The sequence below is a fragment of the Lagopus leucura genome, unplaced genomic scaffold (genome assembly GCF_019238085.1).
Source record: "Lagopus leucura isolate 7727_CA_CO unplaced genomic scaffold, USGS_WTPT01 Super-Scaffold_100002, whole genome shotgun sequence".
Taxonomy (NCBI): Eukaryota; Metazoa; Chordata; class Aves; order Galliformes; family Phasianidae; genus Lagopus; species Lagopus leucura.
The window spans coordinates 65016104-65088192 of record NW_024962263.1 but is presented as its reverse complement, the minus strand read 5'-3'; the positions used below and the strand labels follow the sequence as shown (position 1 = coordinate 65088192).

At 38.3% G+C, this 72089-nt stretch overlaps 3 protein-coding genes across 4 annotated transcripts in view; 1 reads left to right on the top strand and 2 right to left on the bottom strand.

Moving 5' to 3' along the window:
• The window catches only part of E2F5 (E2F transcription factor 5), an 11926-nt gene extending 543 nt beyond the window's left edge, over positions 1 to 11383 (bottom strand). Inside the window, exons 1-9 of the mRNA XM_042869014.1 lie at positions 11240 to 11383; positions 8158 to 8267; positions 7357 to 7518; positions 6052 to 6095; positions 4799 to 4863; positions 2911 to 3172; positions 1999 to 2199; positions 1504 to 1548; positions 1 to 176 (exon numbers count right to left, since the gene is read on the bottom strand). The exon at positions 1 to 176 is cut by the window's left edge and continues 543 nt beyond it. Coding sequence (XP_042724948.1) covers positions 67 to 176; positions 1504 to 1548; positions 1999 to 2199; positions 2911 to 3172; positions 4799 to 4863; positions 6052 to 6095; positions 7357 to 7518; positions 8158 to 8267; positions 11240 to 11368 — 1128 coding nt within the window. The 5' untranslated portion in view covers positions 11369 to 11383 and the 3' untranslated portion in view covers positions 1 to 66. The remainder of the gene's footprint in view (positions 177 to 1503; positions 1549 to 1998; positions 2200 to 2910; positions 3173 to 4798; positions 4864 to 6051; positions 6096 to 7356; positions 7519 to 8157; positions 8268 to 11239) is intronic.
• Positions 11384 to 14973: 3590 nt separating this feature from the next.
• LRRCC1 (leucine rich repeat and coiled-coil centrosomal protein 1) lies at positions 14974 to 34261 on the bottom strand. 2 transcript variants are annotated; one of them, XM_042870124.1, is made up of 19 exons: positions 34144 to 34261; positions 33834 to 34039; positions 33411 to 33476; positions 31789 to 31956; positions 30903 to 31072; positions 30582 to 30785; positions 29617 to 29819; positions 28403 to 28586; positions 27994 to 28142; positions 26803 to 27007; positions 23463 to 23602; positions 21886 to 22087; positions 21400 to 21585; positions 20158 to 20332; positions 19144 to 19307; positions 18375 to 18571; positions 18065 to 18202; positions 16118 to 16253; positions 14974 to 15295 (listed from the first exon to the last, which is right to left on the bottom strand). In XM_042870124.1, the coding sequence occupies exons 1-19, from the start codon at positions 34200 to 34202 to the stop codon at positions 15173 to 15175; spliced, it is 3075 nt and encodes a 1024-aa protein (XP_042726058.1). In that variant the 5' UTR covers positions 34203 to 34261; the 3' UTR covers positions 14974 to 15172. The 2 variants fall into 2 exon arrangements, with proteins under 2 accessions (XP_042726058.1, XP_042726059.1); XM_042870125.1 differs by having other exon boundaries at positions 30582 to 30782.
• Positions 34262 to 41427: 7166 nt separating this feature from the next.
• On the top strand, positions 41428 to 48108 carry SLC7A13 (solute carrier family 7 member 13). The gene is made up of 4 exons (XM_042870126.1): positions 41428 to 42167; positions 44718 to 44849; positions 46592 to 46956; positions 47704 to 48108. Exons 1-4 carry the CDS (start codon positions 41444 to 41446, stop codon positions 47947 to 47949), a joined length of 1467 nt encoding a protein of 488 aa, XP_042726060.1. The 5' UTR covers positions 41428 to 41443; the 3' UTR covers positions 47950 to 48108.
• Positions 48109 to 72089: the final 23981 nt, after the last annotated feature.

Here is a 72089-nt window from a genome sequence, read left to right as displayed (position 1 = left end):
TTAGGTTATGAAGAAGTCTAGAATGTTATCGTTAGAGGTAGATAAGTAGTCTGGTTGACACAATATCTAATAATTTAGTATCTGCACATCAAAGAGATCACAGACTCCTTCATTATCATCCAGGTTAAAGTTGTAGTCATCTCCGGGAGTAGGAGAGAGTCGTAAGAGAGGAAAAACTGTAAAGCAGGAATAGTTTAGTTTAAGTTAAAACACTTTTGGAATATCAGTCCTGTCTCATAATCCAGTATGTTCATCATCACCAGTGCCAGGGTCAGTCTTAAGTAAAATATTGCCTTGATAATCTCACAAACATGCTAGGACACATACTGTGACTATCCGTATTGCCTTCAAACTAAGGCAATAGGTGACATGTCTACACCTTTGTCCTTAGTATCTTACATAAATTTGCTGGGGGTGGAGTGAAAGCTGTGAAGTACGGACCTACTCTCTCCTTTTGCAGCAAAGGAACTCCTAAGCAGCTTTTGAAAATTTGTCAAAAAGCCACTACTTATATTTATCTCCTTCCTGTGACAATATTGTATGTATTAGTCTTCAGATATTTAATGTGGATAAAGAAATTAATATTATCTCTATTGTACAGAAGAAAAACGGAAGCTGTCAGCTTCTCTGCACTGCATTTCATGCATGGACTTGAAGCCCTTTTTGGGTAATGCAGGAGGAGAAGCCTCAGCCCTCATGCTGTACCTCAGGAAGACTAATGCAGAAGAGTTGGGCATGTTGTAGCTGTTCTAAAATTGGAGAGTATTTCCGTTTTATCCACATATTTTATTGTCACGTTCATACAACTCCAGCTTCCCTGTTAGATCTTGTAGCTGCATGTTTCTTTCTAGATAAGCCCCAAGTCTGCCTGCTTGAAAAGCAGATATTAACACAAGGTGTTCACAGAACAGCACAGTTAAATGGGAAAAGGACTAAGGCAGCTGGGTTCAGTGAGATACAGCAGGGGGTCATAAAGTGTATGGAACCACTGTAGCTCAGTTCTGCATACATATGGCCAAGGAGATGCAAGACCAGAAAAGGGTTGTATTCATTCTGCCAGTGTAAGAGACCTGGCCAAGTATCAATCTGTATGCAGGCATGTAAATATGCTCTGAAATATCTGCTCAAAGCTCATGGAAGAGGCCTGAGGCAGAACAGAATTAAACAAGATATATATACATATATTTTTTTTTTAAGGCAGGCACTCGAGTCATCAACCTGTTCTTTATTTATTTTCAAATTAAGTACTGTTCAGTTACTCATGCATGTAAGTTCTTGCTGGATTAAGGCTTCATATTTTGACTGTTAAATAGAAGCGTTGCAGGGAACAGATAGGGATGCAAAGATGAGAATGACAAAGATAGAAGAGGCAGTACAGGGGAAAGAAGTAGTATCATACTGGCTCTTGATATGAGATTTCAGACACCTACCAAGAGTGCTGTTCATATAAAAACCATGCTGCTACTTTTTTAATATCTGCAAGTAAGGATGCTAAATACTTACCATCAGAGGACATAAGTTCGTCAATAATATCCCCACCAATATTTCCTGTGAAAACAGGAGCATGTGTTTATTGCAGTTAACAGATTCCCTGCGTAACAACACTGAACTGTAAGGTACAGTACGGCTCACATGCACATGCTAGGAGCTGTGGAGACAGCGTGCTGCATAAATATATAAAATAAATTCCTGTTTTTATCCCTCAGTTTTTCCTGATAAATTTCTCATGCTTTCCTCAAGCTGTACAGTCAATCTCTTATAACCCTAAAGCCATGTGCAATGAGTAGCTTATTTGATAGCAGAGAAAGGTATTTTGCTCAAAATGAGCTTGCTACCCAGAACTGGCTCTGTGGCTTCAGTGGGAGATAAACAAATGCCTGTCATTTTCTCTGTGGGAAAAGCCTTAATCCTTCCCTCCTTGTAACTCATTGGTAGCTTGGCAAAAAGAATGGCTCAGGAAACAACAAAAATACTGAATAGCAACTGTTTTCTTCCTACCTGTGGGCTCTTCCATCTTTCCTATGTCAAATGAGTTTGGCTTGAGGATACAGTTAACGTCCAAAGGGAGCAAAGCCTGATAGTCATTGGAGCTCGCTGTAGCTTGGGCGACATCTCCTGAAAGGCTGGGGTACAACACTGAGTCTGGAAGGCTAGAGTAAGGAGTTGCTGGAGTTGTACTGTTCTGCTGCAGACTGCTTTCTACAAAGACAGAAAAGCACATTATAAAATCTATTACTGTAAAAAGGAATGTAAAAGACCTGCACCTGGCTTTCTCTTTTGAGGACAACACGGCTAATGTCTGGGTTGAGGTAAGAAGAATCTCTTCCCCATTCCAAATTCACAAACTCAATTTTATCAGGATCCCTCAGAAACATAGACTGTAACGGTGATGACATTTTCTTAAATATTTCCATATTATCCTACAATTATGATTTAAAAAAATACCAGATATTCAGGCAGTCTCTCATTGTGGCTATGTGGAAGAAAGTGACCTTGTGGCACAAAAGCTGGGACTGGTGCCTGTAGTATCTCCTTCACAAAAAGGTGTATGTTCAAATCATATACTCCATTTACAATTGGCAATTTTAAAATTGACAATTTAATTCCACCCTGCATTTTGGAGAAACATCTCAGATTAACAAACAGGATCACATGCAAAACCTGTTCGGTGTAAGATGATAAGCTACAAGGGGAAAATCTGTTTCATCAATCAGGGTGAAATCAATCAGAGCACAGAAGAGGAAGAACCTCTTGAAAGCCATTAGTAAGCCCCTTGGGATAGTTTCTTAACAGACACCTGCCATGTTATGCAAATTGTTGATATGCCTTTCTTCTATCTATCACCATTTCTCTTTCTTCCCCCTAAGCCTTTCTCCACCTATCTTAGTTGGAAAAATAATTCAGACCCACCTGACTGTGTGTCCACTGTTGTTTCTGGCAACTGTTGTTCCTGGTTAAGGCCATGTTCTGGTGGGTTTTCAGGAGCTGGAGTAGGTTTAAGGGGAGTCACTGGAGCTGCAGGCTGAGATGGGGTTTGTGCAAGGTCGTCAGGTGGAGGAACTGGAAACACCATGGGCTTGGAGGAATTTGATTCTCTGTTTATAAGCAGTACATGGATAGGTCCTGAACTACTTTTAAGATTGATCTGGTATTTCTTCTGTCCATTCTGGCCCTGTAGAGATGGTGTATTAAGAAAGTTAAAATGCCCACAGAATTCGGAACTGTACCAAAAATAGTGATTGCATAGACTTATTTCTCATAGTAACCAATGAAGATGCTTAAACAGAATTCTCAATGTACTTTTTACCTCCCAGAAGATACAGTACTCTTCTAATTAAAATGCTAGGAAGAAATTTTGATTGTCAGACTTATCAAATCATATTCAGACAGGAAACAAATATTTAAAACAAATATAAGTGATCTAATAGGAAACAGATAATAATTCTGTTATGCATTTATCTGACCAGAACAGCTACACAAGACACAAACATACAACACTTTGAAGGGCTTAACTAAGTTCCGAATTCAAGTTACACAAAACCTACAGTAGGGCTACATCTTATCAGTAACAAAACAGATAAAAGATTTGTATACTTTTACATTTCTTCCTCTTAAATGGAGCTTCAGAACCATCTTAGTTGGGACCAACCATGCCACAATAATTAAGTTTTCAGTCAGACCAAGTGAACACAGAATCATTGAGTCAGTAGAAACAATTTCTTAGCTGATTTGCTAGGCATTCTTTTTGCTTGGCTAATTCATCAAACAGGTTTTCAGCAACTATGTTCCAGAAAAAAAAATGAGGATGAGGAAAGTGGAAAAGGAGCCTGAGGGGGGGGGAACCAAAGTAAATGAATCCCATTTGAAGTTGCTGATGGAATACTAAATCACCTGCTTTTGTCCTCAACAAAAAGTCAAAAAAGCTGCATCACAACTGCTTTCACCACACAGGGAACCATACCATTGCCTGAACTGTTTTCAGCACGGATGAACAAACCAGTATCACTGGACCAGCTTCATGGTCCTAGCTTTGGATGCTCTTCTGATATCAGATTGTGCTTAGCCTCGTTAAAAATAGCTTCTGAAACTTCTCCTGTGAGTTTCACCACTCTAAAAGCATTGTGTCTGTCCTGCTTCATGCAACACTCTCTCCCAACTACGTAAGGTATCAACCCTATTTAAAACAGAGCAATGCATTTAAAAAAAAAAAAAAAAAGATTAAAGATTGACAGAGTTAAGTAATATGGCCTCTTCCTCTAATCCTGCCAAGTCTAACAAACCTTTCAGTTATAAAGAAGTCTGCAGTGTGTTTCTCTATTCAGTATATTACTATGTGACTAAACATGAACAGCATCTAAACCACATCTGCAAATAAATCTAAAAGGCATTTTCATAGAAGTTCTGATTTAGCAATACAATAATGTTTGAAATTTGACACATAAAAGTTACTGCTATTAAGTTCTCAAGGGAATTCAAGACATTATGCCTAAACTGCAAGGCTGCAAACTTTAAGATTTAGGGAGAAGAGAGGACAAAGAAACCAACTATTATATCTTGTTTCCAATATAAGACAAGTTGTCATTAGTTTCTCATTTGTATACATAGACTTAGGTGTGCTGAAAAACAAACAAACAAACAACACTTTTTCCCACTCAATTCCTCCATCCTCAACTAAGACTAGCTTAATATTTTTCCTTCCTCTCTCATCACAGCCTGAGATAAATCCTCAGCTACAGTCTACCTCTTCTTTTCCACTGTCCCCCTACAGCACTCAGGTAAACAAGGAACCAGTACATACCATTTCGGGTATAGGTACTTCTAACTGTGTACCACAAGGTGCTTGAATTGCTAGAAGTGTGTCTCCTGGTTAAATAGCAATTTTTAAGAAAGTGTTAACTGTGCGTATTTTTCTTACATCTTGCATGATATCCACTCAAATAAGAATAATTCTCTAAAGCTACTCAAAGTACTGCATAATTCCAGCACAAATACACTTAGGATGGGATTTGCATAGTCCCTATAAGATCCAAAACCCAATATTTAACTAGCTTCCTTCTCAGCAAAAGGATCTCTCATACAGCTTGCTTAATTGCTTTGAGAACAGGTGACACAGGAAGGTGAAAAAACATTTCAGATGTTGTCTTCAATGTCAGCATTTTCAAATACCTGAATTTAGAGCTTCTGCAGCACATCCAACTAAGATGCAACAGGTGGCCATAACACTCACCTGTAGCTTTACTACGCGCATCGCAAATTATTAAAGTTAGGACACATCAATTTGCCTTCATCCATAACTTGGAATGATGCTTTTTTTCCCCTGCCATTTGAGATATATTTTACACCAAGTACAATGCGATTGGTATCTTAAACACCTCCTACATATTTTGTAACAACTAATTCTTCTCGGCAACAGCTTGTTTTGTAAAATTCCACAGCAGTTTCTAATGTTACATTTTTATTCATAATGAAACCCAACCTTCCTTGCGGCGAACAGGCTGAACAACAATACTCCCTTGAGTAACTTGGGATCCAGAAAGGATCAATGTCAAGGGAAATAATTTCTGCCAGCAATTCTTGGCAATTTGTTCAAACTTCCTGTACAGAAGGAACCTTTCTTGTTCAGTAGCAATGTCCCATCTTTAACTTCAGCCGGCTCCATGTAACATCACAAGGAATTCCTTCTGACTCAAGCTGTCATCTGAAAACTTAAAGAAATCTAAACATGGCTGGCCTTCAGATGAGACCTGCAAGCCCTGTCCCTGGTTCTGTCAGGGTCAGAGACAAACTCCTGCAAAGTGTGCACAGAGAAAAAGACATCCAAAACCAGCACTCTCAAGCAGCTGAACTTCCATTCCATACAGTGTGTGACTATAACTACACTAGAACCTGGGGGACATGAACAGTGGATGTATCTGTTTACTTCTGACCACTGTTGAATATTTATTCTAAACACAAAATACTTGCAGGGAAAGGCAGGTTGGTTAGCAAGTTGAGTTTCAAGAAGATCAGGAAATCCCTTATTTCATGAGATACAGCATAGGAGCAACTCACCATTGAAACAGTTACAGATATCTTCATGGGTGACATATGAAAATGTAATTTATGTCAAGGAACATCTTTCTTAAAGCAACGTGAAACTGGTATTTGATGCCTTAAAAAGAAGTTTGTCCAAACTAAGCCCAACCTTACTGCTGCTACTCAAACGTGTAATCAAGGCTTGATTTATGATGCTAAAAATGACTATTTTTAAAATAACACAGTTCTGTACTATTAGAAAAATATATCTATATATGTGAAGAAAATACCAAAAGAGAAGGAGCTGAATAGCTTGAATGAGAAGAAATTCTTTTCAAACAGAAAACATGTAAAATCTTGTTTTTAAGAACACCATTTACCTCATTAACTTCACATTATATAATTCAACAGTGTATCAGGATTTCCCCCCCCAAAAACACACAAAAAGACTGCTAGAGGGGACTTGAGAGTTCATCTTCAGACCCATTCCACTGCCTCAAGGTAGGATCAATTATTAAGACATTCCAGACAGTTGTTTGCCTCTCCTGTTCTGGAAAACATCCAGTGATGGATATTCCAACATCTACCCTGGGGGATTAATTCCACTGCTAACTCTCCCATGGCACGTTTCTCTTCATACCTTGCTTAAATCTCCTTTACTACAAAATTTTATAGGTATAGTTTCTATGGAGCAATTGAAAGTAATATTAAGTACTTACCATTGGTACTATCAATAAGAAGGGCATTTTCCTGCTCTAAGTTTCAGATGTGTCTGTTTTGCACAGTATCTTGCAAGACAGATGAACACATTACAATACACAATACGGCTGGATCTTTCTGCTTATGGGGTATTTACACACAGGATATTTTTCCTGTTCTGAATCTAACAAGCTTCAGATCTTTGTCAACTCAACTCAATTTATCTTTGGCTTTAGCTTTAACTTTTCAAGAGAGAAAAGTAAAAGACTGGGAGGATAGGAGGGAGATTCATGTAAAATACAGCTAAGAAGGTGTAAATCCAAGTGCCTAACGGCAGTACAATCAATTTAAAACCAGATATCAGGATTATACCATGGACTTAAAAATTACTGCAATACATAAACATGCTAGATTATTTTCAGGTTACCATTTGTACAATCACAGAGCTTAAAAATACATGCAAACATCATTTGTACTCTTATTGAACCAAAACCTGGAGAGAGAGAGAAAAAAAAATATTCTTCCTTAGCCTTTGCTTCTGGATGAAATGGATGGATTACAGCATGTTTCACCCTTTACCTATGCTTTAATTGCTGTTTTAATTCTTGTTCCAAGATGCACACTGTTTCTTGAAAAGGATATTGGTGGTTTGTAGAATCATCCATAACATTCTTGATGCTTTGCTGTAGCCACAGTTTCTGCTGATCCAATTCTTTTTCTTTTAGCTCTAGGTCTTCAATTTCAGCTTCAAGATACCTCAGCCTGTCCACGACTTCTTTTGTATTGCAGCCAGCACCTACTCCTCTTAAAAAAAGTATAAAGATTCATGAAACCACAAGAAGTGAAAATCTAAAAGAACACTTCCTAAGTATACCATCAATTATTTGAAAAATCTTCTAAATTTCATTATGAAGCAAATTTACTCTCCCAGCAGCATTTTATGGGAAAAATGAGCATTTTAAAAATCAGATCAGATTGAGACTTTCTCTCTACCTAACCTTATATTCTTTCAGAATGTAGCTTTTCTATATTAGAGATGGTTCACAGCTCTCTTCCCCTTCCTGCTCTCTTAACACTTTAGTTATCCTTTCATAGTCAGTGACCAGAGAAAATAATTAAGAGGGGTGTGTAGGTGGAAATATTGTTCCCCAACACCTGTCACGGATTCAGGGAGTGTGAGTGATAGGTAGAAAGTAGCAATTCAGGTTTTCTTAAAGTATCTCTCCTATAGCTTTTAAACTTGAATCTATGTATCAAGGATGCAAATTAAAGGAAAGACCAACGAGGTTCATTTGTAACTTGGATGTTATTTTGAAATGTTGCATTGCTCATTGCTGAGAGTAATATTAAGTTCATCCTACGTTAACCAGTCAGGAGAAATTGATGGAGGGAGTTTGTCTTGCTTTCAAGCACAGTAAGAAATGAAGAAATGACAAAGCTTACTTCCACTGAATGCTGTTTTTTGACTTCTTCTCTATGAGATCAATACCCTCTAAAACGTTGGTGATATCATAGATCCTTCTCTTCTGCCTTACAGCAAGGGCATCAGCAGCCTGTGGCGATAAGAGCATATCAGCAATATCAGCAACTTGGGGCAAACAACAGACATTCTAACCCATCCCCCTGAAAAGAATGCCAAATAATAATTGGCTTGAACTGTTGCCCTTCAGAAACAATTCTTTCTTCAAGAATAGGGGATTCTCAATGATAAATTCAGAAGTTTAGGATCTGCTTCAAGCGGCGTGCAAGTGTGGCCTCCTGATGGTGAGGGAAATCACATGAGGCAAGGCCAGCAAGCCCACCTTCACCAGGGAGGAGTGCTCACATTAACTGCCAGTGCTGCCATTGGTATCTGCACCACCCAACAGCACTCTTTCTACAAGGCATGAAACAGAAGGGAAGGAAGACGGCAGCACTGCAACAAAACAAGTATCTGAGGCCAACAGCATGTTGAATTTATTATCCCCTAACTGCTGGGATATGGGAGGATGGGGTAATTTCTCAAAGTAGCTGACAGAAGGAGAGCTGCAAGACTGTAAGCCAACATTGTCCTGTAAGCCATCTTGCCATGTGACGAGTGCTAGGAACCAGCCTCAATAGCACTCAGAGCTGCCAGAACACCAGCCAACGCTGGCAGCCACCACCACTTCCCTTTCTGACCCAGACCAGCTACAGTGTGTTTGTATGTGCTGTCACAACATGTCACTGACAGCAGAGCACACTGTAAGTCAGAGGAAATAGGCTGCTTGATCATTCATAATTCTGTCCGTGAGGATTCTTTTGTACCTGACACAACGCCTTCCTAGATGTGCACTTCCTGGGCACCTGATGAATACTTTGCTTTCTGCAAAGTATTTTTGTTTGTTTTTTTCAGGTCTTGGTTCAATCAGGGACAAGGAATGAGGTTTAGATCATATCAGAGACGTTTCCCTTTAAAGAAACTTCATGGAAGGGGATGACAGTGGACAACGGAAACCTTCCTTGTGATATAGAAACAGTACAATGTAGACAGGCAATCTCTTCCCCATCTTCTTTTTGATTTCCCATCAGGCAGGTGCTTCAGAGATCAGAGGCTAAGTTCTTATATAACACAGTTTTTCAGTTGGAAATTTTGTCTTTGGTGGTACTGTTTGTTTGTTCTAGTTGCTTAGGTTTTAGGACTCCACTGATTTGCATTTTCTAGAGACAAAAAAACTCCATCAGAACTTCAAATCCCAAGTCCCTTCGTGTCCCCACATTTGCAATGCTTTCTGTCTCTTGCCGTGGAATAAACTTCAGTGGCAAGCAAACAAATTTTAGGGTACTCAATGCTTTGCACTGTTGATCAGAAATACCATTTAGCCCCGAGTATGGCAGGGATGCCATTTTGCTACAAGCCAAGCCTACTTGGAATCAAGGTGGAATCCAGAGTACACTGCTGAAGAGAAAAAACACACTGTTCTGGGTGTCATTTCAGGTGGCTTTGCCTTTATTCGCTCATTGTGATCTTTCTGTATTTATCCATTCCCTGCAAATGATGGATTTCTGAACAGAGGAGCTTTCTTTCTTTCCCTTCCATCTCATCCCTTGACATTTTAAGCTTACCTCCTTAGCAACATTTACTTACACAGGGTTATTCAGGGACAGCTACACAATTATTCTGGAAGAGCTGCTTGATTTTAAAATGAGCCCTCTAGGATTTAACCTCAAGACAATCCTCACTCCCATAATTTGTCAGGCATTATAGCAGAGAAGCGGTCAGTGCTAAAACACTTCCTAAGTTCAACACACACAACTGCTGGGGCTTCCCGCACCCAGAGTGAGGAGCAGCAACCTGCATGGGATTAGCATCTGTGTCCCCTGGGGCTGCTTCACAGATGGTCAGCTATAAAGGTGCCCAGAGATCACCAAGAAATGTTCTTCCTCCATTGATAAATCACAAAGTACACTTAGAGTTTCCAAACTCTGTTTTCTTCATGATGTACTTAGTATTTTAGTACAGAAATATTACTCAGATGGTCAATATGTGTAAATACAACCGAAAAAATCTTCGATGATCGAACCATGTTTTGGAAAACACTGTTTCACACCAGGAGCTCATTTCCCTGAGCGCACCAGCAGGGTATGCATGCTGCTTTTCACTTTTCCCTACACACGTGACTCGCTTATGAGAAACGCCAGATTACAAAAAAATGTACATTTTGACTAATTGCTTATGAAAGTCCCAACGTTTTGTTCTCTTCAGTTAGGGCTTACTTAAAACAAACCGTATCCTGTCATTCAGAAACCAGTTTCCAATGCCCTGAGCAGAAGTCTTTGTCATTTCTGCAGTGCCTGTTTACCTTCCCCTGACCATACGTGCTGCCATTTCCCCTTGGTGGGAGAAGAACTCCTTCCACGCAGAGGCGAACGACAAACACCCGAACCGTAGTTCCAAGTCCGCCCACCTGAGCGCCCAGCTGGAATGTAACACCTCCGGGACCCCTCCTGGCTCACTGACAACTTTCACTTTCCGCTGTAACACTGTTAAAGAGCTCTCTCTGAACAGCACTGCGCGAAAAGTATCCGAGGGCACCTCCACTCCCAGAGCCCGCTAACAGAGCCAAGGAACGCGGTCAGCTGTCCTGAAAGGATTCAAGTAACCACGGCACCGAGCTGCTTATCCTCAGCCCGGCCAACACCGCCCTCATGCCACCTCTTCATCACCCTGCTCTCGGGCGGAGGTCTCACTGTCGCACGGCAGCGACGCCACAGGGAGCCCTGTTACCTCACACCCCGCATGGAACGGGCCGAAAACAGCCTTAAATAGGCGTCAGTTCACAGAGTCAGTAAACAGAGCAACCGCAAAGTGAAAACAAACAACCGAAGCCAGTCGGGCTGCACGGGACCACGGCTCCCTTCGCACTCGGCAGGTGACCCGGCCCCGGGGCACGGCCGCAGCCTGACAGCCGCCCGGAGCCTCCCGCCGCTCTCGGCAGCTCTGCGCGCCACCCCGGCCTCCCCACAGCCGCGGCCATGGCGGTCCCGCGCCGCCCCGCCCTCGCACCACTTTGAGGTCCAGCACGCCGTCCTTGGCCTCCTGCAGCAGCGACACGAACTTGGTGGTGAGCAGCCCCAGGCTCTTCTCGTGCCGGCTGCTGCCTCCTCCGCCCGCCGTTTCGGCCGCCGCGGCCATGCTGCCCGCCGGGCCGGCGCCAGCGGGGTCGCCCTATCGCGCCACGTGTCGCGATAGCCGCAACAGCCCGAGCTCGGAACGGAGCCGGCCCGAGGGCTGCGGCGGGAGGGGCGGTACCGCAGGAAGTGACGCCGCCGTCGTTGCCTGGACACCGGCATGGGGCGGCGGGGGCTGGGGAGCTGCACGGGAACGGTGCGGCTACGGCGTGCGGTGCCTGTTGAATGCGAGAGCAGTTGGATGACATATAAACTAGGTTCCGGTTACTTTGTCTTTAATAAGAATCCGGTTCTTTAGGCCACATCAGAAATTTGGCTCACGTCCGGTTGCGAGCGGTGCACGGTCACGCCGCCAGAGGCTGCCCGAGGCTCCGCACGGCTCTTGGACCCCACCTCAGCCCTGTGTGCATGCTGAGATGGGACAGCAACCACACGCGCTGGCGCTGCCATGGGCAGCACGCACAGTGCGATGCGCGGACGTCGTGCCACTCGCTGAGGGAGAAGACCTGCAGCTGCCCCTGCCTGCACCAGGCAATGGAACATGTCATGAAGGGGCAGCACGCTGACAAGGCCATGGCCAGGAGCTGGGACCTCTTAGGCAACAGCACGTTCGTGGAGAATATATATATATTACCCTGTAGGTAACGCTTCCTATTTATTTCCATAGAAACCACAACAGATGAAGAGAACAATAACACTACTTGGTAGAGCAAAGCCTCAGATACAAAACTCGTTTTTTTCAACACAGTAACCACCATTAGCTGTGCATTTTTGCCAGTGATGAACAAGAGCTTGTGCCTCACTTGTTACAGTCTGCACACAGAATTACAGAATCACAGAATGACCAGGGTTTGAAGGGATCTCAAGGATCATAAATCTCCAACCCCCCTGCCACAGGCAGGATCACCAACCTCCCCATTTAATGCTAAACCAGGCTGCCCAGGGCCCCATCCAACCTGGCCTTGAACACCTCTAGGGATGGGGCATCCACAGCCTTTCTGGGCAGCCTGTTGCAGCACCTCACCGTTCTCTCTGAAAAGAGAAAGTAAAAAGTGCTGTCACCACTGCTGAAAGGCAGCACCCACCACTTCACTGTGCTCACAGCCACTGTTCGGCCTCCAGCAGCATTCAGCAAGCATCAACAAATGTCAGTGGGTGCCATTTTTTTTCTGCATGGAGGAATTCAGTGACACATCTTTGCTTCATCTGCACTTCCACATCAGACAACACTGTGTCAGAGTGCTGCTCTGCTGCCATCTGCCACATGGCAATAGAGCGTAACAGAATATTGGTGGGTAGGTTCAACCTCTTTTGCCATGTCAGCAACATCTGCCTCTGACATTATGGGCCAACATAATAAAAGATCCTTCTAGGTGAGCAAGTGTGCGCTGTCTCTGGCCCTTGTCTTGCATCCCTTCTGCTCTCAGTCAGCATCAGAATTTCCTTCCCAATTGCACATTTTGCTGCTGATTTTAAAAAATCTGTTGTCTGGAAACAAAACTGAAGAAAATCTGACAACATAATCAGCAGTTTTAAATGGTTGTGAGTAATACCTGAAAACATGTTATACAGATGACAATGGCCAGAGTCCATATTTCAATTAGATTCTTATTTATTCAGTTATTTTATGCTCTCCAGTAATCTCAGACTGAAGTTTTTCCATTTGGCACTGTTCTGATCTGCGCCACACTCGTATCTATTTAACATTTTGAGACCTATTCCAACCATAGGAATTAACATTAAAAAAAAACTCTAAGAAATCTATGCAGGCAGAAAGAAGGAAATAATGCCAGAGGTAGAATCAGACATGTGAAAAGGAAACAATACAAACAAAGCTACCGCAGGTATGTGCCCGGGTGCTACGGTATAAGATTTCCAAGCCAAGAGCAAGGAACAATAAGAACCTATGGTAAAAAACAGTAACAGCTCCCTATGACAAAATAAGGAAATGGTTTCAGAATGAAAAACTTGGAGGAAACCTAGGCTGGTATTAATAAACGGAATGTGGTTACAAGGAAGGTGTGCTACCTTGACAATGCATTCCAAGTATTCAGTTGCAATATTAGAATGTGGCTTGGTCAAAGAGTTAGAAAAGTGCCCAAAGAAACACTTGGTGAACAACAGAAAAGCATTCTGAATTGCTGCAGAAATCCCAGCCTTTTGGTGTGCCATCCATGTAGATGGTATAGAACAGTTTTCCATATTATTACATAGCCTCCAAAGAAAGAAGTGTGCAGAGCACAAGGTCACCTTGAGAGGATATTTTCATCTGCACATTGGTGGTGCTGAGATATTTGTCAGGCAATCAAGAAGGTTGCTGTGATAGTGTCAGATTGATAAATCAACCAAATTTTAAACTTTACAACAAAATTTACTATAACAACAGACATGTGCTAACAGTTAAATCTTGCACCTTACTAATTGTTATCAGCATATACTCGTTTTTAAATATCATCAAACTGCTTCAAAGCAGTCAGTCCTTAACAAGTCTATCATTACACACATACATTAGTTGGGAGAGTACAGTACCAGAGGGGATGCCCTGTGGCTGGTGCTGATGGCTCTGCTCCTCCCTCATTGTCAGTGCTGGATGTAGGGAACCAGAACTGAAGCAGGTCTTTTCTGTCCCATCCCACACACATGGGATCTTCCTAATTTATAAGACAGTACAATTTCAAAACAATTCTCAGCCCTTCCATTTTTTTCTTTGCTGAAGCTTAACTTTGTAATGGAAAGAAAGTGTCTTCCCAGTTCTCAGTGTTGTGCATTTGCAGAGCACTTAGCATACTTGTGGTGCTGCAGCCTCTGCTTTCAGCTTGTGCCCATATTTCCAAAGCTTTTGCCTCCATTCCACGATGAAGCTGCACCTCATGACAAGAAGCAGCTCGTGTTAGCCTATGGTTTACACAAGATCTCATAACATGTTGGCAACGAGCCCAACAGGCCTTGCACAGTTAACAAAAGCCCTGTGGCCTTCTATTAGCACTACTACTCATACAAAATTATGTATACTGCTATTCCATATTAGAGAACTCATTTTGGGATGCAGAACAAAGTGATGCTAAAGTCAGGTTAGTTGAGTCTGTTGTCATTTGTGCTACAGGAGTCTGCTTTAGCTGTTGAGTTGCAAGATGGAAAGAAATAGCACCACCTGGTGTACCAAGAAAGAACACAATTATAATTACTACCACAGTATTAAGCACTTCAGATTATGGTTCAGTAGAATGAGAATAAACAAATGAAATAAATGCATCAGTAGAGTGGAGATGAAATTTCTAACATATATACATTACTGTGATTGTTCTAACTTAAAGCTTATTATCTCCTACTTTTCAGCAGCCTGGTGAAAAGCCATTTTCTGCAGCATGTGCAGATCACAAACATTTTCAGGTAAAGTTCTTTGATTGCTCATTAGAAGAATTTGTACCACAAAACAGGAAATCTTTAAGTTTGTCTTCACACATTTTTGTATTCTCACACTTAGAAAACATCCTTTGCTTTTACATTCTTCTCTCACTCAAACAGTCATGTCTCAATTTATGCAATGATTTCAATCAATAAATTTGTTTCTGATCCAACTTTGACAGAACACTCAAGAATAACCAAGGGTTAGAAATAAGTATTTATTATAAAAATACTGTACAAGTATTTGCCTGATTCCCAAGCCCTCAAAATTCTATATAAAATTTGTTCTCTAGAAGCACTTCAAACCAAGTAAGAAGTGCACTGTAGTGTATTTGTTTAAATTAATATTCTTTTTAGTGTATACATTTGTAAAGAACAACTCTGAAATGGAAGACATAAAGCTTCACAGATCTTGCTGAATGTCATTCAACACATACGTAATCCGTTTTATTTTATCTTCCATGGCTTTTTTACTGCTTGCTGTTTCTTGCAGAAGCTGACGCATTTCTTCTTCAACGTAGTAAACCTGAAAGCATATACAGATCAAATAATCAGATCAAATAAACAAGTACAGATCTAACTTTTCCTTAGTACTGCCAACAAACATACACTCTTGCTGATTTTTAACTCTGATAAAAGATATAGGAGTTGCATCTTTAAATCAGAACAGGTTTATGTTTTAAACTTTATATTATGGAAAAAAATTTTTGACTGCAATGATAATCCAAAGTAAAAAAAACACTTTCTCAAGGAGTTAGACAAAAATGCCACAAATAGACATGACAGGACAAACAACTTCTAAATCAGAAAACAACAAAGTCCATGTTAGAAGGCATCAGATATTTAAATAAGTATCACAATTTTGCCAGTGAACAGAATTTGCAGTAGCAGAATTTTAATTAAAAAATAAAAAAAAAGAACTATTAATTAGTAGGACACTGCTATTAATGTAAAAACTAGAATATCTACTACATAGAAAAATTGCTTTGTCACAGCAAGATAGAATGCAACACATGGCAAGAACATCAACTGCTAACACAGACCTATGCAAGTTAAATGGAACGTCTGGTATAATCATTCCTTATCTACACCAGCAAGAATAATGGGAAGGTGACAACTAGTAACAGTTGCATCACGTGCGACTTCATTTGCTTCACTCCAAGAACCTGACCATAGTACAGCTCTAGTTGTTTTCTTACTGTGAAAAGATGGAGTACTACACTAGGGCTGTCTCCATCAAGTAATTAGACAGGCTAATAGAGATCAGTGATTTTAAGCATCATTGCTGGAGTAGCTGGAGAATAAAAATGCAAATAAAATAAACATATTAATTTGGTATCAAAATTACTTTTTCATTTGCTGCTTCAATTTGTTTTTCCTTCTCATTTGCCAGCTGCACTATTTCTGCCTCATGAGCTGCCAATACTGACTCAAGTTGTTTTCTAAAAGTATCATCCATTTCACGAAGCCTCTCTGTAGCAATCCTAAAAATAATAATAATGAAAAATAAATTACATTCTTCCAAAGAAACAAAAATATAAAACATTTTGCTTTGCACAATCCTGCCTTTGGTAAGATTTCAACAGCACAAGCACAAAAACAGTTATTTCAATATCTAGCTTCAGAAATATTTTGTTTTCTCAAGCACATCTTCTGGTTTCATGCATCATATTTAGGGCTTCTGGCACTCTTAGCAGAAGCATTTAATCACTTAGCTGAAACATTTAATCACTAGAAAAAAATAAAAAGATTCAGACTTTCTAATGTTAACATGGCTCATAGCACCATACGTTTTCAAACATTGGCCTATCATACTTGTGCTTTCTGAGAAGGCAAATAGACTACATGATCCTGCAGACTGCCTCCAGGTCTATGTTCCACACAAACAAGAGTGTACTTCACAGAATTGAAGCATTTATCAGACTCCCAAGCAAATTCTGCTTGGGGATGATTCTAAAATATGCATTAACAGAAAACAAAGCAATCTATTCCACTACAGAATTGATTTACATCAATATTCTGAAACAAAACAATTATTTCAGGTAAAATTTCAGTTTCACGACTGATTTTCCAGCCATTACAAAACCATTACAAAAAATTACCATTTACAAAAGCCATTACATTTGAGGTGTGGTTGGTGTGTTTTTGTTGTGGATTGTTTTTTTAAACCAGAATTGACTATCAAAATATTTTCTTTCATATATTAATCAGATGACCTTCCTTCATTGAAGCATGATTAATGTACTTCATTTAAAAAGATAAAGCAAAAAACTGAAATCATGCTAACTCACTACTTTAATAAAAAGTGGTTGTTATTGATAGTAAATGTGCAGAATTTATCTAATTAGTCTTTTCTTAATAATAGTTGGGTGGAAAACAAGAAAAAAGGGCCAAGGAATAAAGCAAAAAAACCCTACTAACAAATCCAAGTTCATCACAGGCAGAGGTCTACCCTATGTCTCTGAAGTGCCATATGTCTATAAAATAACTGAGCATCATCTAAGTCTGTGATCATTTTCTATGGTATGATATTTGTTTATATATATTTATTAGTAGTTGCTCAAAAATATTGACAGTACAAGAGGAAAAATAAAAGAAACTGAAAACCTTTTATCACTTGTGTGGGAGGAGAGTGAGAAATAATTTACCAATACTCACTTACAGACTTAAATATTTATTATTATTGTCAACATTTACCCTAGGTCATGGTAAGTATTGTGGATTCCACCTCAGTTTTTCTAGGTATTAGATCAAGGTATTTACATAAGTCTGACAGACATCAGTAAAGTGCTGTGGCCTCTCGCCTATATTCAAGTTCCAGCCACAGTTGCTTGGCTTGACCTTGGCAAACAGTTCTATGCATCCTGATAACAAAAAAGAAAGTTGACAGGCTCATCCTCAAAGAAATGCCCCTTACAGACTGTGAGACTGCCTCATGTGTATGAGCACTTCAGTACATGACTCTAGACAGCACACGTGATGACTTGCAGACAAGTCTCTACCACGGAATCCTGATGTCAAACTTCCTCAGAGAAGTGAACCAAAAGCACAGCATACTTGGGGGCAGGCTCTAATTATTTTCAAAGAGAACTGGAATATAGCTAAAAAGTTTAAAGGACAAATACTGCAACTGAATACTGGGTTTGGGTAGTAAAGTCACTTGTAGAGCAAGAATTACTTCTACTCACAGTTTCCTGGAAATGGGATTGCTAATTACTCACCAAAGGCATTCTGTCACTGTAACATTTTTGTTTGTGCAGCTAACAGAATAACCTATTAATGTTAAGGTTTTCACCTCTGAGCTTGAAGACTTTTATTTCTCTCTTCAATCAGCTTCTTCTCCTTCATATCAAAGCTCTCCTTCATCTGTTTAACTTGTACCTCCAGCTGACTTAATAGCTCATCTTTACCTTGCCACTTCTTCTTCAGTGCACTGAAAATAAAATGTATATATTTATCATTCTGCTTCTTAGGAGGACAGAAAAAGATTTAAGCTCTGTAAGTTTTAGTAGCAAGAAACTACTTTCTAGACAAAAAAGAAGACTTCATGGAACTGCTGTGAACAATTAGGATCCCAAAGAATTACTGCCCATTGTATCCATCACCTGTGTGCTCTCCTCATGTCATCAAGTTCTACTTCTTTTTCTTCTAAACGCTGCTTTAATTGCTCTTTTCTTTCATTTTGTCTTTCTAGCTTTTCCATAAGCTCTTCGAATTCAGTAGCTTTTTCATCCAACTGGACTTGAAAACGCTTATGTTCTTCATGCTGTTTTCTGATTTGTTTATCTCTTTCTTGTAAGCCCTATGGGAAAAAAATATTTCAGAATAGAAAAGATATACTCTATTTTAACTTTGTTGTTAACCTTAAAAAACATATGCTTAGTCTACACAGAATAAAAGCAGACTGACTTAATAACACTTAAGTCTCTGAATGAGATGGAATGGAATAAACTCATCAAGACACAGTAGCTGGATTGTTAATATACTGATTGACAAAAGCAGAATAGGTATTTATGCTGGTAAAATAAACCTGCAACAAACTTCTTGTGTTATTAGAAAAAAACCAACAAATTGAAGAATTACACTCTCCTGGACTTTCTCTCTCAAAAACATTATCAAGAATAACTGAGAATAACTGGGCAAAGGCAAAAAGTCTTTATGTAACTATGATTCAATGAGAGATTCAATGAACATCCATTGAAACAAGACTCTCTTCTGCTCTCAATGAAATCAGTTGCTACGGACAGCTTGCCTGCACTTTCTGAATTAGTAAAACTAGGAGTGCAGAGCCATGTCTCCATCAGAGCTGTTACAATAATTTTCATTACAAGTCTTAATTTTACGTAAAAACAAATTGTAACACATCCAACTTACTTCTTTTAATCTCCTAATTGTTTCTGTCTGATCGTCCACTATTTTGTTTTTAATTCGTATAGCATCACTGTCCTGTTCCCTCTGCTTCTTTAGAATTTCCACCTCATTTGTTAAAACCTCGATTTTTGCCTCCAGTTTTCCCCGATCTTGAGAAAGGTGAGCTCCTAGATAGTACAGGACATTCATATACTACAGTCATCAGTTTACAAATAACTTCAGGATGTCAGAGGTGAGGAAACAACAATATTAAACAAATGTCATCATTCAGCCCACTATAAACACTGCAATCTGTAAGAAAAACTTAAAAGGAACGGCAGAACTGAAGGCTAGTATCATAGAACCATAGAATCATAGAATGGCCTGGGTTGAAAAGGATCACAATGATGATCTAGGTTCAACCCCCCTGTTGTGTGCAGGGTCACCAACCACTAGACAGGGCTGTCCAGAGCCACATCCCGCCTAGTATTTTACCTTAAGAAAACTTCCCTAAAAAAAAATGAACAGAAATTCTCAGACTCCACCAATCTCAGAAGAAACTACAAAGTGGTGCTAAGACTCATGAGAATCAGAGGACAAAAAAAGCCAGGGCTTTTTTTTTACCCACATTTAATGCATTATTGATATATTTTTAATAAAAGATGTCAATAAAATTTCCACACTTGACTTAGCTGATAGACATGCAGTATTACATAACACAACAGAAACTTCTTTCCATAGTTTCTTATTTAAAAATGCTTCACATAGCATTATGGCATTTTGACATTTTGGGCACACAGATACAATGCACTCACAGATAACTCTCACAATTGCTGTTAAAGTTCCTATAAATGGTACTACAGAAGTAGTATTTTTCCACATCATCCTTACAACTGGGTAAGATCAACAAGGCACTGAGAGATCTCGTCATAATTATGGATATGTTGGGATGTTTACTTGGAAAGCATAATATTGAATAGCAGCAGTTTTACTGCAATATATAATATTATATATATATATGTAATGTGTGTGTTTTACCCTGTTGTGCCAACTCCTGCCCCCATATTTTTCTTTCCATTTTTAATCCATCAATTACAGATTCTTGAGCGGTCAGCTGAGAAATAAGTTTTCCATTTTCCTTCTTCAGAAGTTCCACTTGACCAGCCTTCTCTTTGTCCTGCTCAATCACAGTTTCAAGTTCTTCAGTTCGATTCTGTGTGAATGAACATGGGAAAATAAAGAAAGATTCTTTAAAACAAGTATTCAGAATCTCAAATCAATGCTAACTAGCTAGGAAAGTTGAAATTTCATTTGCTGAATACCAATAAACTGAGAAATATTCTGCTTGCGTAGAAGCTTCCATCTGACTTAAAAATTTGCTTATCTTCCCAGTAATGAGACACAGATGTTTGCTTCAAACAGAAATACTTAAATCCCTCAAAACCATTTACAAAGCTGTTTTCTAAATAGCCAACTTTGATTAATGCCATTACAAAAACTCATTTAGAATTGTACATGTCAGAAACATGAGAATAAACAAAGTTAAAATATTAAAACAGACAGAAGTTGTGATGCTTTCAACTTCCTCTTGTCATGATCAAGATTTATCTCTGATTACACAATTTTTTTTGTTTTACATATTAAAGTTGTTTAATATAGCTATTTTTGTATTTCAGTTTTTAAGCAACATCGGTCACAGGCAGAATCCTGTTTTGTTTGGGTACCACAATAGTGATATAACAAGATTAGAATCAGCTTTGCAGGGGTTGTACTGCACAGAAATTTTAACAAGGAAGTACTGGATAAATCTGTGGACCAGATTACACTAAAAAGTTGTTGAACAACACTTGACTACTTACAGTTTCATTTTTACTTCATGTGCAGTGCAATTCCAGTTTTTTAGCTGTAGAACCACAATCCATTATTTTGACTTTACAAAAGGTCAGGGAAATTAATGTATATTTTTAAAGCCGAGTTCAGAGCAACCACCTGATCATATATTAGCTGCTAGTGCTCACAAGGCAAAGCATGCAATTTCTCTGAAAACAAGAATAACTCTGGATTTTGCAGTACAGACAGCATAGTGTTCGTAAGAAATAAGGAGGAGATACAAGAATAAAAGCTGATCTGAGTTACTCTGCTTTAACGCTAAAGGAAATACGCACCTTTCAGTCAATCTACCTGGTACAGAATAGTTACAGGTTAGATAAAATATTAAAATAAACAAAAAAAAATTCCAACCCAAATAGATATATAGTTTAAATGTTTTGAAAGAAGTACCTTCAGGTTTGCTGTGGTTTCCTGATTTGATTTTAATAATTCTGCAATCTTTGCTTTCTGTTCTTTCACTATGCTTGTTAGGTCTTGGATCAGAACTGTCATCTCTTTTTCCTTTTGTTGAAACTCAAAGAGGGCCTGCTGATGTTCAGCTAAATCAGCAGAAACATTTTCAAAATCCTCTTGTACCTGAAATTTCATAAGAACTCTTGAAAAATGTTTTTGAAAACACTTTGAAAAAAAGTGTAAGCATTAAAATGGTATCCCATTTTTCAAATAAAAGGGAAATTTAAGTTTAGTAACTCGATGTGAAATAATGAGTATCCAAAGCTGGTTTTGTACCAGTTAAGTTCCAATCATTTACATTTGAAAGTAGCAGGAACTACCAGCGTTTTCAGATGAGTCCTTGGAACAAACACTTTAAGAATGAAGTTTACCCATTTAAAAGCACTACAACTCTGTCTACTTCAAGATTAAATGTTCTCTTACCTCTTTAAACCTTTTTGCCTCAATCCTTAAAGCTAAACGGAATTCATCTTCTAACTCTGTATACTTCTGGTTTAATGTATTAATTTTCTCCTCAAAGTCTTTAACACGCTGTTCATGCCTCTGCTCCTCTTTAGCCACTTCTTTTGACACAGCTGCTTGAAACTCTGGTCCATGTAAAGCAACTCGGGTTTCAAGTTCTTTCCTGGAGTTACCAAACATATACAAGAACTACATAGAAAAGAACTACAGTATTTGACAATGCTACTTCAGCTGATTTCCTTAATATTTATTAAAAAAGACAATGAACCATATAATGAAGGGAATTCATTCCTTAGTTTCACTAAAAGGGTTCAGTCTTCCATGACTATGGCCCTGGGATGGAGAAAAGTGTTCTGACTACTACTATTACAACATCCAGAGAAAGGAATAGCTTTACTTTTCAATCCAAATGTTCATAAAAAGATTCCATTATTCTTTTGCTGTTAATGTTTGTTTGCTTTCCTGGCAATGCAGAATCACAAAGAGCAGGAAGAGAAGGGAATCAGGAAAGCCACTGTATAGCCAGATAACTTTTCTTCCCTTTCCTTACCCAATAATTGTTGTTTCCCACTTAGACCCCAAACCTAAAAGCAACTGCAATGAGGCCCTAAAGAGCTCCAGGATGTGCCTCCATACAGGATGGTTGCACATCCATAGGAGAAAGATGGAGTACAGCGTACTTCAAGACTATTCTGCCCATTTGCTTTAAATAACAAAATCTGTCTGCCATCTTTCATGTTACATCTTTTAGGAATTTTTAACAGAATAAAGTAAAGTTCTCAAAACACAGCGATCAGATTTTTCCCATCTTAACCTGCAGTTATTTTGGTATTTGAATACATTTAAGCTCAAAGCTAAGCAAGTGTTATCAGCTTATTTTATCAATAAGCTTCTTCACATGGTAGTACACCAAAAACAACTGGCTGTTTTACATGTACATTTATTTGATTGTATTAGCTCAATAATACAGAACTTGTGTTCAAGTATTCTCAATAAATAAATGAATACATACATACTTTTCTGAGAGGAGAGGGCAAAACAGCCAATCAAGCCACCCACCCAAAATAATAAACTAATGCAAGATGCTACAGAATCTCACATCTTGGGGAATTACTTTGTATTACTGAAGTACATATGCACACATACACAAATACATATGTAGATATGTACATAAGTATATACACACACACACCAACTTTCTGACAGTAATTCAAATGTGACTTCAGTTTTACCTGATTATTTCCCAATTAAAGACCATAACATAACGCAAGTTCATCCATATAATAAAACAAGAATGTATCAAAAGAAAGACAAAAGAAGAACATCTGCCTACAAGGACTTGCAAATCAGGAGTCTAAAAGCTATGAAGACATTCATAAAAGAGACCAAAAATGTGTGGGAAGATAACTACATACTTTACAGAGAACACCTCTCCCATAAAGGCAGCCTCCCACACTTGGCAGAGCGCATTCAAAACATGTCTGCAATATTAACGTGTTCTACTTTGTTTTCACAGCAAGTTAATAGAGATCCCATACCTTTGTTCTCGTTCTCTTAATATAAGAAGTTCATGCAGTTGTTTTACCTTCTCCCTCTGCTGTCGAAGAGATACTCGAAGTAACTGTAATTCTCTTTCATTTGCTGATGCTTTAAGCTCTGCTTCTTGCACCTGTTTCATCTGTATATAATCATAAAAACAAGAGGACAAGACTTAAAACTGTTACCTATCTTCATGACTTGTACCAAAATATAAAACAGGTGCTTTAGTAGCACTTTTATACAAGCCATTATGTTTAAATCATGCTTCGCAACTGGCAGAATTTTTCATAAAGTTTTATGGAATTTTATAATGTTACCTAACCCACAAAAAAAGCATTTCTTTTTACTTAGTAAACTCCTACAGTTGCAGAAATTTAACGGTAAATGTTTAAATATAAGCATTAACTTAACATACCACAACACAAAAAAAGCAAATAGCTTTCAGCAAGAACAAAGGACATCTATTTAATTTATAAAGAAGTAGAAATTGTCCTACATAAATAGGACAGGAATATTTGTAGAATGATCTTCTCAGTTATAAACTCTCATATTCTAACATTTGTACTGGTTTCAAGCAAAACATTTTAGATTATGTATTTGCTATCTCTAATTATTTTTACACACTCTAAAAACAAAAATCTGCATCTTAGAGCTTATAGCTGCTGAACAGAGTTTTTCTCTTCTGATTTCACGAAGAAAAAGAACACTTATTATGAACAGCAGATGGCATACTCCACTTTTTCCATGAAGCTTTCATGAAGAATTCCATTTTATAATCAAAACCTTTTAGATACAGAGAATATTTTCTGACATGGCAAGCCAAATTAAAAAAAAAAAGATAATAATTATAGAAAAAATTTTATTACTCATGAAATAGTAATTCAGAATCAGGACACTTCAGAAGGCTGCAGGTTAGAACATGCAACAGAAACAGCAGAAGATGATGTCAGTGGTGACACTCTTACATCACATAATGACTTGCACTATTCATTTCAATCCCTATGTGCTCAAGTTTTAATGACTTACCCACCTTGTCGATCTGATCTGTCCTCCTGAGCAAAGCAATGGACATAGCCTATCTCTCTAAATTCGATACTAACAAAATTCAAATCCCTTTGCTTTGCAGAGTATCAAAGGTGTGAATGCTTAGTGCACTACTCAGGATTAGTTTGTGCGTTAGTTATCTAAGTTTATTTAAGTTCTTTACTATTAGAGTGCTCAGGTGCTGGAACAGGCTGCCCAGAGAGGCTGTGGATGCCCCGTCCCTGGAGATGTTCAAGACCAGTTGGATAGGGCTCTGGGCAGCCTGGCCTAGTATTAAATGGGGAGGTTGGTGGCCCTGCATGTGGTGGGGGGACTGGAGCTTCATGATCCTTGAGGTCTCTTTTAACCCAAGCCATTGTATGACTATACAATTATCTAACTGTAGAAATAGAATGCAATAAAGATAAGCTAGTTGGATTTCCAGCTCTCATCAGAAACAGACAGAAAATTCAACCTCCACAAGACAAAAAAAGCAAAACTATAGCAGAACTATATTCTGAATTCCTACACGATGCTTCCCTTGGCTTGATATTGAAGGATGAAAAACAATAATTAAGGAAAGCTACATAGTAGACACTGGAAATAATGTGTTTTTTTTGATCTATCAGAATAAGGTATTCTATCTCCTGCTATATCTCTTAGGAATACTGAGTAAGTGCTACTGCCTGTTATAAGCTTCAATTTGATAATGATGGAATTATTTAAAATTTGTATGCTAACTTCAGTTGTATAAATGCTACTGTGAGACTCGTGTATGAAGATAAGTTCCCATGTTCCATACACTAAGCCTCTTCAAGGGAAGATACAGATACATTTCACTGCATCCCTGCTGTTTTGTGCCCTCTAAAATCAGTTTTAAAAAAATGTTCAAGTTAAAACACTTGCAAATTTAAGGAGTGCCAGAATAAAATGGTACAAATTTAGATGTACAGACACTTAAAGCCTCTAAATAATCTAGTCATGTTTACTGAAATCCTTAGACTGTGACTGCACAGAGGTATGGCCATTTACCACTGATGGCAGTAAAGGTCTCCTTAATAGGAAGCTGACTACCAATTTGTACTATAAAAAAGCTCTACAAAGTATTCAAGAATTCATAAATCTTAAGAGTTGATAAAATAAATCAAAAGTAAATTAAGCATTAAAACCAATAATTTTGTTTCTAGATAATCACGACTTTATTTGAAACACAATTACTCCTATTGGTGTACAGGACCTTAAAGACAGGAAAAAAGACCTTCCCCTAATAAAAACAAGATAAAAATGGTGATACTATTATTTATTATTAAATTATCAAGAGGGTTATCAAGAGGGAAGATACTTCCAAAATCTAATTACAGGAAAAATAAATACTTTATATTCCAGCAAGTGTTTTCTTTTTTTCTAAGAAAAAGAAAACAATGTCTGCTATACCAAATTACTAAATTTAGTACCTTCTGAAGTGACAAAAAAACAACAGCAAAACAGATAAACTGAAGGCCACTTGTAGACTCACAAGAATTTCAGGCTATTTAAAAAAGTGATGAGACAAATAGAAGAGCCATTCAATGTCCCGAAAAAGGCTTCTAGCAGTATTTTGGTTACATCTGAACCTTGAGTGTTCACAGCTGAATGGGAACCATAGCACAATTGCACTCTTCTGAAGATGCAGCTGGAGGTAAAAAAAAAAAAAAAGCTGTAAACAAGTTCTAGGCACTTGTTTTAGGCTGTGACTCTATAGGGGAACCCAGAATGGAGGGTGGTTAACTTATAACTGGAATGGCACTGGCAGTTTGGTTGTCAGCATACTCCCCAGCTCTCTGCATTCCTTTAGGGTAAGAGCAGTCAGAGTACTGTGCTAGCAGTTAAGAAACTTTTGAAGATGGATTTATTAAGACACAGTTCCTGTAAGTGTATGAAATGCAAGCTGAAACGTGAATATAACCAAACAACAGTAATGTACATATTGAAGAGAGCTGCCTTTGACCACTGAAACTTTACCAATAAACTATTCTGTCAGAAACAGTGACAGCATTTGTTCCAGCACCGAATCTATTCATATGCTAAATGAAGATGCTCCATCATTACCTCCAGCTGTATAATCAAAACCAAAACAAAAATCCCAAGAAAAAAACCCAACAAAACAGCAGCTTTAAAATAAGTTCTCAGCAATTACCATTTTGTTCTGGCTGTGAAGAAAGCACTTTGATTAAAAAGCTAAACAAAACCACTATCTAAAGTCTAGTCTTTATTCATACTTAAGACTACACTGCCATTCTGTTGCAATCACATTATTCAGTTATGAAAAATATTTACCTCTATTGCTCGTTGCTGCAATCTCTGTGTTTCCATCTTGGATAATGCTTCTTCTAAAGCTTGCATAGCCTTCTGATGTTCTGCTTCTTTATTTTTTGCTTGATTTAATTCATTTGTAAGTCTTTCAGTTTCATCTTTCAACTGTTGGACATCTGTTTGCAGTCTCATTTTAATATCTTTCTCTTTCAATATCATTTCCTTTAACCTTAGAAAAAAATACAATGAAGTTGTATAACGTGAGGTTTTGAATTTAGAAATATCAACTACATTAAGAAATAGACATTTATTTAGTAAGGGTTGTAGCACTGCATCTTGTGCTTCTTTGGTGAACTGTATTATGAGCAACTTCGTCATGCAAAGTTGTTTAATAATATGTAAAAGATTACCAAAGCTATGCATTGAATTACTACATTTGATTTTATTTTAAAATAAATAAAAAGGCTGAATACAACCTCATAGATAAGTCTCCAAAGAAAACACATTCCAACATAATTTTGCTTTACATGTAAACTGTACGTATAGTATCAATATGCAATTAAGAAAGACAAATGGAATAATCTCTGAACAAAATGTTACTTGTCAACAACTACATTAGAAGGGAGAACTTATGAAAAACAAAAAGCAGCTTGCAAGGATTAGGATTGCAGTCTATGCAAAGATGTGCTATGTCAGACCTGTACAACATATCGCCCATTGCCCAGCTCAGGACTGCCAGAAACATCTTTGTTCACACAGGAAAAAAGCCAGCTATGTGGACTAGTGGAAAAAAAGTTTAAGAACTGGAAGTGTGACATGAGACAAGATACAGTTACTAGTGCCTCAGCTGAAAGAGAAAGAACAATCAAAATAGCGATTGCTTGGAAAGAAAAAGACTAGAACCAGAGTTAAGTGGCACACTGATACCATTCTCAGATATGAAGAGGAAGAATAGGGTATTAAGCACTGACAGACATTCTTGTTCCCTTATATCTTTTCAAGGAAGCAGTGACAACCCATTAAGTATTGCCCAGGACTGGATTTCAGCAGAGTGTAGAAAGGAATTTCACTAAGTAATACTGAGAGAAGTTCAAGAAGTACTTTCTGATGCGTCATTTTCCAAGCACATTCTTTAAAACTATTCTCATTTCCTCAGCCTATGAATTGAAATGAGAAGAAAAAAAAGAAAATATACTACAGTATCTATTTTCCTACCTCTCTGTAGTGTATACAGCCATACTTTGAATATTCTTTTCCTCTTTCGCATGCTTCTGTAACTCTTTGACATGCTCTACTAATTTCTTCTCTGCTTGTTCTGCTTTCCACCTTCTTTCTTTTTCCTGATCAAGTTCCTGAATCAGCGCCTAAACAAGAATGTAGTAAGCATCAATTTATGTGGTAATATTAAAATGTAGCCAAAAATGAAGAACGATATTCATAATTGTAGAAAAAGATAACTGTGAATTTGAGAGACCAAGTAAAGTGACCATGCCAAAACACAACATTCTCTTTCAGTTGACAGTACAGAACTATTTTTTATCCTAAATGCCATTATTTTTGGCATCTCAAATCTGAGTTTCACCAAGAGACACACATTTGATATTCAAAATGTTGCAGAACATACTCGGTATGTGGATTCCTCTGTCGCGTTTGAATTCACATCATCCACTTTTTCCATATTGCTCTGTCTTCCAATTAATACATCAGCTCTTCTTCCCACTACTTCCAAATTGGGACTATCTGATGATGAATTGAGATGAGAGTTCCTCTGATAGGAAGGTGAACGTTTTGAGGAGCTCTTCTCTTCCCTTCAATGGCAGAAAAACAAGAGCTATTTAACGACATGCAGAGTTTAAACATTTTTTCAAAGTATTGAAGATTCAGATAAAGAACTGTATTGTCTTATAAAATACATAAATTGAATTGTACAGAATTCAAAGCCATCTATAAAATAATCTGTAAGCAGGTCCAGAAGCAAACTGCTAAATTCAAATCTTCAGCTGTAAAAACATGTATACTAGTAATGCTATTAGAAAAACATCTTTTGATCAGATGGATATAAAGCAATTTTAGGAAAGCAGAGTAGCTGTAGAGCTGCAGGAGTCAAATAATCTAATGGTTTAATTTATATCATAATTTGTCCCACACTTCTGATATTTACTGTACATTCAGACTTGTTGCTACAGCAGCCTCATTGTCAGCATAGAGAACAGCTATATTCTTGATAACTGTTTTGACATCTTTTTAGATTTATTTTTTTTAATTTGATTCATGCAGTGATGCATTTCTGTAATGAAAAATTCTGTTTACATAATTTAAAAGAAAGATGAATAAGTGTACTGCTACAATTCAGAAGGGTTTTTTTTTTTTTGGAATCTTCAGTTCAATTTCCTTTTCACCAAAATACAGTAGACGCTCATATTGGTAAATGATTGAGCAACTGATGAATAAACTTCAAGAAGTTAAATAATATATAGATAAGGTTTTCTGTATTTTATAAAGATACCACTTCAAAATGCAAGGCACATACAAAAAAATGCAGATGTAGGAGTTTATGTAAGAAAAAAGAGGGCTTATATATTAAGCACTATCAGCAGGGTCAGCCAACAAGTATGTAATTTTCTCCTTCTCTGCCCCAAGAATAAACACCAGAAATTTGACAGCTGCTTTGCTAATCAATAGTTTTGTTATAAAGCCACAGTAGCTAATGATTTTTAGAGCGTTATCTCAAGTTCACTCAACCTATCACGTTCATAAAATACTTCAACACAAACTAGGTTTACTCCAACAACATTCAGCTTAATTAATTTTTATTTATATGGCAAACGTGGACATAACCTGTCAGTTATCCTGGTCTTAGGATGATTCAAGTGACGTCTAGCAGATAAAGTAGTTCTATGGTAAGTAGGGATCTTGCTTCTTTTCACAGCCTTTTTGCTGTTCTCCTTCTCAGTCTCATGTTCACTCTCAGAAGTTGGATCTGTGTCTCTCTTAGCTTTAAGAACATTTGGAGAGGCTTCTCTTCTTGAGGCATCAGATACCTAAGAACAGATTGAAGTTCTATCTGTTCTAATTAGCTCATTTCTAACATTTATCAAGGTACTATTTTTGGGAAGTTAAGACTTACAATGTATTTTTCATAGAGAAGTAAACAGCAGCTTCCAATCTACCCCTTTTCCTCTTTGCTAAAATAATTCAGTATTATAAAAACAACGTAAACAAAATAAAACAGCATGCCTGAGAATAAATAACTGTAACTTTCTGAGATAACTTAAGTTTACTAAAAAAACTCACTAGGCATAGAGGAAAGATTGGTGCAAAATGTAAAACATACAGCACTTTAAAAAAAATGGCATGTTTCCAAGGTACACAATAAATGGTTATTAGAACACAGAAAAACATACCTGACAAACATATCAGAGCAACCTAGCTAGCAAAATCAACTTCTACATCTCTGCTGCATTTCATATTTTGTTCTGGTTCAATCACATATATTGATGGCTTCAGAATAAAAACCAAACAATCAGAAAACAATTTGCTATCTAATATATGATCAGATAGTCCTTCTAGCCACATATGCCATGGTTTTCAGTCAATATGAAACTTTCATGAATCAAAGTGCAATAGCTGGTTTTAAAGTGTTTTTTTAATCTCCTTCTTAGTTTTTCAAAATACAAATTACTATGAAGTCAACATATGTACCAGTATAAACTGTGTGTCATTCGTAGTGAACTTTTGTAGAATCAAAAGGAACTTGTTTTACAAACAGAACTTTTTGTGCATTAATAGAAAATAAAAATCACCTTCTGCAGTATTTGTGAAATTTGATCTTCTAATTTTTGAATCCTCATCTCGCTCTGTATTTTATCAAGTATGGACTTCTCAGGCTCTGAAGATGAAACACGCTCTGTAGAGGAACTGACAGAACTTTGTACTGGTACTTTTGTACGCTGCCGAAAATAAGCTAACGCCTGGTCGATGTGCGGTGTCACCAACGGTAAGGCCTTCTATCAAAACAAAAAGTAAGCTCTGTAACATGAATGAGTTATATGCAATATAAAACAAAACAAACTAACAAACAAAAATCTCTTAAGTTTAAAACCAGTACACGCAAACTATGGCACCTGATCTTTGGATGAAGGGGACCCGGATGAAGTTAAACAGTTCAAAATGTCTTCTAAACACTGCAAATTCGAACAGCTTCCTTCTGTTGACTCTACTGGCTCACCATGAATATTTCTTCCATCTAGAACTGCCAGCTGGGGCAAGGCCTGAAGAACACTTTCTCTATAACCTTAAGGAAAAGTCCATATTTAAGTTAATCACCAAAAAAATAAATTAAAACAAGAAAAAAAATCATTGTGAAAATAGTGAGTTATCTACAAGTGTCCTGCTATTGCCTGCTTGTAAAGGCTCTCAACAGAAAACACACCAAGATAAATGAGCTAGGAAGCTGCCAGCATAGTTCTGGTCTACACTGGGATCTTCCCACCACCATTAGCATGTGGCAGTTGCAAAGCCAACTTTTTAATACAGACCTAATGCAACAAAATGGTGAAAATACAAGACAAATATAATGAAAGGCAAGTTCAAAAAGGACTTGGATAATTTCGTCCTTTTTCAATGAATGAAAATGCTAATATAATTACCATCTTACATGTACTGTCTCACATTCTGTCTGTCACTGCTTACTGATGCTGTGGGAAAAGGAGGAAAGTGCTTATTACTGATCTTTCTCTTGCTGCAAATGACTCTTTGTCCTCCTCCTAAAATAACATATGAAAAGTTGAACCCTACAAACGCAAAGAAGATTCACAACTTTGACAATATACTTGGAGAAAACAAAAAAAATGTTTCACTATGGAAAACAAATTCATTTTGTCAGAATACATACTTCTAAAGACTGGCCAGTTTATGAACGAATTTGCAAGCTTCAGAACCCAGCCAACAGTTTAAGGAAAATTACTGTTCAACAAAGCACAAATTATTTACCTGTCATAACACACATACCTGCTGCATAACAAACTGGATTGGTGTTTCCATATTTTTCCAATGTCAAATTGGTCAAGCACTGTAGCCCCTTTGTGCACTGCAGTAAATGATTAATATTGTTTATGCAGTTGCTGCGAAGGTCAATACAACTGATCTTATGATGGGTTCCATGAAGACACTGGAATCCTGAAAATTTAAGAGAAAATACAAAACAATGATTTCTGCTGTGATTCTGTTTAGATCAAATGGCATACTGTGGAAAATATCCAGGCAACAATACATCATAATTGGAAACGATGTAAAAACTTTTGTTCAACTTTCCTGGCTAAGTATATTAGGTATTGTAAACTACAGCATACAATTTTATGAAAGTTAACTTTAAAGATAAGTTTCTAAATAGTAAGAAGTATGTTGAAAACATTTTGCTTGAAGTTCCTTTTCATAAGTCAGTTCATTAACAAAATTGTTACAAATGATCTTTTCAATTTCCTACAACAAACTCTCTTCATTATGTAACTTGAAACTTAGTTAGAAACAACAACTGACCATTTCAACAAAAGGTTCAGAAGAAAATTTTCACATCGTAACCACAGTTGTAATTTTGTGCTATTGAACAGGAAGATGTTAATCATTTGGGAGCATCTTCCAAAAGCACTGCATTTTTCACTTTAGAAATAAAGTTGTTTACTATACTCCTGAGTAAACAGAGCAGGCAGTTCAGTACAGAAGTGATTATAAGATTTGCCTAAACTTTGTGCACATAGTACTAGCATAGCTCTACAATTGATCAGTGAATTTTATTTCTCTTGCATAGCAAAGCAGAATTCCCATTCTCTGTGAAAGGAAAAAGCTCCCCTTTCTTCATCCATTTCGTTCACAATACTTCAGATTCAAGTAAAGAACATGAAGTAATTAAAATGACATTTGTTGATCACATTAGTAGCACAATCACAGAGCTTCCAGATTCACTTCACTCAGATTATTACAGCATAGACATATGTGAAAAATGTAGCTTAGTCCTTTTCATTAAAAAAAAAAAAAAAATTGAAAAAAAAAAGTTCATTGTTCTAGATCATAGAATCATAGAAATGCATAGAAATGGTTGGAAGGGATCTCAAGGATCATGAAGCTTCCACCCCTCAGCCATATGCAGGGCCACCAACCTCCATATCTAATACTAGACCAGGCTGTCCAGGGCTCCATCCAATCCGGCCTTGAACACCTCCAGGGACGGGGCATCCTCAACCTCTCTGAGCAGCCTGTTCCAGCACCTTACCAGCCCAGATCAGGATCTCTAGGCAGCTACAGTCATGTGAACTCACTGTTTGCCTGCAGTGTCTGGTGTTGCTGAACATTCACTCCCATTTTCATACAGCTAAACACAAGCAGCTCCAGACCATTAGCTACATGGTCAAGCTCACAAAGGCGAAGCTCAGCAGTGCCAAATACAGAAGAATGAATTCCAGTTCAGAAGAAACCACGATGAAAAAAAATTAACAGCTGAAAGCAGCAGCAGCCACCACCTTTAGCAGCATTGTTCAACAGGCCAAACAAACCTCTGAAAACACATTTGATTTTTTTTTCTTAATTGAAGTGAGGCAAATGCTTTTTATTGCTCTACCCATGCCAAAGTCACTTACCAGAGAGATCATGTATACGATTATATGACAAATTCAGTGTAGTTAAATTAAAGAGCTTCTCCAGTCCTAAACAAAGTGAGGGAAATAGAGACAGTAAGGTTTGCAGAACACTCTGCTTTGTCAAATTCAGACCTGCACATTATGTATGCCTTTTAAAATCACAGCTACAAATTATCAACTATCATTATTATATATATATATATATATATATATAAAACTATAAGCACACTTTTTTCTTCCAAATTACAGCACCTTGTTGTGATAAAGTTTAAAGAGATCACGTGAACGTTTTAAAATGTACACAATAAGGCCAGCAGTTTGTTTTGACTCAGCACAGCCTCGGCACAGGCATACTTCCAGAAAGAAGCTTTAACACATAAAGCCTCATCCGTTGAGAATGGGGCAGAAATAAGCATTGCAGACCCTCCACTGCCGTTATCAGGTTGCAGGACAAGTTCAGGCTGCGCAGGCTCTCCAGGGCACTCAGCCCCTCCATGCGGCGGATTTGATTAGACGACAGGTCCAAATGTTGCAAATTCCGGAGGTGGCCGAGCCCTTCGATTCTGGCGATGCGGTTGCAGTGCATATTGAGCGTGTGCAGATCCGAGCTCAACGAGACCTCCAGCAAACTGCGGGGGAGAGGCACCGCCATCAGCAGGAAGGGGAACAGCGGGCACAGCCCAGCCCCTCTCCCCTGCTTACGACCCACCGGGCCGCAAGGAACGCTGCTCACCTCCTCACGCCCTTATCCACGAGGCTGAGCTCCCCGGGCTCGCCACCTTGCCCCGCCATCACGCCGCCTCGCTTCAAACTTCCCTCCGCTCCCAACGGCGACGCTCCGCGCGTTGCGACAGACCTGCCGTAAAGCAGCAAACACCGCCCGCCGTCTTCGCAGCACCTCCCGCCGCGGGACGGCGCAGTCCCGGGAGCGGCGAAGGCGGGGTTGGACTCTCAATGGTGGTTGAGCCCAAGTCCTGTGTTTGCACGCAGGGCCACCTAAACGTGAAACCCTATGTCGGAGAGTGGTATCCAAACGCTCCCTGAGCTCCGGCGCTCGGGGCCGTGCCCACTGCCCTGCGCGGCCCGTTCCATGCCCACCGCCCCCCGGTGCAGACCCTGTCCCTGACCGCCACCCTCCCTCCCCTGACGCAGCTCCATGCCGTTCCCTCGGGCCCTGTCGCTGTCACACAGAGCAGAGCTCAGCGCTGCCCCTCCGCTCCCTGTGCGGAGCTGCAGCCGCCATCAGGCCTCCCCTGAGCTCCTCTGCTCTGTGCTGAGCACACACAGGGACCTCAGCAGCTCCTCACAATTTAGTATAATTTTGAAACCTATTTAGTATGCATTTCATAACTACAATCAAGTCATTTATAAATACACGTTTTTACTACAACTCTTTGTGCCTAACAGTTTTTCACCTATCACATTATTGTATTTGTTTAGCTGCATCCTGGACTGTGTCTATAAGTTGAAGATCAGTGAACACTCTTCAAGGAAGTGTTTCAGTGCTCTGATTATTTTTTAGGACTGGTGCAGTTCTAATTAGGAGTTCACTGGAAGCACAGTATGAAGCTCACTACTCACTTAGACAGGCCTGGGCAGAGGCCATGGCTGAAACTGTGCATGGTGTCTGATGTCACAGTGCTGTAATACTCCTTTGCAATACGTCACTGACAATTCCTCGTGGATGTTTTTATTCTTGAGAGCACTATGAGCATCACTATGTACGTTTACAGTGCAGAACAGAGCATTTGCTGTAGAAAATGCAAACTTGTCCCTGTACAAGGGAACACAGTCTTCTAAAAACAGAAGAGGAATCACCTCCAGCGGGCAGTTCATGAAGCTGTCCTTGGATGGGTCTTTTCTCTGTCGCTGTTCACTGTAGGAGAAGCCCAACAAAGTCTGAATGCTTGATTTTTGAATGCTTAAATTTGAACGCTTAAGTGCTATTCTTGGCTATATTCACCAGCCAGCAGTTACTAATATCTGTTACTAAAAAAATCCACTGTACTTTTCTTCACACTTTAAAGCCTAATACAGAAGGTTTATAGCATCTCATGCAAGCACCTTTGTATTGGTGTTTTGATAAGGCTAAGGAAATGCTTTAGATAAATAAACTGTATGTCTAGCAAGAACATTCATGGATGAAATTACTAACACTGTAATTCCACAAAACAGTGGCTTTTGCCGTGTTTAGCTAATTGTTATGTGGGGTTTCTTTCTTAATCAGTAGCAAAACTGGAATGATATTTATGTCAACAAAACAAACAGATTTGTGGCCAAGAGGGCCAATGGCATCCTGGAATGCATTAAAAAGAGCGTGGCCAGCAGGTCGAGGGAGGTGATCCTCCCCCTCTATTCTGCCCTGGTAAGACCTCATCTGGAGTACTGCGTCCAGTTCTGGGCTCCCCAGTACAAAAAAGACAGGGATCTCTTGGAAAGAGTCCAGCGGAGGGCCACAAAGATGGTGAAGGGCCTGGAGCATCTCTCCTATGAGGAAAGGCTGAGTGAACTGGGTCTGTTCAGCCTTGAGAAAAGGAGACTGAGAGGGGACCTGATCCAGGTCTATAAATATCTAAGGTGTGGGGGGCAGAATGGCGAGACCGGACTCTTTTCAGTGGTGAGTGGAGACAGGACAAGGGGAAACGGCTGGAAACTGCAGCATAGGAAGTTCTGCACAAACATGCGCAAGAACTTCTTTACAGTGAGGTGATGGAGCACTGGAACAGGCTGCCCAGGGAGGTGGTGGAGTCTCCTTCTCTGGAGATGTTCAAGACCTGCCTGGATGCCTACCTGTGCGACCTGCTGTAAGGAACCTGCTTTGGCAGGGGGGTTGGACTCGATGATCTCTGGAGGTCCCTTCCAACCCCTACAATTCTGTGATTCTGTGTATCTTTCAGTAAAAGGCAGAAGTGCAAAAATTTTGACAGAAAACAAGGAAAAAAATATTGTTAAGGCAGTAGATTTTTTTGTGTTTGAAGGTGCAGTCTCACTTTCTAAAGAAAATAGATTGTGAATACATCATAGGGTCCTGTGCAGTATGGGGATCTGGTGCAGCAGGTGGTGAACTGGCTTATATCTAATGTGACTTAGATAGAATAGACTGCATAGCTGTAGAGATAGAATAGCTGTTGAGCACCTTCCAGATGGCAGGACACAGAAAACTACTTTTAAAATGGCATGTTCTCCAAAACAGGTGAGCTAAAGAAGAGGAGAAAAGAAGGAAGAATATAAATAAAATTTGTAATTTATATTAAATACAACATATCACTTGCAGACATATGCCAAGAAAGATTAAATATGCTTGCTTTTTTTTTTTTCCCTTGAAACTCTCTTCAGACTTTGCTTTGTTCTTCTGTATGTTTATCCTTGCTGAATGTCAGCAGCTTCTTCAGAGAAAATACAGACGAACATTTACTGAAAGTTTGAAAGGCAAATTAACTTCTAATTTTTTCTCTGTCTTCTCCTCTTAAGGGATTTAGGAAAATGCAGAACTAAATCAATACAATGGTAGAAATCCTGAGAAGTTAATTGAAAAGGAACTAAATAAGTATTTTAAAATTGTGCATAGTTTAGATAGATGGACTTCTTTCTGGTTCATCTAATCAGTGAGTGAATCATAGGAAAGACTTCGTGAGTACACACACAACATTTTTGCAAGATGATTACAGACTCCTTATCTAAGAACATTGAAATTCAGTTAATTACAATCAGGAGATAATGCATATCCATTCTAGACAGCAGAAGTATTCTTCCATAACTCTTCAGTATTGTCTTTTAAATCTAAAGAAACCTCAGTGATTAAAAGAGATGAGTCGTGACAAGTGCTGACATTCATGACAATGAAAACCTTGAAATTGAAGGCTAGAAGAATTTGGAAAGTTAGAAAATTAAAGAGGAAAATTTTCAATGCTTGGAGAACTAGAAATGAACAGCTGAAGTTTCAGTATCAATCTTAATTTTTATATAGTGTTCTCTTGACTTAATTTTCCCATCTAAAAGAACTCTCTAGTTGGCATTCACACGAATTCCCTGCTGAGTATAAAAATTGTAGTCCAAAGACCTTTTATTTTGATGTTGATATAAACTTTTAGTCTACTCCAAAGGGAATCTCAAGCTTAGATTGTTTTAATAGTTTATTTTTGCCTTATATTCAATGGTTGAGTCTGTGGATAATGTCATCAAAGTGAATCTGACCAGGTATGCATAGTTAGGTGTAAAGTGGAAGATGCTGACATGTGAGACCTTGAAATAATCATATAGATTTTGTCAATTTATCCTCTTAGAAGTCAGCAGCTTCAGCAGAAAACCTTGAAAATGAATATTAATGGTGTGCTTCACAAGCACTGGAAAGAAAAAAAAAAGGAAAAAAAAAAAAGCAGTTTGGCTGGAAAATACCTGTTGTTGCACAGCCAGCAGTGTTTCACTGGGTTCTCCCCTGGTAATGCTTCTATGAACATACTATTTCCAGAGCTTCAGCTTTTGTTGGATTTGTAGGAATATTGTCTTTATCTCTGCTCTTACCTTCTTCTACTCTGGCAACAGAGCGCCAAAATGAAAAGCATGCTTTGCATAAATCTCAAATGCATTCCACTCAATTCTACAAATGTTTATCTGAGCTAGGCAGGAAGCACGCACAAGAAAGTAATACTCTCAGTAGGGTTTCCTGAAATCAGGCAGCTTTGCAAGAAGTAACAAATCCTAATTAATCTGCTTCTGGGAGATTTTGGAAATGCTCTATTATACTAGGAATTAACATACTTTAGGATAAACAGTATAACAAAGTCATTTGCATCCATACTTTAACTTTCGTTTAAATGTAATACGTATTTGTTTTTAAAATAGTAATCTTATTCCAGCTGCATGTAGCAGAACACCCAAAATAAAGAAGTTGAGGATTGCTAGGTATCAAAAAATTACGTATTTTAGCCATCTAAAACCATTTTTCACACTTAATTTCCATCTCCTGAGTATGGGTGAATAAATACTTTGAATTGTTATGAATTATTCATAGTAATGAGTTTGTGAACTTAAAAACTTATTGCAATTTATAAATTGAATAAATGTAACTTAAAATGCGTGCAAAATTTTATATCTAGAATTTTTGAAGTCTATAAGACTTGACCTTTATTCAAAGGTGAAAATATAATGAATGGTACAGTGATTTGCAGAAGATGGAAGTAGGGTCTTTTGGTTTAATGCTGTTCTGAGCTGTGGATTCTGTCACTGACTGTGCTGCATAGTTTCTGTCTGATGATGGATATATGCACTCTAACAAGCTTTTCAGTGTTGCTTAACAAAGTGGCATTTGGTTGCTTACAGCAGGCAGCTAATGCCACTTTAGATGCCCAGTCTAACCTCTAGCTGGTGCTCTAGATGGTAATTAATCCTGTAGAGCTTTTGGCGTATTCTTCAAATCTGTGAAGATATCTTGATGCATCAAAAACATCTAAAATATGTCTCATGGCTTATGTTTGGACACCTGAGTTACTTCTCAGTTTTGTCTTTTCTTTCTTTATTTTTTTTTTCCTCTAGGTGTAGAACCTGAATCCATAGTCTCTTTTTTTTCTAGATGCCTAACCTGATTTGAGGAAATGCAGAATATGCACAGTTGCAGTGGTATTCCACAGTCACATTGAATCATGCCTTTATTCCTTCTCTGGCTTCTCTGTGTGTGCCCTCTAAGTTTTAGTTCCCATGTCTGTTTTAGGGTAGTTTCAATGATTCTTAAGTCAAGTGCACTGTGAGCTGTTGTGATGTAATGAATCTGACCGTTTTTTAATACATACAGTGAATTTCTATGACGGCTAATGATGACTATACTGACAAAGAAAAAAAAGATACAGAATATTGTAATAGTCACTATTTATATAGTGACCTAGAAATGGTCACTAAACAAATTAAAAAACAAACAAACAAACAAACAAAAAAACAACCAACCAACCAAACAAAAAAAACCAACTCCATGACTATGCTTGTTTTAACTAGAGGTCTTTTACATGATGGCATATTAAATAAACTTCATATTTCAGAAACATTTATTTTGTACTTCAGTGAATGTCCAGCTGTTCAAGACCAGTCTAAACCATATAAAAGCCATGAGTTTTGTTCCGAGCGTTATTGAGCTTTGACTTTCTGGACAAAGCTGATCCTACAAGTTGACTGGTGAAAAGTTAGAATCTTGCGCCTTTAGGTACGTGCTGAACTTATTTCTCAGTTTCCCACTTTCTTTGTATTTTGCTCTATATTCCCTGAAAAGAATAAGTGCATTTTTCTTGGGACAAATGGTATACTCACATCTGAATGAATTTCTGCATTATGAACATAAAATATGCCACAGCTTGTTGAATGCTTAGAAAAATCAGTGGCCACATCTTAAATGGCACACACCAAACTATTGGAAATTTTCAACCTTTTTCATTTTGTTCCAAAGCTGTATGTATGCTGCATATATATGCTATATATACCCCCCTTTCCCTTGCAGCAGTGTTTGAATATTAGTAAGTGCTTGTTCAGTTCTTGAGTAGTACAGTAATGTTGAGTACTCCATAAAAACTATTAATGAACTGATAACGTTCTCTCTAGTGAGGTGTTCAGGAAGAGAACCATAAATAAAATTCATTATATTCTGGGACTGATCGGGATTTGGCAAAACACACGGTTTACTACTGATCATTGTCCTTTTTCACAGAATCACGCTATCACAGAATGGCCAGGGTTGGAAGGGACCTCAAGGATCATGAATCTCCAACCTGCTGCCACAGGCAGGGCCACCAACCTCCCCATTTAATACTAGACCAGGCTGCCCAGGGCCCCATCCAACTGGTTTTGAACTCCTCCAGGGATGGGACATCCACAACCTCTCTGGGCAGCCTGTTCCAGCACCTCACCATTCTCTCTGTAAAGAATTTCCGCCAGACATCCAACCTAAATCTTCCCTCCCTCAACTTCAAACCATTTCCCCTCGTCCTACACATATCAACCCTTTCAAAGAGTTGATTCCCCTCCCCTCTGTAGGCTCCCTTTAGGTACTGAAAGGCTGCAATGAGGTCACCCCACAGCCTTCTTTTTTCCAGGCTGAACAAGCCCAGCTCCCTCAGCCTGTCTTCGTTGGGAGATGCTCCAGTCCCTGATCATCTTTGTGGCCCTCCTCTGGATCCCGTCCAGCAGCTCCCTGTCTTTCTTGTGTTGGGGGCTCCACACTTGGAGCAGTACTCCAGATGGGGCTCACAAGAGCAGAGTAGAGGGGGACAATCTCCTCCCTGTCCCTGCTGGCCACCCCTCTTCTGACGGAGCCCAGGATACCATTTGCTTTCCGAGCTGCAAGAGCACATGGCTGGCTCATGTTAAGCTTTTTGTCCATCAGGACACCCAGGTCCTTCTCTGCAGGGCTGCTCTTACGGATTGCTCCTTCCAGTCTGTATGGATGCGTGGGATTCCTCTGGCCCAAGTCCGGATGGATCCCTATATTCTTCCCAGGTGATGTTATATGTATTTTTATATATTGACTGTGGAAAAACATACCTGTCTGTTTAACTCCTGTTTCTGTTACTGTCCACAGCATATAGAGGGCTGAACTTTTTCCTCATGCTGCCATGCCTTCCCACTTTCCCTTTTCTGTAAGTCTCATACAGTGATAACATTTACTTACTTCACAGAATTGTCATACATATTGCATATGTAAAGAGTCTGGAAATCCTTTGATGGAAATCAGCAGAGAATTGAAAAGCATTTACTGTGTATTATTTGTTATGCCAATTCCTTTAAAGATATCCCCAGACCAAATTTCTGGAGTACATATTAAACCAACGTGTCCATGATTTACCAGCATTCCTTGAAGTAACCAGTTAATCATCTTCACACACTAGACAGCCAAACCCAAAGTATGCTCTCTTTTTTGAATGATTAAGCCAGGCTTCTCATAACATTTCACTGGCTAGTAGGGCCATGACAATCAACTAAGAACAAAGGGAGAGGAAAATACATGTAATCTTGACACTGAAGCCGTAGAGTCTGTTGTGAAAAATAAGAAAAAAATGGGAAGAGGAAAGAGCAATGATCCCAAAGATGTAAAAAGAAAAGAAAAGACCAAGATGCAACTCAAACGAAGAATAGGTTGTTTTGATGGGGTAAGTTTTATTATCGGCTCAATAGTTGGGGCAGGGATCTTTGTGTCTCCCACAGGGGTGTTAAAGCATTCCCTGCTTAATGTTGGTGTTGCATTAACAATCTGGACTGCTTCTGGACTAGTTTCTCTTATGGGCTCCCTCTGCTACGCAGAGCTGGGCACTGCTCTGCCATTTTCTGGAGGGGAATACAGCCATATTAAAAGAGGCCTTGGATCCCTACCTGCCTTTGTGTTCATCTGGACATCAACGTTTACCAAGCCAGCATCAAATGCTGCCCGAGCCTTGCTATTTGCTGAATATGCCACCCAGCCCTTCTATGGCATTTGCCCTGCGCCAGAAGTGCTGAAGAAATGCTTGGCTTTGGCCGTCCTCTGGTCCCTGGGGATTCTGAATGGACGCAGTGTCAAACTAGCTACATGGGTGCAGATAGTGTTCACTCTCCTGAAGATGATGGCGTTGTCTGTAATTGCTGTCGGTGGTATAGTTCTGCTCGTTGGTGGAAGGAAGGAGAATCTCGCCAGGTTTGAGGACATGTTTGGCTCAGAGATGCCCAACGCATCACAGATCGCTGAAGCCTTTTTCCAAGGACTGTACGCGTATGGTGGTTGGTGGTCCCTCAATTATATGGCAGGTATCTTGCTGTTTTTCTTTAGATTTTATTCTGCAATAGCAATTCTTAACATTCCTCTGCTAGTGTTAGAAGAACTTGTCTGTCCTTCATAGGTTTATGCACATTTTTGTGGTACAAACTGTCCACTGGTCTTGTGTGTGATAGGGCTGGTGAAAGAGGCATTGCTCTACCGTCAAGGATGTTCCTTGCTTCTTGTGCAGTCTCCAGAATGAAAGTAACATTTACAAAGGACTACAAGAGAAATTTAAGAGGTTTACTTAAAATATCATTTGTGAATAGAATTTTTCATATCTTAAAAAATTGGAGTTTGAGTTTTACAAATGAATGCTTAAATTAAGAGATTTTTGCCAGCCTATTTCCTCAATAAGGACCAATTCCAAAAAGATGATTGTATATCAATATCTATACCTTCTCTGATTTGTACATGGACAAATTCATACTGAATTGTATTAAAATATGTCAGTTTTTAGGGATATATAGTGTAGCCTGTCCGTGATAGTTTCCTGAGAACAGATGCAGAAGAATGTAAGGGAAGTGGTATAAATCTTCTGATATAACTTATATCCAATTTTAAACATGCATAATCTTTTGGCGTGTTCATTTACTTGTCCTGTTCTATATCTAGTGATAGGTAACAATGATAAACAGCAGTTTTTCATGAAAATTGCAAAGAGAGAATGCTCACAGTAACTTACATACTTCATAATAAATTGAGTGAACAGTGTTTTATAATATCATTAGATTTATGGAGTTAAGTTGTAAGCAAATGGATGATGCTGTTGTATCTTTAACCTTACTCATCCATTGACCTCTTCCACATGTAGAAACATTAAACATTAAGTAAGCCCAACGTGTGAAATGTGTAACACAAAGTTCAGTGGTGAGAACAGTGTGAAAATTGGGTTAATATTTTAAAAACTGACTGTTATTATTAAAAGCCTGCATTTAGAATATGCTGTTATTAAAAAAGATGGTAAAAAGCAGAAAATATAACTTTTGAAATCTTAGAGTTTTCTTAAAGGCAAAAATTCAGATTTTTACAAGGAAATAAAGATTGTTCACAGAAGTACTATTTTCTGATCAGTTACCACAAGTAACAATTGCAATACACTAGTGATAAATGCAACCCACTGAGTAGCACAGCTGTTTAGACAGATGCAACTACACTATGGACCTCTCCTGAACTGAGTTTCCTATTCTTCAACAATAACTTTCATTCCTGTGAGCCTTAGCTAAAGGATCCCATGCCAGCTGGATGTTGGGACTGTAGCTAGCAACGAAACAAATGGAAAGACAAATTTAAATCAGCTATTTTGGTGATTGTCTCCCTTTGTGCTCAAAATTATGAAGTGTATTTCTTCCATTTCAAATAAATACCCAATTCTCCAATAAACTCCGAATTTCTCTGCTGTGCTCATTCTGTCCCTCTGCAGTCCATGCACTGCACCCCAGAATAGGGCAGGCTCAAAGCTGATGCAGGAAGCAGAGATAGTATTTGAGGAGAAAAATGACTCACCTTCCCTCGCTAGCCTATATCAATACTGATATAGGCTGAGTAGTTTTAAGCTAAGATACCAGGTTTAGCACTGAACACTTTTCCTCCACCAATTTTGTCATGGAAATGATAATGGCAGAATCCAGCTGGCAACTGCCCTTTTTAAAAGCCACTACATTACTGCTCCTTGCCAATGCCTTCCTTCTTTCCCGTTATGTCTTCTGTATCTTCTGATGTAAGAGCAAAGAGAAATGTTTTGGGCAGGAATAGGAAAATACACATAGAATGATGATCAGACGGGCTGGAGCACTTCCCTAGGAGGACAAGCTGAGAGAGTATAACTTGGAAGAGGGTGGATTTAAATTCAACATTATGAAGACATTCTTTACTGAGAATAACAAGACACTGGAACAGGTTGTCCAGAAGGATTGTTGTGGGTGTTCCTCTCTGGAGGTGTTCAAGACCAGGCTGGATGGGTCTTTGAGCAGCCTGGTCTAAAAGGGAGGTGTTTCTGCCTATAGCAGGGAATTGGAACTAGATGATCTTAAAGGTCCCTTCCAACTCAAACCATTCTATGATTCTATGAAAATTTGGAATCAGGGCTCACAAAGTGATGAAAGAATAAATAAAGTGACTTTACAGCCTTACATTCAATCTTTAGATTTAAAAGTATGGCTATTTGGAAACTTATTACCAAATCAATATTCTAATGTACAGCCATATATTTGTTTAATCAAATCAGAGAAAATTTATTAGTCCTTTGTCATTTTTTATCAGTCTGTCAGGTCTCTCTTTTCCCAAGACACCTGATAGCTAAAAAAAGACAAAGGAAAAAAAAAAGTTCTAAATACTTCACTTAAGACTCTTTGATGATAAACTGTTTGAAAACTACTGCGGAAACATACAAGCAGTGTAGTTTAGGAACCATGATTAGGGCTTGGGACAGGATTTCTGTGTCAGTCATGTCAACCTCTGTGTAGATTCACCACTGAAACACACTTACAGAAGTTACACTGCTTGCTTTAATATTATTATTATTTGATTGTGTTTTTCAGAAGAGATGAAAAACCCTAGCAGAAATATCCCTTTAACTGTGATGACAGCTGTTCCCTCAGTAATTGTGTTTTACTTACTAGTAAACATCTCATATCTGACTGTCCTCACTCCAAAGGAAATTGTCTCCTCAGGTATGAGTTTGATATTTTTGTGAGAAAGGTGAGTTCCATTAGTGTACCTGTTTGTTGTCAGTGTACTGGATTACTCGTGATCACCCAACTCCACAATTGGGAAGTGTGAGTTTCACTATAAGTTTTAAAAGAGAATTGTGGTTTAATTTTGCTGCATGATCTAAGTTGGACTGAATACAGAGAAATAATAGTAGGTGTCAAAATTTTGACTTACGCCTGTACTGTCTAAAAAGAAATCAGAAGTGCATTAAAACATGGAAATCAAGTGATGATTGGGTCCTTGTTTAATAGGTAGGGATTTAGTTTTCCTATAGTTTTAATCCTCTCTCCTCCTTCCTTTCCTATGTCACAGTATCTAAGGCTAAAGTCCTTACTGTTTAAGATGGGAACAAATAATCATTCCAAGTTACCTCTAATGATAAGTAATATAGGAAAGGCTATAGACAGGAAAACAGCCATTTGGGGTTGAAGAGGGGTTATTCATGGTAAGTATTCTCATTTCTTGGAAGACCCTGTTCAAAAGTCCATTTTCTGTAAAGCTTCTCTCAGATGCAGTACCAATAAATTGTGTATAAAAATGGCCAAGAGGAGCTGTATTATTCTTTGGTTGTCCAAACAGCACCTTTTAAAAAATCCCAGTCTAATGACACTGAACTGTCAGACCTTGCCTTGTCCAGGAGAGACAAAACCAAACCCCATTTAAACAATCACTTCTTTTTTTTTTTCTTTTTTTTTTTCTTTTTTTTTTTTCCTGTGAAAACAGCTCAATAACATAAATAATGGTGTAGCTGTCACTCAGCAGCCCAATACTGTCATCTGCCCACAATCAGGATATCTGCTGGTAGAGACACAGGCACTTACAAATCCATTCTGGCAGGAAAGCAGCAGTGGATACCAGAACATCAGCGAGCAGCTGCCTGGCTGGCACAAGTAGTTCCTAAAATGATGGTGGAATGGTGCTTATTTACATCAGCTGAGGAGATGGCCTTAAAATTATAGCTCTCATTTCAAACATTGCTGTACATTGCTGCAGTTCTTTATTGGTCACTACATTTTTGTTGTTTTCTTCTCCCCTACTCTGAGGAGTTTTATGCTGTACAAATCACTGCAAGACATATATTCCTCATGGCACTCAGTTATAGGCCTGCTAAGAATTAGTCCTCAATGTAATACTGGCCATCACCAGTTTCTGAGAAGTATGGAAAATCACTTGTTCAGCAATAATCTTTCACATTTCCCAGTTGTACCCAAAGCAAAATCAGAATAATAACACGTTTTCTGACCCGTCTTTCTACATACATGCAGTTGTGTTGCAGTTTCCTCCTACCCAGTGGTCATGTCACCTCTGTGGTCAGGCAGGAGACTAATGCCTCCATTTTCTTTACTCAGATAGCCCTGCTCATGTGTTTGCATTTGTTATTCATGATGCCGAGATGCAGCCATAATGCTTACAGGGCACTCAGTGCTTTGCCTCCTGTTGGCCATTGCGGCTTCACCCAGGAGCTTTTGTAGTGATCAGGAGTCCTTGCTGCTACCTACTGCTTCTACCATGCAAGTTTTAGCTCCTGAATGCAATACTTTTAGAATTAGAGTAGACTCATTTGATTATTCAACAAAACAAAAACTAGACATTCCCAATAAGTAATAGTTATTTCACACATTTTAAGTTTCCTTTCTCTTGAGTCTGTTGGAAATTCAGAGCATGGTACCTACACCATTACTGATGCTTTTTTTTCTTGCAGTTGCTGTGGCAGTAACTTGGGCTGATCGAGTGATCCCCTCTGTTGCCTGGATCATTCCTCTCTCCGTTGCTATCTCGATATTTGGCGCCCTCAACAGCAGCATGTTCACATTAGGTCGATTAAGCTATGCTGGAAGTCAGTCAGGACATTTACCTGTTTTAATATCCATGCTTAACGTCCATACTTGTACTCCAGCACCAGCTTTGATTTTTTCAACCACCATTGCATCCATTTTTATAATCCCCTCTGACCTTATTATGTTAACAAATTACTTTGGATTTTCTGCCTGGCTTATGATTGGATTGACTTGTGCAAGCCTGATTGTACTTCGATACCGGGAACCTAACCTACATCGACCATACAAAGTAATTGGAAATAAGTTATCAGATATTCTTTTGGTTTTATGAGTCATGGGTATCATGCAGAAGTTATGGAACAAATGCAAGACAAAAGTTGATAGTTACTACAGAAATATAAATGCTAATCACAATGATAAGAACCTTACTCATGGTCTGAGACAAATCTGCTTCATACTGTAGGGTAAAGGTATTAAAGAAACCAAACATGGTCCTTGTCCCAGAGAGCTTACCTGAAAACAAGAGATGAATATGCATAGAACTGGGGAGATGTGCAGATGAGGAACAGGGAACCATAGTGATGTGGAGCAGTGACAGGAGCCATGTGGGATCCAGGCTGGCAGTTGTTGGTTTAAGAGACCTTTGTCTGCTCTCATCTTTCTTCACCCAACCACAGCCATTAGGGTCAGGTTTGATTTCATCTCAATCTAACTGTCAGAACACTAGATTGGAGATACGCAATTAATTAGCATTAATTGTGAAAGCTTCCTCTAGGTGCTGGATTTTCTTTAGGTGTCCATGCTATTATGTGGGTGGATGCTTTTCAGGTGTTGCTTATCTCTTTTCCTTAATGATAGAAGGAGCCTGAACAAGTGTTGTAGACAATTTTATGTCAGATAAGTCTTCCCTGGGGTGAGGTTGAAGCAACACAGATGGTATTCTGGTGTGGCAAAGAATGCATTGTTACTGTAATGAACGATACATGAAACTATGGTTGGTCAGCTACTTCCTAATTTTTTTTTCTTTCTCTTACAGGTTTTTCTACCGGTTCCGTTTGTGATGGTGGCCATGTCATTCTTCTTAGTTTTAGCTCCTATAGTCTGGTCTCCAAATATGCAATATTTTTATGCTTTTTTGTTTATGCTCGGGAGTCTTATTGTTTATCTTCCTTTTGTACATTTTAAATTGCATTTTGCATTTTTTGATAAAATTACTTGCTACTTGCAGCTACTGCTGGAAGTTTCTCCTGCTGATGGTTCTGATGAGAGTAAATGTGAATAATGGCAACTTTTTAATCTGAGTGCAACCTGACAGCCAATAGAAGATTTTCTTTAACCGAGATTGTAGGCCAAGATTTGGATGTTACATGTCATATATAGGAATATCTGTTTGTAACGTATATACATATTTGTATATATGCAAATGTACAAATATGTGCATATACATATATGAATATGTATGTACAAGCATTTAGTTTCAGGACTGTGTGTATGTAAATGTTAGTAGGCCATACATATACATAGATGTACATATTTAATAGATGCAGATAATCTCCTTTAAATTGGTAAAATCCATAAAATGCTCCCTCTTGCTCCTGAAAACACCATTAAAGTTGCATATAACAGAAATAAAACTAAATTACAGAATATAAGTATTATCATAAATAAGTAAATATGTACTTGTCAGCATCATTTGATAATGTACTTTTAGTCTCTAAAGTAAGTTGGCTGGATTATTTCTAGTTCTTAAAAGTTTGTTTATTAGAACTTCTGGTTTTAAAGGCCTTAGACTTCTATATGTCTGCTAGCTTTTTTTGTCTGAATTTATTTTTAATAAAAAAGCTTTGAAGAATATTGTAAAATTGACTGAGACTTCTTTTTTAATCTCAAGAAAACCATACCTAATGAGCCTTGGCCATTTTAGACCAACACATAGAAACATGGGATGAAACCTTAATAGGCATCAAATAAATCAATAATTGTTATTTATCCTGTTCGTCACACCAATAACATTCACTATCTAGATTAATTTACTAAATGAACATTAATATTCTCATTTACTGATACATGAGATACATGAGATCATGTTACTGATACATGAGAGAGAGCATTTTTTTGTCCTCCATCCATCTCCCTTCCATTTTTTAAAATGAAATTAAGATAAATTTTTGAGATTTTAAGAGCTGAGACACATTAAGCCCACTGAGTACTAAAGCCTAAGAACCAGTACACAGGAAACATCAGATACTTCAGGGCTAATCTATTAACATACGCTGCTATTTTCATAATTATGACAAAATTACGTGGTTAAATGATTTGTTACCTGTCTATATAATACTTAACCGTTCAACCAGTAGATGGCTCCACACCAACATCTCTCTTAGACCAGGATGTTCTGGATCACTGGATGTTGCATTAGTGAGAGAAAAAGTTTTACAGAGCACTGTATTACTGTAGAACAGAAAAATTCTTGCAAAAAGATTTAATTCTTCAATTCAGAGGTCAGAATGATAGCTTAGATCTTCAGACAGAGCTATGCAAAGGGTACTATCAATAATGCTGGGAGCCATCTGAAGGCTTAGGAGGATTTGATGCTGTGCAGGCAGAGCCCCTGATAGGAAAACAAGTGCAAGAAGCAAGTGGTTCTTCCTATGGCTGATGAGGTATACAGAATGGAAACCTGAAGTAAAATGTATATCTTTTAAAATGTTGTTAAAGAGAAACCCGTGCAAGAGAGAAGTGGATACTGCTGAGATGCATCCTGCTGAAAGCAAGAGAGGAGTCAGTGTTTAATTTCACTGAATGGAGCCATCAGAAAAGCATTCATCTTGTTATTTTAATTAAAAAAAATCACAAGGATAAACAAAATTTTCTGCAGGTAGGATTGTAAGGGCTGAATTCTAGCATGAAAAAAGAAAGGGAAAATTTTACTGTGACTAAAGAACTGAGTATGGATTTCTAGAGTCAGGTGTAGTTCCTGGCAGTGACACTGATTTTCAGCTGACATTGACTGAGTCACCTATTTAAACCCATGTTTTAATTTATAAATAAAAATGAAAGTCATAGGGGAAAAAATGTGGATGGTACAATGAAATTCTGTAGAGGGTGACATGTTCTAAACTGAGAAACATTGGACTCGGTTTTTCACAATAATTGATGTTTTCAAAGTGCACTCAGTTTCCTGAAATTAAGTTTCAAGTACAGTAAAAAAGGGAAGCAGTAAAAAAAGGAAAGCTCAAATCGGCACAGCCACTTTGGTTTAGATGGAGAGCAGGTATCCTGTAAGTCGGAGGCCTCTGACTGTAGGTAGCTGGAATGACTTCAAAACCTACGAACGGTGAAATGTTAAAATATATCCATAAGCGTTTGAAAATGTGCCAAATCGAGCTGCAAGGATGTAAGAGGGGGTATATAAAATGAGAAAAACAGGATTAGTGACATTTTTGTTTAATTTTTGATTAAACGATTTCAACGTTGACCTTGGAATTTTACAATGAGAGAGATCAAATTCTGGGCAATTTCAGCACCTCATCTGCACATACTACCACATACACTATGTTAATTTCATTTCTACAAAAAAACAAGGGATTGTGTTCCTCAAATTTATTGTCTTCTTTAACGCAAACTACCCATTCCTGCATCTAAGCGAGACAGAGGTCTTCTGAAAAATAACACTCATTAAATGACCCATTGCTTGGAATGGGACTCAGCTGAGCTGAATTAACATTATAAAAGCAAACCACAGATATGGTATTATTTCTTATCTTCTGAATATGAATCTCTTGATGTGCTCCTAATGCAGCCTTTCTCTTGCCTGAGCGGTTTAAAATGCTAAATCACAATGAAGCAAATACAGCTTTCAATTCGTATAGATTTCTTATTGTTGCTGGGTCATTCCACATTTCCAAGCACTAAGCATAAAGGAACAGAATTCAAATTTATAACTTGTATTAGCTAGCCTGACCAAAAGCAATTCCATATTTTAACATTATAGCTTGTTTTAAATGACACTAGTTGGTCTCAGCTGCTTTCCTACTTCTATGTATCTCAGAAAATGCTATGTGGAAGTGCAAGTGTTTTAGTACTAGACTATATCAAGTGTTTATTTCAATTTTTAATTTTTTTTTTTTGCCTTTGACATCATAATTATTTAAAGCTCATGCATACTTTCATGTTTCAGAAATTCAACCTTATAACAAACTTAAAATGTGGTTGTTTTACTTTCTGTACTTCAGTACAGCCTTGTTTAGCATATAATGAACCTGGCTGTTTTTCTAGGTTTCTGCCACAAAATTTGTGTATGTGTGTCTGTTACTTTTATTTTTGCAATTATCACCATAAAAAGACAGATGAAAATCAATATTCAGTTTTATTTTAAAAATTACTTATAGTTGTACACCATACTAACCCCATATCTCCTAACTGCTTAAAAAAAGGTAAAAATAAAGATAAAAACAAAAAATCCCTCTGAGCAAGTTGTAAGGAAGAAAGGGAAAGAAAAAAAAAGTCAGCAATTAATTTTTTTACTCCCCATAGGTATTGTCATTTGTGATTCCAATGGAAAGATAATCAGCTAATACGAGCAGTTGCATTACCCAGAGAAGCGGTGGATGCCCCATCCCTGGAGACATTAAAGGCACTTTGAGCACCTGATCTAGCTGAAGGTGTCCCTGTTCATTGCAGGGGAGTTGGACTAGATTGCTTTTAAGGGCCCCTGCCAACTCAAACAATTCTATGATTCTATGATTTTTGTTTGAACTTTTAATTTGATTGGTTGGAATTTTGGTTTGTGCAGAATGTGCTGCCTTTAGCTGTTAGCCTTGGAGGGGTTCAGACCTTCTGGCTTCTGACCTTGACTTTGATAGATAGCCCTGTGTGCACTGCGAAGGTTTCCCATATCTCAGTTTCCGCATCTGCTGAAACAAAGAAAATCATGTTTTAGCAGCTGTCTGATCTCATAGGTCAATGAGAGTCTGCTTCTCCCCTTCTCTTCCTAGCATGCAGTTGGGAATTATTCCCATCACTGCTCCGTGTGACTCATACCAAGTGATGGGGAACCTGGCTCGTTTTTGGAGGTGCTGAATGTTTCCTGTTCTTTCTGATTTGAAGGCATGAGACCAGCAAGGGCTTCAGAAACTTGGAAGCTGTTTCTGTTCTGCTTTGGAGCAGGAAATTAAACGTTTTTTAAATTAACAGCTTTGGATAACTTGTGTCCGACAGGTTTAAAGACACAGTTAAGGAGATTGTCTATTAATGTTGATTTTCGATATATCAGAGGAAGTTCCAACAGAGGAAAAGAAGGTTAGCATGCTCATATTTGAAGAGAATAAAAGAAATAACCCAGGTAGTTATAATTCTGTCAGTGTGACATAAGTCATTGGAAAAATAATGGAACTGTGAGAACAAATCAATGAAGAATTTAAAAGATAGTTAATGCCGAATCATTTGTGTTTATGGAAAATGAAGCTTCATACTATTTTTTTTCTGTAATTTTAATTTTGATTAAAAGGTGAAAATATTGGTGTACAATATTCAAGCTTCTGTAATTGAAACAGGATGAAAAAATGCATATGAAAGATCTGAAAGATGACAAAACCGTTGTGACGCATTAAATGCATTAAGAACTGGTAAATGAGATCTCATGTTAGCCTTTGAAAGGGTGTCTCCAAAGATGCCCCACAGAGATCAGACCTTTCATGCATCTGTAAGTGGCCTGAAAAAATGGGGTTATCATTGAAAAAGTTTACACATGACTAAAATGAAAAATAGGAAAAAAAAAAAAAAAAGTAAGATGCCAGAGCACAGGTCCAAAAATATCAGGTTTCTGCAGTCAGCTAGGAAGAAGCACACAAGTTATGCTGCAGATTTTATTGTCATATGTGTAGTATCCTAAGCTGATGTCCTCTTTTTGGTTACAACATGCTGCTTGATCATTTTTGTTCCTGATGACTATTACAAGTGGTGCACATTCGTAGTGAAAGATCCACAGACCTGTACCTCAGTGGGAGCCTGCTCTTCTGGCAGCAATGCTCAGACCCCTTCTGAGGAACTGGTTCCTATTCTTCCTTTACAGTGGAGAAAAGCGCTGTGAATTCTCGCCAGATTCCTTCCAATAGCAATCAGTTAATGACACAAAACTGAAGATGGGAAATAGCTGGAGTTCAGATAGTTTAGCTTAGCCTAGTGGAAAGTTTGTGACTTGATTCAGATACTGCTGGTAGGCTGGTTAATACAGCAAGATCCTGGACCAGAAAGTTGAAGGCATTCAGACTAAATTTAAAGCACATATATACATCATTCTGCTAGGCACAATATGTTAATTCAATCCCATCTGAAAATAAAAATATATTCAGGTAACAAGAGAATAACTTTTGTTTGTGTTTCATCTTAATCCCTTTTTGCAGCATTTGACATACTTTCTAGCAGAAATTCCTGTCACATCCATTCCTATCAGTGTTGAAAATGTTCTCCAATGCAGCACATTTCAACAGTTCTTTTTTTTTTTTTCAGCATTGTCTAATCATTTCACTATGTGGACTTGAGATCATTCCAAGCCAAAAAGGTTATGGCATCATTTTGAATTTACTTTCAAAAGCTGCTGAAGATAAACAAGACATCTGCCAAAAACATGTCAGTTGAATTTGATCACACGTATTTCACTCTTAGCATATCACGCCTTTCTTTTCTGAGGTTTATCCTCGTTGCAGAAGTTGGATTAGTTAGGCAGAGCTGCTGCAACAAGTACATCTGAAATACTCAGAAAGACACCCAAGCATATATAAGACACTGAGTTTTCTCCAGCTTTTTTCTCCAGCATAAACTTTTTAATTTGCTGCCAGAAATCTCATCTCTGTACATTCATTGCCATGCAAGTTTACTGCCTGTTACCTTAGATTTGTAGGTCGATTTAGTTTTTGTTTCCACTGCTACTCAAGACTTGATGGCTGCTCTGACATTTTAAAAACACTTTGCCTAAAGTATTTTCCTTCTGAATTTGTCTCATTTGACTTTCTGGCTTAGTTCTAGCTCTATCTGTGTTTGCTGTTATTGAGTTTCTGTTCACTGCATAGATTGAGTTAGACTGACTGAATTATTGCAAAACTGCCCCTATTTGTAGGTGAAAATCTTCACTTAAACAAAGCACTTTCTCTTTTCCCCTTGCAGTTTATTTAATTAGATTGATTGATTCTTTCTCTGTTTTCCCAAGTAAGCCCAACCAGCATTTTCTATGAACTCTGGACACTGAAACTGGGCTTGGTATCCAAGAAGCAGTCACAAAAATGACTCAGCATAGGGTTCTCATGGGGTGAAATGAAAGCCAATTATTTACGAGGTTTCTAATACCTGGTCTAAAACACTGATTCCCAGTAGAGGCTACAACCTCTTGGGAGTACGATCTACATTTTTTGTTCTGAGTGGGTGCTTTTCTAGCTGGTGATACTGAAATTTCAGTTTCTGCATCCAAATTACTCAGCATGCCTTGTAGTAGCAGACTGTTTTCGATTGCCTATGATTTTCCTCAGCTTTGTCAGACCTGAAGTGTATAAGGGATAGCTTTGTGTTTTCCCCCTAGTCTGGATGTATTTTAGAGAAGAGCACATTGTGATTTTAGTAACTGATTATGTTTGCAGCAGTTTGACTTTATATATGTCTGAAGAAAGCTCTGCTTCTTCTTGGTTGTGTTAGTGGCATCCAAACATTTTGTCATGTATCTCTTTTTTAGTCTTTTTATAATCAGGATAATGCCTATGTTTGAGTTGGAGGAAATGTTAAGTATTTGCTGGACCTGAAAGCCACTTACACATTCCCTGCATAGTACTCACTGTAGTCTTACTAAATTCAGCCTTGCAGCTTTTTAAAAACCTGCAAAATTGGAAGAATCGCTATTTTAGGCATCATTACTAGGACCATAATTCATCATTGGTATTTTATATATAATCAATACCAACATTAACCCCTAGAGGCTTTTTCATAAGGGGAAAAGGAAAAAATGTAAAGCTCAGCTTTTAAATTGATCTTTTAACCTCACAAATCCTCATTTCCTAAATTTTTTGGCAGCATGTTGTTCTTACTCAACTATTCTAAATCAGATACTCTACTGGAGATATAACTTTAAGCACTTTTTTTTTTTTTTCCTCTTTATTTTAAACACTTTCATGCATTGGAATACTGGTCAGATATTTCAATATGTTAGACAAAATAACTCCTATGTTGAATTAAATGGCAGAGTCATTATAAAGCTTGTCATTAACAACCTTAGCTGCGATCTACATGAAAAACATCCTATCATGGACCACATCGTGTTCTCTAAAAGTCTTGATCAAGTCATGCAGACCTCAGGGTGGATTTTTGAGAAGGCATGTTGAGATCTCAGCAGCATGTAAAGGTGTCTGAAAAAGTTTTAAGTTACTTTCCCCCTAAGCACCATGTTTTCCATGTGGCCCTTGGTGCAACTTAGCCATCTTCATTCAGGTAGAAGGTGCCAGTGACTGAGCAACCTGTTCCAGCTCTCCAGCACACACACTCCACAGCAGTGCCTCCTGGCATTCAGAGCACTTCTGTGCTCCAGTTTGTGCCCTTTGCCTCCTGTCCTGGACTGGGCACCACTGAAAAGAGCATGACTCTATCCTCTCTGCACCTTTCCTTCAGGTATTTACATATGTACATTGCTGAGATCCCCCTGAGCCTCCTCCAGGCTGAATTTCCCTGCTTGTGATCTGACACCAGCTGTGATTGGTTTGGTTGACAACGGAAAGGTCCATTCCCTTAGAGCCAAAAAGTTTTCTGCTCTAGACCCAAGCTGGTAACGTGAATTTTGAACAACCTAATAGTACAGAATACAGATCAGGGATCTGGCAGAGGAGCAAGTAGAAATAAAACAGTTGGTAACCAGAGAGTGTCGTAGTCAGTGAGAGCTGGCTGTGAGGTGCTCTGAAATGCATAAAAAGTAAGAAAGTAAGAGACAGAGAGGAAAGGAACATTTATCTGTATCTGCTGAGCTTCAGTACTGTTGTTTTTTTTTTCTTTTTAATTCATTGAATAAAAAATACTGATTTAAGTTTTCAAATCAAGCTTTAAATTAAGGTAGTGCTACATCTGAGGCTAGAGAGAAACCGCAGTGAAACCAATAGAAAGAGTGCCATTGACACAGCAAGGTTTTATTTCTTCATTGGCTTGAATCGTATATGAGATGGAAAGGTCTTGTTTGAACTTTTATTCCACACAGATGTTAATACATTTAAGAACACCCTGCCAACATTTTAGCTCCTTGAAGATCCTTTGAGTGTGCTTTTCTTAGGTTTCTAAAAAATTCTCATTAAATTAATCAAATGTATCTCTTTGAACATTTTCATATATAAAAATGGAGTATTTGTCCCTACATAAGAGTAGTAATCCAAATGCTATTGTTTATAATTAATTCACTCTTTTTTGACACCATAATTTCTCTTGAACTTTTTGAAAATGTTTCAGCCTTTTACTCTGCACACATATAACCTTTTTTTCTCTTTGAGTGCTGAAGTCTTATGCTGACTGTTGTGGCATTTAGTACCCCACCACTTGCATAGCTCTTGCACAGCACTGTTCTTGTATGTTCTTGGTTGGTGCTGTAGTCAGCTCTTCTGCATAAATTATGGGAGTTTTCAAAGAAGGGGACTGCATGAAAGTGTAGGATTCTCAGAAGGACAATCTGAAATTAAACTGAAAGTGTGTGACAAAAACGTTGCACATCTAAAAACATGGAGGTTGCTCCAAAAGTAACGCCTCCTATTTATTTCCATGGAAACTATAACAAAGAGCACAATAGTACTGTTTGATAGAGCAAATTCTCAGCTACAAAACAATATTTTTCAACACAGTTGCCACCATTAGTTATGTGTTTTTGTCAGCAGTGAACAAGAGTCTGCATACTATGCTTGTAAATATCTGTACCATTGGAGGTGATCACTGTTGCTGCTATCCACCACCTCATTGTGCTCGTTACCATTCAGCAAGCTTCTATGAATGTCAATTTTTTCTGCATGGAGTAATTCAGTAACACATCTTTACATCATCTGCACTTCCATGTCAGTGTGTTAGGTTGCCCCTCTGCTACTATCTGTCACAAAACAACAAAATGTAATGGAATGTTGGCAGGAAGGTCCAACCTCAACTGCCATACCACCAACATCCACCTCTAATGTCATGAGCTAGTATAATAAAATAGGAGGCATTACTTTTGGAACAGCCCTCATAAAAGCAGGAATGAGCTGATTTTATGATATCTCCACGGTCTCTATTTCTGTTTTCAGCAGCCTGAGTTGAAGACAGAGCAGCAGATTTAACTGCACTTTCGTCTTGTCTTGAATTGGGCATCTCAGTGCAGGCTGCAAGCCCCCCAGTGCAGCCACTGTGCCCAACTTGAGTGCTGCAGGCCAGCTAGAAACCTGCTAAGGGAGCTTGGAGCTGTGTTTCTGCTGGCAGAGGGATTGCTCTATGGAAAAATGTGCTCGTCATTGAGTTAGCAACCTCCTCTCCATATCTCCGTGTGTCGGGTGTGTTTTGGAGGAGTGAATGGAGCAGAAGATGAGAAGCTTGATTCTGGTTGCCCAGTCCCAGTGCTGCTCAGAGCTGGAGCTCTCTACTCCTGTTGGGGTGCTGGACTCGATGATCTCTTGAGGTCCCTTCCAATCCCTGCAATTCTGTGATTCTGTTTGTAGTGCTGGCTCTGGGGTGCCGTAGCCTGCACCCACTTTTCTGTTTTGTGGTATCTGTTCCAAAAACACTTGCTGCACATTTTCCAAGTCTTTCTTAGTATTTGATTCTGCCTCCAAATCATCAGCATCAGCATCACTATCACAGAATCATAGAATCTTTTGAGTTGGAAGGAACCTTAAAGACCATCCAGTTCCAGCCCTTGGCCCTGGGCATGGGCAGCTCCCAGTAGATCAAGTTGCCCAGGGCCCCATCCAGCCTGGCACTGAATACTTTCAGGGAGAAAGACATGATGTCATGATACTCTCTTGTAAAAGAAGCAGGGTCAGGTTCGTGTCGCAGGTAGCTGATGCCTTCTGGAAGAAAGTGCTGTTTAAGAAACATTTTTAAGTCTTTTCCTGGAGAACGGACTCCTTCCATGTTCCTGAGATGAGAGGAGTTAAATTTCCACCTTTCTGCCCAGAGGCTTCTGTGCATAGTGCCATCACCTGCATGGATGGTTGAGGGAACAGGGGCTATGTGAGATGGGATGAAAAGGCATCTCCCTCCCCTTGAGGTAACCTAATTATTGGCTGCTGAGCTATGCAAGGATGGGCTTCCCCATCATCTCACCAGTATATGCGATGATAGAATTAGAGAAAAACTTAACTTACTGGAAATTATTTTGATGGCTATTGCGGCCTCTGTGGCCTGAAAATTGGTAGAATTTATCATTTAGATGCATCGTCTTGCAATGTTTTTCCCCCATTTTGCAAAAGTGTGAAAACATAGCGTTAGTAAAATTTTTTTTATTGCCAGTGCCACTTACTGTGTACTTGCTGAGCCATTTGCTTTTATCGGAAAGAAGTCCATGAGTCCAAGGTCAAAATAGATCAGGTCCCTGCGTTTTCATTTTCATTTAATATTATTTTGTCTTGTCGATGTACATAGCCTTTCTGCATTTCCCATATTTATCTGGCACATGAACTGTCTGGCTGGTAAACAGCTAATTTCAAGCTAACATCGCAATGTATTCAATAAATGAATTCTGAATTTTCTATTACTTGTATTCACACCATGAACCTAATTTTAAAGGTTATTATAATCAAGTCAGGTAATGAAATGTACTGTGCTCAATCAAAGCATTAGTATGATAATTTTTTTCTCTTCCCAAAGAGCAAGTTAAAGAGCAGTATTTGTAAAAACTTTAGAAAAGTATTGAAAAAGAAACCAAGTGAGGAACATGAAGAATTCAGACAGTAATAAAGCCATGTTATTTACTTCATTGACTATGAATTATATTCCTACTAGTGAAGTGCTATGGAAAGCAAACAGATACATATTTTGTGGATATTTTCCTTGAGAAATATTTACTTGCACTGGTCAGTACAATAATTTCAAACTGATTTCTACTTGTAAATCATTTTCTGCTGTAAACTCATAAAGCTATACACATTAATTGTGCCTTACTATCTTAAATGTAGTTATCATACATAACATAATAATGTAGTTATCATACCTAAACATACACTTTGCAGTATTTTCTCTAAGATTTGGCTCTGATCATATCAATATTTGGAGAATTCATTTTTCACTGGTATAAACCATGACAGAATATTTTTTTTTCATTCTCACTTAAATTTATGCCAGAAATGCACTTTTAGTCACTTCTTCACTGCACCAGGAATGAGACTAAGAGCAGCAAGAGGAAGACAGAAAAGTAAATTCTGTATTGCGAATTAGACTGAATGCAACAGATTGCAAAGTCTGATTATTGGGAATGAACCTGATGCATTATCATCTCTTTTCTTTAGTCTTGGGAGAAAACAGCTATTTTAATATCATAAATCCATGAATCTCATTACATGTAATATAATCTTGATGAAGAGCTGACAGAAAAATTTAAAGGTTTTGAGACTTGCTTACTCCCCTGTTTCATCTTTCCCTAAACTTTTCCAAGTCTTCAGTGCTTCCCATGTTTGTAACATTCTTAATCAGCCAGAGGAGACTATCATGATGCCATGGTCTCTGTGTCTGGTTGCCTAAATCATGTTGTATGTGTTAAGGTGATAAAACCCAGGCTTTGGTGCTAAAGATGCGCTTTCTGTTAAGAGTTCCCTCCTTTTTTCCCACATTCTCTTGAATATTTTTAAGAATTAATCGCTGTCAATTTAAACAATATTTTTTTTACTGCATGTGCTCCATGAAGTGGCACGGTATTTTAGTGAGATTCTTCTCTGCTCTTCCTGTCAACCTCTAAAGCTCAGAAATTTCTCTTTAAATCTGATATGTACCACTATGGTGGTACATGAAGCTGAATACACATTAAGATGTGATTAAGCTATGTTACACCATTAGCTCAGGAAGCAGGCCAGCAGGTACCATACACAGTACAGAGACTGGAAAGTCATTCAGTCGCACACTCACGGCAGCCTCTGGTACAATCTGTGGGACTGTTGCTTCCTCTAGGCCAGGTTGATTGTTCCTGCACCAAACCAGGTCTTACAGTCTTCTAGTAATGGAGATTTCAGCCTTTTCTGGGGAACACTGTCTAGGTGAAAAAGTTCTTCCTGATGACCAGCCAGCTGTCCCAGGCTGCAGTTTGTGGCCCCATGTTACATTTTTCTACCACTACTGAGAAACTGTTGGCTTTGTCACCTTTGCAACTCCCCTTCAAGGAGCTGCAGGCTGCTCTTGTGGCACCTCCTTGCCCAGTTCCTGCAGCCCATCCTCACTGAGCTTTTGGTCCCAGCTCCTCTGGCAGTCTGCTCCTGCACTGCCCCTCTCTCAGCGTTCTTACACCCAGCTGCACCCTGCTGCTGAGGAGAGAGGAGTAGCAACTCTCCTTGTTCTCCTGGACATAGTCTGGAAAAAAGGACAACTCGGGAGAAATCTAAAATGAGGTTTGTAAAATTATGGTTGGCAGAGAGAGAGTGGACAGGAAACGTTTTTTCTCTGTATTTTTCAGTGCAATAGCTAGAAGATATCAGATGTTATTATCAGTGGGCAGCAAAATCAAAAGTGAAGCATTTTTCACCAGATTAATAGATTCCATTAATCTGTGGGATTTCTCACCCCTGGATGTGGTGAACACTGAACCTTTAAAGGATTTGAAAAGAACAACTGAACAAATCAAGAAAAGTAAATTAATTTTGGGTTGTAAGATGTGATGTCTATAGCTTAGCATGTGCTTGTGCTACAAATTGCTGGGACAATAGTCACTATGTTCTTCATTGCCTATTTATACTTTTTATTATGCATTTGCCGCTGGCCATTTGGAGGTGGGACTGAGCCAGAATGTCCTTTGGTGACCCAGTGCAGTTTGATCTGTATATTTGATATGCTTATTAAAATCATACATACAATATTTATAAAAGCCTTTTTTTTTTTTTTAATTGCCTGATTTAAATTAAATCAAAAAGTCTATGATTCATGATTCATGGTTTTCTAAATCCTCTTCAGCAAAAGTGCTTCTGTTCTGTTAACATCAGCCAGGCTCTGAAGGGCAGTGATATGAATATAGAGACCTCCCATGTAGAGACTTTCAGCTCATGAGCTCCATTAAGTTGCAATCAAGGCTTCAGAAAAGATGGTAACAGTTTGCTGGGGCTGTGAGAACCTGGGAGGGCGTACTAGAAATGACAGCGCTCCTCCTAAGGTCAGAATATACTTCAGTTTTTACACCGATCACAGCCCCTTTCAGTACCATGAAAGTGATTTATTTTGTGCTATTATTACAGATTGAGAGATTTTTTTCCTTCGCTTTTCATTGAAAAATGCTAAGTAAAAACAGTAGAACCAATTTCAAAAGTCAATTTAAGGATATGATGCAAATGTTGCATTTTTGGTTAATCTACCTTCATATGGGAAGGGAAGGGGGGGATAAAAAAAAAAAGACTCCAAAGAAGAAGAAGACATTATTAACCTTTCATTTCAGCTATGCAAAGCTGAGACTTGCATATGGTAGGTCTGTAGTATAAAGTTGTTATATTGCTATTAATGCTTAAAAATTGTCCACACCCATATACCCAGCAACACTTTTAAAACTGTCTTCTTATACTTTGGACTGGTAAGAAGAAAGAAAAAATCTGTGTTTTCACACCTCGCTGGCCAGCGCTATAGATCAGTTTCTCTCTGGAGACAGATACTGTCATCTCTTATATAATCTCTGACCGTAATAAGGAGACAAAACAACCAAAAGCAATTTCTCTCGTTATAAAATGTGAATATGTAATATGTTTTAAAGAATCTGGTGACTTGATGGGAGTATCTAAAGAGAGGCAGAATTCACAAAGACAATGAGTTTCTGTCACTATGCACAAGAGAAAACTGCTTTGAATTCTGCACTATTGAACTACATTGTGCTGTGCAAGCAAACAAGGGAAAAACTTTTTTTAATTAAAATTATTCTTTTTTTCATGCAAGTGAAAAATTTAAATCTTGGTTTTATTTTCTAGTCTAAGACCTTTGAAATGGTATGCCATGACATCCTTCTTTCCAAGTTGGAGAGATATAGATTTGATGGGTGGACTGTTCAGTGGACAAAGAACTGGCTGCAGGATTGAGTCCAGAAAGTGGTGGTTAATGGCTTGGTGATAAGTAGCATCCCAGAGAAGTCAGTGCTGGGACCAATACTCTTTTATATCTTCATCAGTGACACTGACAATGAGGTCGAGTGCACTCTCAGCAAGTTTGCTGATGACACCAAGCTGTGGGGTGTGGACAACATATTAGAGGGACAGGATGCCATCCAGAGGGACCAGACAGGCTTGAGCAGTGGACCCAGGTGAACCTCATGAAGTTCAACAAATCCAAATGTGAGACCTTGCCAACTGTATCCTGGGCTGCATAAAAAGAAGCATGGCCAGCAGGTCCCTTCCAGATGTGGAGTCCTCACTATAGAAGAGAGACATGGAGCTGTTGGAGTGCATCCAGAGGAGGGCCACAGAAAGGATCCATGGAATAGAATTTCTCCTATGAGAAAAGGCTGAGAGAGCTGGGGCTGTTCAGCCTGCAGAAGAGAAGTCTCTGACATGACCTGAGAATGGCATTTCAATATCTATGGGAGCTACAGGAAGAAGGGAACAGACTCTTTAGCAGGGTCTGTGGTTAGAGAACAAAGAAATGGTTTTGCGCTTAAAGATGATAGGTTTAGGTTGGATATAAGGAAAAAATCTTTTACAGTGAGGGTGGTGAGGCACTGGAAAAGGCTATCAGAGATGTGGTGGGTGCCTCATCCCTGGAGACTTTCATGGCAAGGCTGGATCAGGCTCTGAGAAACCTAATCTAGCTGTGCATGTCCCTGTTCATTGCAGGGGAGTTGGACTTGATGACCTTTAAAGGTCCCTTCCAACTCTAAGGATTCTATGGTTCTGTATTACTGTAGTCTGTGGTTGAAATACAAAGCTGCAATAATTCAAGATAGATAATGTTGCATGTCTAGATATCTTTACAGTTTTGTCTCTGTGGATAGCAGAGAGCAAACCCTGGGGTGCATGCAGGAGGGAGGGCAGGATGGCAAGGGAAGATCTTAAGGGAGTAGGTAGCAACCAGAAAGTGTCAAAATACAGAAATGGGCTTTGCTTACAGCGCCCCTGAGTGTCTCCTGCAACCCTCAGCAATGTACAGCTCACCCCTCTGGCTTCAAGATGAAGGCAGGGATGTGGGCTGCCTTTCTCCTCTCCCAAGCCAGTCCCTGCGCACAGGGATGGATATAACAGGAACTGTGCTGGCAGGAGGGGCCCCCAGAGCCTCCAGTTTCCTTGGCAGCCACCTATTCCATCTACTTCTGTTTGCAATTATAAAGGCTTTCTGCTCTCAAATTGTCTATTTCATACCTAAGTGGTTCTAATCTTTTTTTTTGCAAGAATAACTGTAATTGCAATGATTTTCTTGGATTCATCTACAGTATCATTATCCAGAGCAAAAGATTGGATTCAGCAAACATAAATGTTAGAAAAGATTGCAGGTTGGATTGGAATTCATGTGAAAATGTGAATGTGATAGAAGCAGCAGATTATTTGATTTTCTTTTCATGAGTTGCCCAGATTCTGATTTAACTTGCAGTGATGCTCTAAGACTTAAATATTTCTTGCTTGTAACTCAAGCGAGTTTATCCCAGTATGATGACACCTAGGAGAGATAGATACATTGTTTTTGGTAGAATTATAACAGGAAAAATAAAATACACGGTAACTTCATCTTCAAATCCCAGATATAAATGAAAGTCAATTTACATGGCAGGAGATAAGAGTTGCAATTAGAAACATGACTGAACATTAAGAAATAATTGGATTCTTCTTAGCATTTTAACATCTTCATTCAGAGCAATTTGTTTGAGCGGTTAGCAAGACTGACAGCATTCTTTCAGTTGCTACCCACTTTCTCAATATGTAGCAAACCTATTTAAAACTTTCTGTCATCTGATGTAAATCCAGAATAATTCAATTCTTATTGTGCACTTCTGTGTTGTCCCTTATGCTCTTAAATTTATGTGATCCATCAAAACAATAGATGCATTTCACTGGAAGATAATGTGCCTTAGCACGGTTAAACACTGAGTTTGTATGAGCTGTTTGGGATCTTTCATGATGAATGTGCTGTGCTGTAAGCAGTATATTTGCTGCTGGGTGTGGAATAACCCTGGCAGGCAGCTCAGCACCACACGGCTTCTCACTGCCTCTCCCCAGATGGGGGAGAAAGAGAAACAGAGGGTAAAAGTGGAAGAACTACGGTTGGGATAAAGACAGGTCAGTAGGTAAAGCGAAAGCTGTGCGTACAAGTGAGGCAAAACAAGGAACTAATTTGCTCCTTCTCATATCTGGAATTTATCCCAACTGATATGAGATCAGCAACTTTAATTTGAAATCTTGTATAACCTTAAATTAAAAAAGGAAAGAGGATATTTAAAAATCTCTAGCTGGATACACACATAGAAATTCATATTCATCTTACTATTCAGTTTATTCAGTGTTTCTTCTGACTAATTTGGCCTTTAAAGTATTCTCTTGGAAAATATATAAAAAGATTGGAAGTTCATATTTTATTGCTTTAGCTTGAATTCCCATATTTGAAAAGATTGATAACATAAGGCAAACAGCCAGTGCTACACTGCAATATAGAATGGCCTTTTCCTTTGCCAAAATGCTGATTAAATGAATTCTGACCTATATTGTTTTTTACATCAGTGCCCTTTCACATACACAAAAAAATGGAAATAGAGATAATTAACCTCGATGAAGCATGACTTAAAAGAGTAACCAGATTTTTATAGTTTCCCAAGTGAAATACTCTGTTCTCCTTAAAATCCCTGTGGCTGCTTCTGTATGTTGTACTGTACACTCAAAGATTCAGGACGGAGGTTAGATTTAGAGAGATGCTTCTTTCAGAGACAAAGTAGGCAACTGGGAAAATATTGTACCCAGAACCTCCAGGTCTAAGTTTAAAAAACAAATGCCTTAATCCTATGAATTTTACCTTTCTAGTATTGTTAGTATGTATATATAGTGACTGCAGAATGCTCCAATTAAGTCACTGTATTCAATTTATTACAAATCTGGGGGAAAATAGAATTCAACTGAGAACCCAATTTGCATATTATCTTTTTTGTTATTATTAAAGAAAAAAAATTGCACCTATTTAGGTGCAATTATAGTTCCCAAATTTGTTTTGGGAACTATAATTTTAAGATGGGTATTGTGGCTTGGATCCAATATCCAGTGTTTGTGGTTGGCTGACAAAAGCAGCAGCTGTGAACAATCCAGTTTGAATAATAAATATCTTGTTTTTCTCTAGTGTTACTGGGGAAGAAGTGATTTAGTGTAGTCACTTTTGCAGCTGGCCTTTTGTCGGTGTATTATAAATGAGGTGGTTGTGGGGAATTTATGAATCAGTCAGTTTGTAGTGCTGGCTCCTACAGGAAAAAGATGTCCTTTTCTGTATGTTTCTGTAAAATGGCTTTGGTTGGTCTTCTGTCCGAAAAAGTAACAACAATTAAAATTAACTGTGAGACAGATTGATGATTTTGAGTATATCAAAGTGATAGAAGACATTAAGCCTATTGGTATACTGAAAATTATCACATTATGGTCATGTTGAAGTTTGCAGTTCAACTAAGCATTGACATTCATAGCTAGGTGTGAGGATGTGCCCAACATCTGGGAAGAAATTAATCTACCTCTGTATATTGCAATTGGAAAATTAAAGTACTGTCAGGAGGTTCTAGGTAAAATTGTTTTTTTTTGGGGGGGGGGAGGGGGATGGTGGGTAGCAGAACCTTTCATTTTGTAACAACAGACCCAAAAGACTAAGAAATTTTCTTGAGTTAAATGGGGATTCCACAAACACCTTCAACAAAGCAGAATGACAGAACTACCAAGGAGCAAAGAGAGTTAAGTGTACAAGGCAGGGGCAGACCTGTGCTTTCTTCCCTACTAATCTCTCTCATTTTTTATGTTTTTATTTTTTTTTAATTTCCATTTTAGTCAATCAGGACAACTTGGATTCTTTTTTCCTGAATCTCTGTAGAATACATTTCACAGAAACTAAATTAAATATTAGATGATGATTTTAGAATCTGCCTATTGTTTTACATATTACTTAAACCGTTTTTAATTTCAAGTGCATGTAGTCTTTTTTCAGTATTTTAACCTCTGTCTTATTAGGTAATATTATCCTGGTCATTGCATATAAAAATTTTCGTAGAATGCCTACAGTTTCTTGAATAATGTTGTGTAATGATGGAGTGTTTCATTTGAAGTCACTGCTTCTTTTCTCTTTGTGAGACCTTGATGAAGTGCTAAAATGTTCATAACAGCTGCCAGCCAATTCTATTAAACAAGATTTGTTTCTGCTTCTCTAACCTTGCATAAAGATCTGCTTATGTATGATGGCTGTGCATGTGGTTCAAATGTCTACTACACATCACATGGAATAATGCATGGGTGTCCAACATTACAATGTGCCTCAACCACATTGAGTGAAGTGGAATTGTCTTGGGCTATCTGTAAAATATATAATATTGTTAATGCATATAAGTAACAAAACTTTTTTTTTATTATTTTTTGTTTTTTAATTAGAACATAAAAAAAGATAAAAAAGTCAGCAGCAAAAACATAAATCTAATGGGATATTTGACTTTGTTTTTTGAAACTAATGCATCAATATCTGGTTTGATGGAAGTGGAGTTCTCAAGGTGTTCATCACAGATTTTTGATCTAATTTTACCCTTCTTGTACTTCATCCTTGAAAAGAGTTGTTCATATGTACTGCCAAAAAGCAAAAATATGAATAAGGCTTGACTGTGCAGGGAGGGATATTTTGTCTGGTAAGACAGGTCTTATAAATGTCTGTTAAAATGACACGATGTAATTTTTTTGTTTGGTTGAATGTGTGATTGCAATACACGCAGTTATTTGCTGTAACTTGAGTTAGCACTGCACTGTGCCCATTCCATGCCTTGCTTTCAGCTCAGATAGTGCTGATCACACTGATGTTTGGTTGTTGCTGAGTGATGGATGCATGCCCAGGGCCAGGCCAGGACACTCAAAAAGAACAGCTGCCACCATGATGGCATGGGGTAGAGTGCAGCTGCAGGACAGGACAGGCCAGAGGTTTGACATCTCTAGAAGAATACATTTCCCTTTGTAGAAAGATATCTACTTTGGTGAATAGGTTCAAAATCCAGGTGGAACAAAATCTTTTAGCTCTGATCAGACTGCCATCATGAATCCTGTCGCATGTATACCATCACTCTTTGTGGTTCATAGAGTCACAGAATAGCTTAGGTTGGAGGGGACCTTAAAGACCATCTAGTTCCAACCTTGCCATGGGCAGATTTGGAGGTGACTTTTCTGACGTACTCTGACATAGAATGCTACTACAGTATCAAGAACAAACTTAAATAGTTCTACTACTTTTGCACTCTTATAGATTTATTTTGTTTGAAGAAGAGCTGATCATGCTACTTCAAGATCTAAAGGACTTCTAAACAACCTTCAGAAGGAGACATATATATTCAGTAATGAAAGCATCTTTTCCTCCCTTGTCTGGAAAGAATTTGAGTTGCCCTGGGAGCCTCTAAGCAGATAAAAATAGCATTGGAATGCAATCTCAATTTTCCTTTCCTAAGGAAATTATTCCTCCATGTAACACTTGTTATCCAAAGTGAACTCTGAGCTTATCAAGTAGAATCTGCCTCGTATTGATTTGGGAGAGAGAAACTTCGTTGGATCCAACAGTTTTTCAGGGTCAAGTTATTAAGAAATGTTATCAGCATCTCCTATTGCAGATGCTGATGCTAATAGCAAAAAGTTCTTTCTGTTGCCTGTGAGTATTTTTTAGCTCATCTTTAATCCAACAGCTGAATTTTATCCAGTCCCTATTCAGTATGACATGTATTGCGTCTTTTTCATCTTTCAAACCAGTCATTATTTCAGTAAGCTTGAAAATCAAGCAATATCTCAGCATATAGTGACATTTCTAAACAATTGATATTGCAGCAAATAGCCTCTTGACAAATACTAAATATAAGCAAGTTTAAGTAGTCACAAACTATTAAGTCAAAAAAATTTTAAAAAGTTGAGATCATCTCATTTTGCTTGGATAACAAGAATGAGAATCTGGACAATAGTTTGGAAAAATACGTTCACAGTATGATTTATTGTTGAAACTAGGGAAAAGATTATGTTGCTGTCAAATGCTCCTCAACAATCATTTTTTACCTCTGCATTTTCCACCCATGCAGCCAGAACTTCTTTCAGGTCTCATTCCAATTTAGTGAGCAAAGGTGGTGACAGAAACTGTTTAGGACAATGAACAAGTAACCTTGTTAGCCATCTTCTGGAGTAAGCTGTACAGTGTTCCAGGGTAATACTGGCAGAAATTGATAAGTGAAGTCAGGAGAGGCGAGGCATTCAGCTCAGAAACGGACAAGACTTTTAAGCAAGAAGGCAGTGATTTAAACACAGAAGTAGCCAACTTTAGACAAAACACAAACTGTTCTGTCTACTTGAACCCCATATTCCAGAAAGAGACCGTGCTAGAAAGAGCATGGTATTTCCCATGTTGTTTGCATTGTGAGTTATGACAGCGTGCTATCACTAAAGTTGAGAAATGATTACTGGGCTTACAGGGAAATGCAGTTCCAAGTCTCCGAGCAATTCTAAACCCCACCAAACATGATGTCTTGAGACAGCTTTTCTCTGTTAACAGGATGCATCCATTGGATTTCTTTGTGGAACCCTAAGAGGCATCCAAACAGTGAGAGCCTGGCCAGATTCCAGCAGATCATGTCTGAAGACGGCTTTGTCAAGCAACACACGCAATGTTCAAAAATGAGCTCTGCATGAGCACTCACTGAATATCTAAAAGAGAAGAACATCCTAGCTACGTTGTTATGGGGAACAGTCTTTAGTGAAAAAGAATTCTAGCAGCTCACAAAGAAAACCTATTTGTTTCTTATATGCAGTGAGATTTTCTGCTTCTGGGTAGAAAAATTAGACGTAGGTATATATAATAAACTTCTCTAATGAGAAGCAAATTGAAACATTTAAATTAAAAGGAAACTAAACCTAAAATAAAAAGACTTCTAAAAAACCAAACCAAAACATTTAGATGGAGTGAAAGACATTTATTGAAAGGGATAAAACCTATGGAATAGAAAGGAGAAGGAAATTCTTGAAATTATATGTACAAAAAATGGAGGTCCAGAAATGTTTAGTTGCATTGAGAGAGGGTGTTGACAGATAAACAGATATTTGAGGGTTCTTAAGAGGACACCATGATGAGGTAATGTTATATCATTATCATTGCCTTTCTGAGCCAAACTTGAAAGGTCATTAAACTTCTAAGATTAGTTACACAAAATTTACTGTCCAGGAAGCAGAAAAGCAGTTGATACAAAAAAAATATAATCTTAGGAATCAAAGTATTTTTATCAAATGCCCCTATTTCCCTAAATCCATAGAACAATACATTCCTACAGGGATGTTAACTGTTTAATTTTTTTTAGATAAAAGTGTGTTCTCATTTTCCACAAAATCCATTGAAGCTGTAACAAAAGGATTTCTTCTTTTCCTTTCCAGTTAAAATACTAATTAAACACTTGACCCTGGTACTCTTTAATCAAGAAAGTAAATAGTACTTTTAAATTGCTTTTCAAGCATACTGTAGCATAACAACTATAATTCCTTTTGTTTATGAGGGTTTAAATGTTTCATCCTGCTCCTCTACAAATGTAATGTTTGTGCAGTAGTGGCTGGTTATTTACATTCTTCATTATCTATGTTATGTGATAACTATAGGTGACTAAAATAGCTTGCCTGGAATATGCGAATAATAACACCTATAATAATGACATTTTCCATCACTTTTCTTTGCTAGAATTTACTTTGCTCTGCTTCTGTCTAGTTTCCAACGCTAACTGGTTCAGCTTTTTGAACTCCTGACTTTTTTATTATCCTGAATTTTGTTTTGGTTTTATTTTTGCATTCAGCACATAGTGAATAAGTAAAATCAGATAAATTACTGGCAGGATTCTCAAGGTGGCATGCCCCTTATATGTAACTATCAACAAGTGATATTCATTTCAGCTAACCTTTTACATCGCAAACGTTATTGTGGCAGGAGGTGCTGGTAAACCCTTTCTGTAATCACTGGTGAGAGGGGGTGCCTGAGCAGGAACACCTGAACCAGAAGACCTGTGGGATAAATCAAGTTCTGCCACAAAGAGGCTTTATGTATTGGGCTGAGAGAAACAATCCTGTGGGCTAAGTTTAAATCTAATGGTTTGAGGTTCTGACTTGGAGAAGGAGGCACAGCAGGGCTGCCATGGCAAGGCAGCAATAGCCAATTAGGGAACTGCTTTTGAGAACTGGCCACAGCAATATGGTATTTTTATGACTATACACTGGGAACTTCCAGTGGGTTGTGCCCATACCAGCATCATGCTTCTTTCAAATCCCTTCTTAATCTCTCTGTTCACGTTCTGTCACAGAAAGTATCTGATGTAGCTTTGGGGTGACTTCAGTACACGGGAGTATTTTGCATCAACACAGTAGCAGCAGTGGCTGTGAGTAAAATGCACTAAAATACTATGGGATTTTTTTTCTAATAGAAGAAATATATAGACAGAAAAAATCCCTTTAAGCCGTATTCTACACTAAAAGACAAATCCAGGTTGAGGAGGATCTGATGAATGTTGTAAATGTCTAAAGGGAGGCAAATGGATGAGGCCAGGCTCTTCTCAGTGGTGTGTAGCAATAGGACAAGGAACAATTGCCTAAGAATTGAACATAGAAAGTTCCATACAAGCATAGGGAAGAACTTCTTCACAGTAAGGGTGATGGAGCACTGGAACAGGTTGCCCAGAGATCTTGTGGACTCTTCTTCTATGCAAATATTCAAGACCTGTCTGTACACCTACCTGTGTGACCTATTGTAGGCTACCTGCTTTAGCAGAGGGGTTGGAATCAATGATTTCTTGAGATCCCTTCCAACCCCTGCAATTCTCTGATGCTGCATGTAACCAGGAATATAATTGTATTCCACAAAGAAATGTCAAAGCTGTCAGTTATAATAGTGCACAAACGAAATGGTCTTCAAGACGTTTGGTGTATTCTCAGTGATCAAGTTTTTGCTAACAAGTTATTTTGAATGGGTAAATGAGGAAGGATTAGAATTGAGGAGTAATACATTTAATCAAGGCAATAAACCAGTAAACAAGCTTTTGCATGTGAAAGCAATCCTATGGCCTTTTAGTACTAGAAGGAGAGTGAGTATCCTGTAAGAGTACGTAATTTTATCTTTCTGCTGAATATGAATGAAGCATTTTCACTGAGAATTTAATTTGCTAGAATAAAATGCACGTTATCTTCCAAAATTTACTTCTGAGAGGGAATTGCTTCTTAGTTATTATTATTTCTAAATTGGAGGAACAAACAGGAAACATTTGGCAAAAAATTGTATCATTAACAGTAATGTGCATGGTTGTGAGCTTTCCTTGAAGTGTTCCTCTTTTAAATTACCTTTTGTTTTAGGCACTTAATGTAAAGTTCCTCACTCAGATCCAGTCTTCATAATATATCATAATTTATTATATACCCTGTTTCATGAAACTCCATTGCTTTTTGAAAATACATTATTCTCAACTGTCACTCGATGCAAAAAATGTCTGCCAAAATTTTAGCAGTTAAATAATTGCTACTTGTGCTCCATGACCAGGATAGCTGCATAGAGTAACTTCCATTAATTAATGACATATTTAGTGAAGTCTGTATGTGAAATAAGCTACTGAACATGATGTAAAAATATACCATGCTTTCTTCTCCTGATACCATATGTGCTCTGGAATCTGGCAGTAGATTTTGCATTTTAGGTAGGGTGCCTAATTTGGTTTATACTTTATCATCTCCATCTTTAATGAAGGCCAGCACTATCCCAAATGCCCATATGCTATTAATGAACACAGAGGAAAGACTGTATGCATCATCTTTGATTAATGTTATTTTACAGCTTTCACAGATCCTGTATGTTCTGATGTTCTGTCATTTTGGTGCATGAAAAGATGTCTTTGTGTTTTTTAATTTTTTTTACTTTACTAAGTTTAGATCCTAGCTAGTAGTACGTTCATGACTGGAATGCATGCCCCATCACTTGATAAAAAAGAGATAATGAAGTGTAATCAGCTTTTGCAGTAAATTACACACCTCCCAGGGACTGGTAGGATTTGTATTTAGAGCTGTTATATTTTTT

Coding starts and splice junctions, on each gene's coding strand:
- SLC7A13 (XM_042870126.1), top strand. CDS start 41,444: ATGGGAAGAGGAAAGAGCAATGATCCCAAAGATGTAAAAAGAAAAGAA. Junction 44,850..46,591: donor AAAGGAAATTGTCTCCTCAG/GTATGAGTTTGA, acceptor TTTTTCTTGCAG/TTGCTGTGGCAGTAACTTGG. Junction 46,957..47,703: donor ACCTACATCGACCATACAAA/GTAATTGGAAAT, acceptor TTTCTCTTACAG/GTTTTTCTACCGGTTCCGTT.
- LRRCC1 (XM_042870124.1), bottom strand. CDS start 34,202: ATGGCGGGGCAAGGTGGCGAGCCCGGGGAGCTCAGCCTCGTGGATAAG. Junction 22,088..23,462: donor TTAAGAGAACGAGAACAAAG/GTATGGGATCTC, acceptor TGGTAACTCCAG/GAAAGAACTTGAAACCCGAG. Junction 20,333..21,399: donor AAACCACAGCAAACCTGAAG/GTACTTCTTTCA, acceptor TCATTCACACAG/AATCGAACTGAAGAACTTGA.